Source organism: Sapajus apella, unplaced genomic scaffold (genome assembly GCF_009761245.1).
Source record: "Sapajus apella isolate SASKATOON/1434 unplaced genomic scaffold, GSC_monkey_1.0 scaffold114, whole genome shotgun sequence".
Lineage (NCBI taxonomy): Eukaryota > Metazoa > Chordata > Mammalia > Primates > Cebidae > Sapajus > Sapajus apella.
The window spans coordinates 4,455,715-4,509,627 of record NW_022437054.1 but is presented as its reverse complement, the minus strand read 5'-3'; the positions used below and the strand labels follow the sequence as shown (position 1 = coordinate 4,509,627).

The window sequence follows — 53,913 nt, the reverse complement described above, 5'->3', positions numbered from 1 at the left end:
AAAGTGCTGGGATTACAGGCTTGAGCCACCGCGCCCGGCTGTTTCCTTGTACTTTAGAGAACTAGAAATGCTTTAGTGGAAACCCTCTGCTATAATCTGTCCTAGAACACCTGGAGGCATGTTCTTTTTTTTTTTTTTTTTTTTTTTTTTTGAGACAGTGTCTCTGTTGCCCAGGCTGGAGTGCAGTAGCACAATCTCGGCTCTCTGCAACCTCCATTTCGTGGGTTCAGGTGATTCTTTTGCCCCAGCCTCCTGAGTAGCTGGGATTACAGGCACCCGCCACCATGCCTGGCTAATTTTTGTATTTTTAGGAGAGATGGGGTTTCACCATATTGGCCAAGGTGGTCTCGAATTCCTGACTTCAGGTGATCCACGCACCTTGGTCTCCCAAAGTGCTGGGGTTACATGCTTGAGCTACCACGCCTGGCCTACAATATATTTTTTATTGTGATAAAAACATATATAACAAGCCAGGCACAGTGGCTCACGCCTGTAATCTCGGCACTTTGGGAGACTGAGGTGGGCAGATCACGTGGGTTGAGGAGTTCGAGACCAGCATGGTGAAACCCTGTCTCTACTAAAAATGCAAAAATCAGCCATGTGTGGTGGTACAGGCTTGTAATCCCAGCTACATGGGAGACTGAGGCAGAAGGATTGCTTGAACCCAGAAAGTGAAGGTTGCAGTGAGCCAAGATTGTGCCACTGCACTCCAGCCTGGGCAACAGAGCAAGACTGCATCTCAAAAAGTATGTATGTATGCATATATTACAAAATTTGCCATGTTAACCATTTTTTTTATTTTTATTTTTTGAATCTCACTCTTGCCCAGGCTGGAGTGCAGTGGCAAGATCTCTGCTCACTGCAACCTCCTGAGTTCAAGCCATTATCATGCCTCAGCCTCCTGAGTAGCTAGGATTACAGGCGCCCACCATCACACCTGGCTAATTTTTGTATTTTCAGTAGAGAAGGGGTTTTACCATGTTGGCCAGGCTGGTCTTGAACTCTTGACCTGAAGTGATGCTGCATATTTCATTTCAGTGGACTCATTGCAGTACTTGTCATGTTGTGCCTAGCTTATTTCACTTATTTCATGGTGTTTTCAGGGTTTATTTTTGTAGTGGCATCCATCAGGATTTCCTTCCTTGTTAAGGCTGATAATATTTCATTGTATGTGTGCATCACATATGTACTCATCTATTGATGGACACTTGGGTTGTTTCACCTTTTTTACCGTTGTGATTAATGCTGCTGTGAACATGGGCATACAAATGTGTTTGTCTCCCTGCTCTCAGTTCTTTTGGATATATACCTAGGAGTGGATTACTGGGATGGATGTGTGTGTGTGTCTATATATAATTTTTTTTTTTTTTTTTTTTTTTTTTTTTTTTTTTTTTGCCAGTCTCCAAATGGTCAGGCCACTGGAAGTTATATGTTAATTTTGTTTAATTTTTGAGCACCCACCAAATCTTTTCACAGCAACTGCACTATTTTACATTCCCCAAAAGATGGATAATTTTAAACTGTGTGAGCCCTGTACATTAGAGCTCAATTCCTTGAAGATTGGGGCCCTACTCGTCTTATTTGCAGGTGCTTGTTAAATTCACCTAGTAGTATGATACTTGTACTTAAGCATCACTCAAGAGTAAATGCTCCAGAAAGGCTGATTTAACTTATATGGGAGAACTGTTAAATAGTGGCTTGATGAAAAATCTCTTTTCAGAAATTAAAGTGTATGTTTCTTCCAACAAATAAGAGTTCCTATTTGCTGGGTGTTGTACTTAGATCCTGAGTATAAAGTCAAGAAGGTACTGCTTCTCCCTGTAGTAAGTCCTTTTATCAGGGAAAGCGGATGAATAAATTAGTGTGATTTTTGGGGTTAAGATGGCAGGGTAAGATTGTTCTACAGACCTTTTACTGTGAATCAAGAAAAAAAATTACCAAAAATCCTGTCCTAAACTACCCTGAAATTGTAAGCAACCAAAGAAGGAATAAGCTTAGCCGGGCTCAGTGGCTCAAGCCTGTAATCCCAGCACTGTGGGAGGCCGAGGCGGGTGGATCACGAGGTCAAGAGATCGAGACCATCCTGGTCAACATGGTGAAACCCCGTCTCTACTAAAAAACTACAAAAAATTAGCTGGGCATGGTGGTGCGTGCCTGTAATCCCAGCTACTCAGGAGGCTGAGGCAGGAGAATTGCCTGAACCCGGGAGGCGGAGGTTGCGGTGAGCTGAGATCGCACCATTGCACTCCAGCCTGGGTAACAAGAGCGAAACACTGTCTCAAAAAAAAAAAAAAAAAAAAAAGGAATAAGCTTAAGTTATATCTCCAAATGGTGGCCAAAGAAAAGATTCTGAAAGACTGGATGATTGGTGTGGGGGTAACACAAAGGCCTGCCCTCATTCCTAGAAATAGTAATCAGGGAAAATTAGTTAACATATATTGGAAATTCTCAATTGGGAGAAGTAGACTGTGGGGCTAAAGTAGGCAGCCCCAAGACAAGTTACAGAAAAGGGAGTGGAAGTCCAGAGGAGCCCAGTAGAAGCAGGCTGTGTTCACCGAAGTTTGAGGTGCCCTACGAAGCTAAGAGAACAAGCCAAACGTGTGTATCTCCTGTGTGTGGGTAGTCATTAATCCGGTCACTAACAGTCAGGGCTCCGCCAGAAAAACAGAATCCGGAGAGATGTGTTAAGAGATATATTGCGGCCGGGCATGGTGGCCCACACCTGTAATCCCAGCACTTTGGGAGCCGAGGTGGGCAGATCACAAGGTCAGGAGTTTGAGACCAGCCTGTCCAACATGGTGAAACCCTATCTCTACTAAAAATACAAAAATTAGCTGGGCCTGGTGGTGGGCACCTATAATTCGAAGTACTCAGGAGGCTGAGGCAGGAGAATTGCTTGAACCCCCAGGATCCAGAGGTTGCAGTGAGCCGAAATCATGCCACTGTATTCCAATCTGGGCGAGAGAGCAAGACTCCGCCTCAAAAAAAAAAAAAAGAGAGAGAGAGATTTATTGCAAAGAATCGGCTTACACGATTGTAGGGGTGTCTAGGCACTTAATTGTCAAATCTGTAGGGCAGGTTCTCGGAAAGGAAAGGCTGCTCTTAGGGCCTACCCAGAAGATATAGGACAGACCCCTGAATTTAAGGTCAACTAGTTGTAGACTTTAATGACATCTACAAAATATCTCACAGCAATACCTAGATTCGTGTTTGGTTGAATATCTAGGGACTGTAGCTTCATCAAGCTGACACAAGTACTGAACCCTACCTGTGTCTTCAGGCTTCTGACTAGTGGTGAGCACTCCAATTGTTGGTCTGGAAGGACAGTCTCTTAGAAGGTGGGAAGCTTGTGTAGGTTTCACACTGTCAGAACTGATAAAAGGTGTGAAATCCCCCAAATTCATTATGACCAAGACAATATTGAAAATGTTTTTAGAAAGGAAAAATTCTTTCTGGTATATAATCATCGTAAATGTATGCTGTGTATCAGAATATAGATTGAGCATCACAAGTCCATAATCTGAAATGCTGCAGAACCTGAAATGTTTTGAGAGCTGACATGACACTGGTGGAAAATTGCACACATAAGTTCTTGACACAAACTTCCTTTCATGCACAAAATTACCTTAAAATAATGTATAAAATTATGTTCTAGCTATGTGTATAAGGTGTGTTTGAAACGTAAATGAGTTTCTCATTTAAACTTGGGTCGCAACCCTAAAATATCTTACGTATATGCAAAAATTCTAAAATCTGAAAACATCCAAAACAGTTCTAGTCCTGTGCATTTTGGGTAAGGGATACTCAACCTGTAATAGATAAAGAATAATTAACAGCAGAATATCAGGGAAAAAAAAAAAGTCCCCTAGTCAGATAAACCAGTGTGACCTCAGGGGTTTTTTTATTTTGTTTTTGAGACAGAGTCTCACTCTGTCACCCAGGCTGGAGTGGAGTGCACCCTCCTGGAGTAGCTGGGATTATAGGCTACAGGTGTGTGCTACCACGCCCAGCTATTTTTTTAAATTCTTAGTCGAGACAGGTTTCACCATGTTGGCCAGGCTGGTCTTGAACTCCTGACCTTAGGTGATCCCCCTTCCATGGCCTTCCAAAGTGCAGGGATTACAGGCATGAGCCACCCTGCCCGGCCTGACCCCAGGTTTTTGCCAACATTGGAGTTCACTGGGGACAAAGTTAAAACAACCAGGGGAATTACTGTTGCAGAACAGAATATTAACTCTGACAAAGGTAAAATAAGACACAAAATGGAGGAACGGTAACGATGGGTGTCTTTATCTGTGAAGTTTTATGATTCTTTTACTGTGAATTTTCTCTTCCCAAAATAAAAGATAATTTTTATTAAAATATGTACATGCCGGGCGCGGTGGCTCAAGCCTGTAATCCCAGCACTTTGGGAGGCCGAGGCGGGTGGATCACGAGGTCAAGAGATCAAGACCATCCTGGTCAACATGGTGAAACCCCGTCTCTACTAAAAATACAAAAAATTAGCTGGGCATGGTGGCGCGTGCCTGTGATCCCAGCTACCCAGGAGGTTGAGGCAGAATTGCCTGAACCCAGGAGGCGAAGGTTGCAGTGAGCCAAGATCACGCCATTGCACTCCAGCCTGGGTAACAAGAGTGAAACTCCGTCTCAAAAAAAATAAAAATAAAATATGTACGGTACTTACAGCATGAATTATATTTTGTATGAGTCTCAGCATGTATAATATGCTTGATGTCTTAAGGAAATTTTTTTTGTAGTAGTGTATTGCATTAAACAAAAAGTTGCCCACAGTAATATTAATATCACTGGTTATTTCTGGTTGGTGAGATTTGGGAACTAATTTATTGCATTATTGCATATGGCTTTTCCCTCTTATGTATCAAGTTAAGGAAGGCAGTCATGTGCAGCACTCATGGTATATAGAGTGGCCTTTAGTATGAAATACTGCCTTGCAAAGAGATAATGAGTCCTCACAGCTTGTGTTGGGCAGATCTCTGGGAGTATCCTTTCCTGCCCTGGGCTCGATGTGTACTCCTTTGTTTTGCATAAGCATGTATGTTATATGGCACCTGGGAACCCTATTGCTGAATCTGTTCCCAGTGAGGAGGGAATGGGGGTCCTTTGCCTGCAGCATGCGGGGTGCATGTAGACCATCTCCCTGTGTTGGCTGTGACCTGCTAGCCCTGGGGGACTGACACTATTGAAGGTGATTTTAACTCTTGTCTATTCTCTGTGTTAGCAAAGCATTGTCCTGCCAGTGCCAGAGTAGATTATGTCATTCTTCGTGACTAACAACTGCAAAGCTTTACATCTTGGGACTGCTTCTCCTGGTGATAGACATTATGTTCTTTGTTGTCTTCCACGCAATGGGACTCCCCTAGAGGTAGTATAGTAACAGGTGTCACCTGCCTGACACCATTTTATACAAAAACAGAGCTTAAAAACTGAGAGGGGCTGAAGGTAGCATACTGAGAGTTAAATAATGAGAGGTTGAAATAAAGCAGTGATGGTGGGGATGAGGGAAGAAAACCTGTTTGATCTGTATTTAGGAGGTAGAAACAGTAAGACTGTGTAACAGGATGAAGATGGGAAGAATTGAAGATGCTTGGTATTGTGACCTGGGCAGCTAAGTGGGTGACATTTTTGGTAGGAGTATGAGGGGAAGGGGCATGTTTTCAGAAGTCTGTCAAGTTCTGTTAGGGGATATAGAGAAAGATTTGTAGCAGTAGAAATCGAAGATGAAGTAGTCATCCTGGATATTTTTACTCGGAGTATAGTTGAAGCCCTTGGTTTACTTTGAGTGTGGTGTGGTGGCATTTTGTAAATAGCACAAAGCTAAAAGTAAATGCACTGTTGTGTGTTCCTTCTTGATGCTGTGCATTCTTAGTTTCATTCTTCACTAGGGCCTAGTATCCCTGTACCATTTAATAGCACTCTACGGTGTTGTTTCAAGTTCCAAACCACTGCATTTTCCTGGTTTGTCATGTAAGAAAACAATATAAAAATATATATTAGGTTATTTCTTTTCTTTTTTGAGATAGAGTTTAGCTCGTTGCCCAGGCTGGAGTGCAATAGCATGATCTCAGCTCACCACAACCTCTACCTCCTGGGTTCAAACGATTCTCCTGCCTCAGCCTCCCAGGTAGCTGGGATTACAGGCATGTGCCATTGCACCCAGCTAATTTTTTGTATTTTTAGTGGAGACGGCGTTTCTTCATGTTGATCAGGCTGGTCTCGAACTCCCGACCTCAGGTGATCCGCCCACCTCGGCCTCCCAAAGTGCTGGGATTACAGGTGTGAGCTGCCGCACCTGGCAAAAAAAAATGTATAGTAGGTTATTATTTCTAAGGTACTTAGATTTTAAAGTGTTTTTTCAGATTGTGCCATATTAGCTCAGGGGACTATATTAAAGTTGCATTCAAATCAGTTTGTAGGGTAAGAAACTTTATTGTGACGAGCCTATGCTTCATCCTAAGAAAATTTTGTGTATTTCATTGGTTGTAGGACTTTTTTTTTTTTTTTTTTTTTTTGAGACGGAGTTTCGCTCTTGTTGCCCAGGCTGGAGTGCGATGGTGCGATCTCAGCTCACCGCAACCTCTGCCTCCTGGGTTCAGGCAATTCTCCTGTCTCAGCCTCCTGAGTAGCTGGGATTACAGGCATGCACCACCATGCCCAGCTGATTTTTTGTATTTTTAGTAGAGACGGGGTTTCACCATGTTGACCAGGATGGTCTCGATCTCTTGACCTCGTGATCCACCCGCCTCGGCCTCCCAAAGTGCTGGGATTACAGGCGTGAGCCACCGCGCCCGGCGTAAAACTTATCTTAATATCCTGTCTAAGAAAGAAGAAACACATCTGGCTGGGTGAGGTCATTGAGGCCTGTAATCTTTGGGAGGCCAAGGTGAGTAGATCACTTTGAGACCAGCCTGGCCAACATGATGAAACCCCGTCTCTACTAAAAATACAAAAATCAACTGGATGTGTTGGCGGGCACCTGTAATCCCAGCTACTTGAGAGGCTGAGGCAGGAGAATCACTTGAACCTGAAAGGTGGAGGTTGCAGTGAGCCGATATCTCCAGCCTGAGCAACAGAGCGTGACTCGTTCTCAAAACAACAACAAAACAGCAAAAAGCTGTATGAAAATGCTTTCCTAGCACATTAATTGTAAGATTTCACAGTCTGATTTCAAAGATGGCTAAAATGTGGAAGAGTACATGTCTTAGAAGTAATGGAATACATCTGTTTTGCTTATTTGGATTTATTTGGACTAGTTACCCTTAGGTAAATCACTAGGCCATAAGGTGTTGCATAGCAACAGAAGAGAGCATTTGGATTCTCTGAAGTCCCATTTGGCACTAAGAACATAACTTTAATTGAAATTCCCAACAGTTAGGCTGGTACTGGGAGTTTTAGGAGGCAAATAGTATTTTTAGCTGCTTTGAAATTAAACTAGTATAAGAGGCAGTTTCTAATGTAAGTCACAACTCAGATATATGTAATTAACTCATCGTCAAAATCCTTTGCATATTATTGCTGATGAAGCAAATGTAAATTTCTTTTTTAAAAAAAAATCCAGGATGGATGCAACCTTGAAAGAACTGACAAGCTTAGTAAAAGAAGTCTACCCAGAAGCTAGAAAGAAGGGCACTCACTTCAATTTTGCAATTGTTTTTACAGATGTTAAAAGACCTGGCTATCGGTAGGTAACGTCTCATTTTAATTCCTGTAATCTTTGTTTTTAGTATATTTTAACTGATAGAGATAACCCCTTTAATGAATCTTAGTGGGGAGAATATGGGTTTATATTAATACCTGGTTTGGCTGAATAAAGTACTTAAATTTTGGAACGGCGTTATAAAATGATGGAGCAAATCCAGTCCCATATTCATTTGTAGTACATATTGGGTTTCATTGATTTTGATCCATTAACAGTTGATTTTCCTTCTTGCAGAGTTAAGGAGATTGGCAGCACCATGTCTGGCAGAAAGGGGACTGATGATTCCATGACGCTGCAGTCACAGAAGTTCCAGATAGGAGATTACTTGGACATAGCAATTACCCCTCCAAATCGGGCACCCCCTCCTTCAGGGCGCATGAGACCATATTAAATTCTATTCACTATTTCTTGAATTTATTTTTCGGTCAGTTGTGTAAAATAAACTTTTCCTCCCCTGATTATTGCCATTAAGCCTTTAAATTCCAAACAAATTATCATGCATCATCTATTTAGGAATTAGATTTGGATGTGCTATCGTATGGTTACTAATAGAAAGTCCGTATGTTTCAAGCCCTTCTGTAAAATATGAAGAAAAGTGCTCTTAGCATTCTGTGTAAAACTGTACTGTTAAATATATGTATGTAATCAGCTTGAGTGTGCAAGTTAATGGAGGCCTGGGAGCAGGGTTTATACTAAGTAGTATGGTTAAGCCCCCAGCGGGCAGAACAAGAAAGCAACGAGATTGTATGAAATCAAACATGAGTTTGTGGTGTAGACTGCTGTATGCAGTTGGAAAGGGTGTGCGAGAGTGAGCTCAAGTGGCAGCAGAGGCAGTTTGGAATAGTAAGTATAAGCTGAGGCAAGTTGGAGCAGCTGTGTTGGAGGTGATTGGCCTGCCTTGATTAGGGTACCATGACATAAAAGGCTAACAGGTACCACAGTGAGGGCTCCTTATATTTTTAACATGTGGGGAATAGGGCATTTTAAAGGCTGGAACCAGTTCAGAGGAAACAAGGATTTGGACTTATGGTAAAAGTGGAAAGGTTTACTTTGAAGATCTGCAGATGGAGGCAGGGGTACAGGAGGAATTTTAAGACTGACAGAGAAGCACTAAAGACAAGGTCAGGTTGAGTGAATAGCAGGTATTCACACATCCTCCTAGGTGCTGGGTACTGGCCTGCATCTGATTTGAGAGGCAGTGATTAAGACCAGTGCATAGAAACATTTAAATCCTGATTGCAGCAGTGGCTCTGTAACCTTGGATAATTTACTTGAATCTTTATTTTGTAAAATGGAGATAATGGCCTATAGGACTGTGAAGACTGAATATTTTAAAAGAGCTTAGAATAGTGCCTGACAGATGAGAAACCATAAATACTGGTTATTAGCTGTAAAGTGGGATTAAAACCGGAACTCTTCTCTTCCATGGCACTGTTACAGTCTCGTTGTGAAGTTTATGAACAATATGACAGAGTGTATTGTCTAATTCCCTTTGTTACAGTAGCAAATTAAAAATGTATATCCCAAAATTTAATAAAATTGGACTAGTTTTATCTGGTACATACAAAAACAGCCATTTAAAATCTAATGATTCTGTGGAGTTGGTGTCGCTGTTGGTCAGCAGTGGCAGAGACCAGCCTGGAGCCTATCTGGTGCCTCTTCTGTGCTGAGATTTACCCCAAACCTTTAGGTGGTTTATTCATTCAGATTAGATAGACTGGAGCCTTATTAACTATAAAGCCTTATTAACTTTATAGTTAATTTAAACCTAGCTTTTTGGAGAATAGCCATGATTAACTTCCTATTCGTGGGGAGAAAAAAACCCTGTGATTTACTATGCAGATGAGGGTAGGAACTAAATAAAGCCCGAGTGGTTGGGCTGGTTTGTGAAATTCTACCCTTTGCTTGGTTCCAACATGGAATTTTTCCTTTGAAGATTTCAATATTCCATCAAAAGTACAGTTAGAGAATGCCTAGTGAATTTATTGAATATAATGTTAAGAATCAAAAGACTTGTACTTGGTCCTGGTTTACCTCTGGGTTTGGTAAGTAACTGTGACTTTGAGTAATAACAGCTGTTTCCCCAAATATAAAATAAATAGTCATCGTGACAGCCTCTTGCTCAGTGCTTTAGTGTCTGCCCTGGTTGCCTCATTTGCTCATAAGTCTTTTGGAATTGACATTTTCCCTTTGGAATATGTGAGTTATAGTACATAACATTGCCTATAATGTCTTTTTAGTTTTTCACGGTGTACAAAAGCTGGGACAGTTGTGCCCAGCTGATCACTGACTCAGGTAATGTTTTAGGTATCAGTTTTATGCATGTGACGGGCGGGTATGAATGGGGGTAGAAAGAAACATAAAACTATTAGGCTAGGTTTAAAATTCTCTAAAATTTAACTGATAATAAAGAGCTGAACTTGATAAACCTCTTTCTTGTTCAATTAAACACAGGTTTCAAACTTTTTTGTGAAACTGAGAAGGCAACATTCTAAATCAGGCTCATAACTATGATTGAAGTGTTTACTTGTGCCAAATACAGATGGTCTACAACTTATGATAGTTCAACTTTAGATTTTTCAGCTTTGCGGTGGTGGGTACGTGATAAGCCATTCACAGACGGTCCTCAGAATATTATGGGCTATGTCCCAATAAACCCACTGTGAACTGAACATAAGTAGTGTGTTTTGACTTAGGATTTTTTTTTTTTTTTTTTTTTGAGTTTTGCTCTTGTATCCCAGGCTGGAGTGCAGTGGTGCAAACTCAGCTCACGCAACCTCCGCCTCCCAGGTTCAAGTGATTATCCTGTCTCAGCCTTCCCAGTAGCTGGGATTATAGGTACATGCCACATGCCTGGCTAATTTGTATTTTTAGTAGAGACAGGGTTTCATCATATTTGTCAGGCTGGTCTCGAACTCCTGACCTCAGGTGATTGCCCACCTTGACCTCCCAAAGTGCTGGGATTACAAGTGTGAGCCACTGTGCCCGGCCTACTTAGGATATTTTCAACTCCTGAATCGTTTATCCAGACATGACCTCATGAGTAAGGAACATTGGTATTATGCTTAGGAACGACTCGACCAGCATTATCTCATGTAACTGCAACTGAGACACAGTGACTATGGCTTCCATTTAGAAGTGAAAATCAGACCCAGATTGTGGGGCTACTTTAAATAACAGCTCAAAAGTGGAGCATTGGACCTAGGTAGCCAAAAATAGAGGATTAGTTGAAACAGTTCCAGAAATAATGTTCTTTCATACTCAGTTTCTTACCATCAGTTTATTACAGTCTGGCTTCCATCCATACTACACTGACACTATTGTAGTGATGCTGTCCCCTACAATTAGCAACTTTTGCCTAGAGTAAGTAGACCTCCTTTATTCAGTTTTTATACAAACCCAAAATGCCTCTCTCAAAAGAATGACAAGGTCCTAGTTTCCACTCTGAATGTGATAAGAGCAGCCAGATGTCTGCCTGTTTTGGCAGGTTGCTGTTGCAAATAACTAATTTCCTGGAGTCTGCAATGGCCCAAGCTTGAAGGCAGTTATGTTTATTCTGTTAGGATTAATCATGACTAGGCAACTGTTCTGTGAGGACAAAATCATGGATTCTCCCCTTAAGAAATCCTTAGGAGAAATAAGCTAAACATAAAAGTAATTTTAAGGCTGGGCGTGGTGGCTCACGCCTGTAATCCCAGCACTTTGGGAGGCTGAGGTGGGTGGATCAGGAGGTCAGGTGTTCCGAGACCAGCCTGGCCAATATGGTGAAACCTCGGCTCTACTAAAAATACAAAAATTAGCTGGGTGTGGTGTTACACACCTGTAATCCCAGCTACTGGGAGGCTGAGGCGGGAGAATCGCTTGAACCCAGGAGGGAAAGAGTGCAGTGAGATCGCACCATTGCACTCCAGCCTGGGCAACAGAGCATGACTCCATCTCAAAAAAAAAAAAAAAAATTTTAATACTAAAAAGTAGTTGTAATAAGCAAAAGTCCTTAGCCTTGGAATGTTACACAGACTTTTTTATAGGAAGATGTTGTACTGATATCCCTGCCTCATAAAACTTGGGAGGAGTCAGTGAAATTAGGGGAGAGCCTGGTGGGCAGTGAATGTTCAGTAAAGATAAGCTATTTTAAAAGGAGAAAAAGCATTTCTAGCAGCTCCACTTTGTTCCTTCAGCTGTTTAGAATTTCCTGCCCTACCCACGCTAGTATGTCAACCCAGTTACCAACCAACTCATAAGAAAATGTAACAGGGCTTGGCTGGGTGTGGTGACACACACCTATAATCTCAGCATTTTGGGAGGCCGAGGTGGGCAGATCACCCGGGGTCAGGAATTCAAGACCAGCCAGATCACCACAGTGAAATCCTGTCTCTTACTAAAAACAAATGTGGTGGCGCATGCCTGTAATCCCAGCTACTGGCGAGACTTGAGGTAGAAGAATCACTTGAACTGAGGTTGCTGTGAGCTGAGATGACAGCACTACACTCCAGCCTGGGTGATGACATGCTGTCTCAATAATAATAGTAATAATGGAATTTGATGAAATTAGAGCAATATAAGAATGAAGTGAAACTGAAGGATATTCAAAATCTTGAAAATTTGGCCGGGCACAGTGGCTCATGCCTGTAATCCCAGCACTTTGAGAGGCCAAGGTGGGCAGATCATGAGGTCAGGAGATCAAGACCATCCTGGCCAACATGGCGAAACCCCTTCTCCACTAAAAACACAAAAATTAGGCATGGTAGTATGTGCCTGTAATCCCAGCTACTTGGGAGGCTGAGGCAGAACTGCTTGACCCCGGGAGGTGGAGGTTGCAGTGAGCCAAGATGGTGCCACTGCACTTCAGCCTAGTGACAGAGCAAGACTCCGTCTTAAAAAAAAAATCTTGAAAATTTTAGATGAGTTCCTATTTTATATACCAGGTGCTATGAACCTGGCAATACAAAGATCAGTTTAACACAGATGCAGATCCTTCCTGAAAATCTTACAGTCTAGTAAGGAGGAAGGGATGTAAATATTGATAAAAGGTAGAAAGCCGGGTGTGGTGGCTCACACCTGTAATCCCAGCACTTTGGGAGGTTGAGGTGAGTGGATCACCTGAGGTCAGTTGTTCGAGACCAGCCTGATCAACATGGAGAAACCCCGTCTCTACTAAAAACAAAATTAGCTGAGCATGGTGGCGCATGCCTGTAATCTCAGCTACTCGGGAGGTTGAGGCAGGAGAATCATTTGAACCCAGGAGGTGGAGGTTGTGGTGAGCCGACATTGCACCATTGCGCTCCTGCCTGGGCAACAAGAGCGAAACTCTCTCAAAAAAAAAAAAAAAAAAAAAAAGGTCCAATATGGCGGCACCCTGTGGCAGTGTGAACTGTGAAGAGTTCGCTGAGTTCCAGGTGATGGGGTTTTTCCTCATGTGGCAGGAATTACTCAAGGTGATGAAGACAATTGATGACAGAATAGTACATGAATTAAAACACTACGGTTCCAACAGCTTCCTTTGCAGGGAAAATTGATGCCAGCCAAACCTGTAAACAACTTTATGAGTCTTTGATGGCAGCTCATGCCGGTAGAGAGAGTCAAAAAATTGTATATAGCCCAGACATGAGAAGTAGTAAAAAACCTCCGAGAAGAGAGAGAAAAGAATTTGGATGATTTAACGTTATTAACGCAACCTAGAAAATAGCAAAGTTGAAATGGATGCAGTCAGAACTGAATGTTGAAGTGGTAAATGACAGGAGCTGGAAGGTGTTTAATGAACGCTGCCGAATTCACTTCAAGCCTCCAAAGAATGAATAGAGAGAGATACTTTTTTTTTTTTTTTTTAAAGATGGGGTCATCTCATACGAGCTAAGCATGACAGGTATCAACAGGGTGGGCTTCCTAGGATGATTTCTGAGCCAACAGTCCAAGACCTTTTGTTGATTTCAGCCCCACTTAGCCCAGACCTCAAATATAAATAATTCTGATAATTATGGAGAAATCAACTGCTATTTTATACTGATTCTGTAAAAAAAAAAAAAAAAAAAAAAAAAAAAAGTTTTGTAACTTAATTTTCTGACTCAGTGTAAAAAAAAAAAAAGTGGACAAAAATGTCACGAGAAAGAACTACTGAAGAGACTGTGGTAGGATAATGAAAGTTTTCTACAGATGGCATTTAAACTTGTTCAACTCCTAGAAGTGGAGTGGGATCTGCACTCCAAATAAAGGGCACAGCATGAACAAAAGAGGAAGTGATGAACTCACAATCAGTGGAGCACTTACCTATTGACCTTTGGCAGGAGTTCCAGATAAAGAGGAGGATCAGATAATTCCAAAGTATTGTAATAATCTAGGTGACAATCAGGATAGTGGTAGAGAGATGTTAAAAGGTCTCTCGTAGGGCTTGGCAACCAACAAGACTTGGGATAGGAAATGGGACATGGACAGTCAATCATTAAAGCCTCAATTTTCTCATTTGAAAAATTGGGTACCTACCTCAAAGAGTTAATGCCACACATTAATAAATGTATAGCATTTAGAACCATGCCTGGCATTGTAAGATCTCAACTCTGATGTAATCACTAATTCACACAGTAAACCTTTCAAACTGCTAGGTGCCCGGGTAATGGACAAAGTAAGCAAACAAGGTCCTTGCCCTCATTGAGCTTTTGTGGTCCAGTAGGGGAGATAAATATTAAATAAATGTATACCCAAATATTAAATAGAATTAAATTCTACCAAATACTATGAAGGATGAGACTAAGGTGCTGAGAAAGAACTAAGAGGGAAGACCACTTTTAAACAAGGAAGGTAGGTAAACCCTGATAAAACAACAATCTGAGGGCTGAGGCATATTAGCCAGGGCTCAAAGCCTGAAGTAACAGAAAACTCCTTCCCTTCACGGCTCCAGCTGTACCACTGCATCTCCAGAAGTGTACTGCTCTTTCCCAGTACTTCCCCAGCCCCAGAATGGGCTTTCATTGACCTGACTTGAAGTTGTGATATTGCTTGGTTGAGCCTGGAGCTGGCCTGTAAGTCCTTAAGGCACAGACAAAAACATCAAGTGTCTACAAATTAAGGATGAGGGAGTGTTTTCAGAGTGGGTGGGAAAAAGTATTCCAGGATAAGTGCAGCCTGTGTGAGGACCAGAAGCAAGAAGAATGGAAGAGTGGAAGAGGGTCGTGTGGCTGGAGCCCAAGGGGCAGGAGGGAGAAGCAAGCTGGGGTCAAATCATGTAGGGCCATGTAAGTCATACGGATCTTGGATTTCATTTTAAGAGCACTGGGAAGACACACCTGAAAGATCCCAATGTTTGAAGCTTGACAAGCTAGAAGCATCAGTTCTAAGAAACTAGGATCATAGGAGGAAAGTGGTAAGGGTTAGGGAAATATGATTTGGACAAACAGGGGCCACCACAAAGCTGATAATCAGAAATGCTTAGTCTTGATTGCCCACTGATGAGGTTTGGCTGTGTCCTCCATCAAGTCTCCCCTGAATTGTAGCTCCTATGTGTTATGGGAGGGACCCAGTGGGAAGTAACTGAATCATGGGGGCAGGTCTTTCCCATGCTGTTCTCATGATAGTAAGTCTCACGAGAACTGATGGTTTTATAAAGCGGAGTTTCCCTGCATGAGAATCATTTGAACCTGAGAGGCAAAGGTTGCAGTGAGCCAAGATCACGCCACTGAACTCCAGCCTAGGTGACAGAGTGAGACTCTGTCTCAAAAATTAAAAATGTCTTCACTACATAACCTCTTCTAGCTACTGCCCCTCCTCTTGTCTACCTTCTTCAGCAAAAATCTTCAAAAGAGCTGTCTAAAGCCAGTTTTACTCCTCAGCTGTTTTCCATCCATTACAGACTTCCAGTACCAGCACTCCACCAAAATTAATGTTGTCAATAACATCAACTTTGCCACACCCAGCAGTCAATTCTCAGTCCTCTTTTTACTTGAATTCTCAGCAATACTGACAGAATCATCACTCTCCTTGAAATATTTTCCTCCTACTTCACTGGCCTCTTTTCCGTCTCCTTTGCTAGGCCTCTTTCCATCCTCTAAAGTTGGGAGAACTCCAGGATTTGGTCCTTGGTACACTTTGAATATATTCCCTCCGTAAGCAGCTAACCCAGTTCTATGGATTTATATACACAGTACACAGTGAAAGGCTGGTATACATGTCAGAGCCAATGGCATACAAAAGGCTGACTAGAACTTTACTTTGAAAAATAAAACTAAATATCTTGAAATTTTATTTTACATTATATTTAACAAAGATTATACTTACAACTACACAGTAACTCCTAGAACAAAGACAAAATCAAGTTTTGTTTTGGTGACAGTTTTCTGACAAGATTAACAAAGCACAATGGAAAGGTCCTCCATTTGACTTTCAAGGAACAATCATAAAACAGTCCCCAAGTGCTTGGCATTACAGGCATGAGCCACCGTGCCCAGCATGCCTTTACATTTTTTAAATTATTTGTCCCACTTCCTGGTACTACTTAAACCATTCTGTTGATTAACCAGGGTAATTTAATATCAATGAAACAATAATAATTAAAGAGTGAATGACAGGACTACTTGTCAACAAGACTAAACCTTATCAAAACTTCATAAAAACAATATTATGATGTCAATGTCCATGTTCCTCTATAATGGGTCAATTTTTTTTTCTTTTTTTTTGAGATGGAGTTGCACTCTGTCACCCAGGCTGGATTGCAATGACACAGTCTCGGCTCACTGCAACCTCCAGCTCCAGGGTCAAGCAATTCTCTTGCCTCAGCTTCCCAAGTAGCTGGGATTACAGGTACCCGACAGCACACCTGGCTAATTTTTTGTATTTTTAGTAGAGATGGGGTTTCACCATGTTGGCCAGGCTGGTCTCAAACTTCTGACCTTGTGATCCACCCGCCTTGGCCTCCCAAGTGCTGGGATTTCAGTGGTGAGCCACCGCACCCGGCTAAAATGGGTCAATTTTCAAAAGAGGGAAAGAGGCAGGGGAATGTGAATGACAAAATCGGTCCAGCTCTGCTTTCATCTCATTCTGTTCAGTGTCTGTAATGGATGCATCCACTAGAATTTCTGCAACAGATACAAATAAAAAATATCAATTTAATATAATTAAAAGCCATTAAGACAAATGACATAATACCGTGGCTATATATTTTACACTTATAAAATAATTGGGCCGAGTTCGGTGGCTCATACCTGTAATCCCAGCACTTTGGGAGGCCTAGGCGGGGGAATCATGAGGTCAGGAAATGGAGACCATCCTGGCCGACATGGTGAAACCCCATCTCTAATGAAAATACAAAAATTAGCTGGGCATGGTAGCATGTGCTGTAATCCCAGCTACTTAGGAAGCTGAGCCAGGAGAATTGCCTGAACCAGGGAGTTGGATGTTACAGTGAGCCAAGATCGCGCCACTGCACTCCATCCAGACGACAGAGCGAGACTCCGTCTCAAACAAATAAATAAATAAAAATAATAATAATTGATGATAGATTTCCACTGATATCATTAAACTTCGGGAGTCTGTGATTCAGTGATCTCAAGTTCTATATCAAAAGATAGAGACACCCTATTAATCTAGCAAATGTCAATTAAACAAAATTTTTTACTAACATTCAAATGTTAATTTTTAAATGTCCTTCAAAAATAACAAAAACTTTTTTTTTTTTTTTTTTTTTTTTCTTTTTTTTTTCCAGACAAAGTTTTGCTCTTGTTGCCCAGGCTGGAGTGCAATGTTGTGATCCTGGCTCACCGCAACCTCCACCTCCTGAGTTTAAGCGATTCTCCTGCCTCAGCCTCCGGAGTAGCTGGGATAACAGACATGCACCACCACACCCAGCTAATTTTTGTATTTTTAGTAGAGTCGAGGTTTCTCCATGTTGATCAGGCTGGTGTTGAACTCCTGGCCTCAAATGATCCACCTGCCTCGGCCTCCCAAAGTGTTGAGATTACAGGCGTGAGCCACCGTGCCCAGCCAAACAGGAATTTTCTTTACAAAGGTGACATACTCACCAGTTTTCTTTGTTGCTAGCATCTCGGATGTTCTGTCCATGTTTAAGGAACCTTTTGCTGGGTGGCATTGCTTTAATTTCTATTGGAGTAGCTACATTTGAGTTGTACTTTGATAAAAGCTGAAAAAAAAAGAAAAGCAAATTCCTTTTTATCAAGTCACATGAACAACATAACCTAAATTTGGAAGAAGTTACACAATGATAAAATGTTCAAAAAAAGCTATGGGCCGAGTGCAGTGGCTCACACCTGTAATCCCGGCACTTTGGGAGGCCAAGGAAGGGAGATTACCTGCGGTTAGGAGTTTCAGACCAGCCTGGCCAACATGGTGAAACCCTGTCTCTACTAAAAATACAAAAATTAACTGGGCATAGTGCCACACACCTGTAATCCCAGCTACTCAGGAGGCTGAGGCACAAGAATGACTTCAGCCGGGAGGCAGAGGTTGCAGTGAGCTGAGATCACGCCACTGCACTCCAGCCTGGGAGACCGAGCAAGACTTGGTCTCAAAAAAAAAAAAAAAAAAAAGACATGCTAACAGCAATGAAAAGATGGAGATATTAGAAATTTAACTTGCATGTGAAGGACTGATTTTTAAACCCTAAAATGTATTCTGACTGAAGTCAGTGAAAACAAGTAGTAATATATCCCTGAGAGCAAATTAAGCCTTTACAAAGATGTTAGGGAAATTATACAAAGGAAAGACGTGAAACAAATGCTCAAACAAAAGGTCATCAATTGTAAAGATTATGAAAGGAGACCCTGAAGTATCAGCTATAATTTTTCATGTATAAAGAGGTGATATATTAAATATAAGGTTTCCTTCCTTTTACATAGAAATAGGAGATGAAGCACCCATTGGGAAGTGGAAACTGTAATTTGCATAAAGACAGAAGATGCTCCTTCACACAATTTATTATAACTTCCAGAGAAGCAGAAAAGAGGATAAGAAGTACTTCACTGATATCCCAGCATAAGTCAGTTCTAGTGGCATTTGGGGACTTCACTAAGTGATTTATCCTTCTCATGGGTCTCCATAGGGCATCAAGATTTCTAGAATGGTTATTAAGAATTCCACATGTGTAAGTAATAATTGCCAAACACTAACTTCTGTTAAGAGGAAAGGGACTGTCAAAGAATCAGACTGGTTATTTAGAATTGGCAGTTGTTATAAGTCATTAGTAGGCTAATGGTAACTGCTGTTAAATACTAAAGAATCAGATACAGTCATGCATCACTTAACAATGGGGATACAACTTGAGAAATGCATCATTACGATTTCACTGTGTGTGAACACCACAGTACTTACATAAGCCTAGACAGTATACCCTACTACGCACCTAGGCATATGGTATAGCCTATTGCTCCTAGGCTACAAACCTGAACAGCATGTAACTGTCCTCAATAGTGTAGGCACTTGCTACACAGTGGTACTTGTATATCTAAGCATAGAAAATGTACAGTAAAAATACAGCATCATAAATTCATGATACCCTGGCTCTGGGAAATCGTAGTGTAAATAAATGACTTTACTGACTTTGCCAGCAACACTTCTAATGGAAGGAACCATGATCAGTAAGGAAGCCACAGTTGAACAAGTATTAGAAAATAAGGTCCTGACAGCCTAGAATTTAGATTTTCTCATCACCAAAATTAGCGCATTAGCCCAATGATAAATAAGACAGTTTATATGCAGTTTCAGGTCTTTAAGTACTTCACTTTGAAAGAATATCAGAAAAAAAAAAATAGCCTGGAAAAATAACCTGGAGAATATCTTCTGGAATTTTAGTTACTTCTGGAGGTGTAGGTGTTCTGAGAAGATTCTCATAAGAAGAAATCGTAGGTGAAGAGAGATCTGTTAAATTCTCAAAGCATGTGTCTGAATTTAAAACCAACGAAGTACAATCTTTAACTTCCAAATCGTTTGATGAACAATTTGTTTTTGGTAATGGGTAATTTGTGGATACCTATTGAATAAAAAAAACCATTAAATTATGGTAATATAATATAATGTAGTAAATAAAAATGGTTAATCATTTGTTAGTTCTATTGTGGTCTCTAAGTAGGCCCCCATCTACCCCATCTTCTCTGACCAAGATCTAAACAAAATCAAGAACAAATGGCATATAGAGGACAAAATACCATCTTCATTATTAACAAAGGCTGAGGTAAAGCTTAATGTCAGCTGGGTGTGGTGGCTCATGCCTGTAATCCCAGCACTTTGGGAGGCCGAGGTGGGTGGATCAGAAGGTCAGGAGTTCAAGACCAGCCTGGCCAACATGGTGAAACCCCATCTCTACTAAAAATACAAAAAAATTAGCTGTGTGTGGTGGCGGGTGCGCACCTATAATCCCAGCTACTCGGGAGGCTAAGGCAGGAGAATCGCTCAAACCCAGGAGACAGAGGTTGCAGTGAGCTGAGATCACACCACTGTACTCCAGCCTGGGTGACAAAAAAAAAAAAAAAAAAAAAAGCTTAATGTCGTAACTAAATAGAATTAACCCCAGATTTAGATGGATACACCCACCCCATCTCAGGCAACAGTAGGTGTGGTCAGACAAAAGTCACAGCATGAATGAACAAGTGTTACCACATGCCCTCCCAAGAGGAAGAAAGCAGATCAGTGGTAAGTTTAAGTATGCAGATTATTCATGCTAAATCAGCCAACTGGATAAGTCGCTCCAGCTCTCTCCGGTCGGAGTTAATAGAAAGAGAGGATACAGTGTTACCTCAGTAGAGTACCTTCCACATGAACAGAAACATAAGGAGTAGATTAATTGTAAATGGCAGGTAGTAACAGGCAGATAACCTCATACTTCAATTGATAACACAGCCCTATGTTCATCCACAGCTGCACTGTTGAATATAGTAGCCACAGCCACATGGGGTTCTTTAGATTTTAAGTTAATTAAAATTAAAGAATTAAATATTAGTTCCTCAGATATACCAGCTGCATTTTCGGTGCTCACTAATATGTGATTAGTGGCCACCATATTGGACAGTGCAAATTATAAAACATTTCCATCATTATAGAAACTTCTATAGGATACACCTCAATACAGTACTGGTTTTCTATAGCATTGGTTAAGTGACCATACTGACTAAAGACAGATAAGGTTTTGATTTAATGAAATCTGGTTAAATTTATTCGTTGGTAAAATTTAGGGAAAACAAGCACAAAATCACCATAATTCTATCACCCAGAGATACCGTTTGCTATTTCTATCCACTTTTTCCTTAAAATATGTGTGTATATATGTGTGTGTATGTGTGTGTACATACACATTTTCCTTATGATTAATATTTTTTGAAAACATTCTTTTTATATGCGCTTATCTGTTTTTCAAAACATATGACAGTATATATAACACCTGATCTTATGGATATGCCTTGCTGTGTTTTAGCTCTTCCATATCATTCAGTATTTATACTGTTTCCCATATTTTGTGCCTACAAATAATGCTGTTCCTTACTCTATAACTTGTTTTAAATCTTTGTCCCAATTTGCCTTAGAAAAAATACTGAGACATGGTTTAAGAGTATGAAAAATATTTTTAGGGCAATTGATTTTACTGCCAAGTTACCCTCCAGAAATGAACTGTAAATACATTCCTAAAAGCTGGATTCGTCTATGTCTTTTAAACACTCTTTGAGCCCGCAAGCAGTAGTGTATCTGAGTCTTTAGGAGAAAGATTGTGGCTTAATTTTAAGGAAAGTTACCAAAGCTATGCTGTTCTTCGTAGATGGAATTTTCAAACCAGGAGTACACAATGTAGGTACCAAAGGAGAATCTGTCAACTCGGCATCTAAAAGACACACAAAATAGTCACAAAAATATTATAACGATAGTGTGAACTGGATAGGAAAAAAACCCTAGTTCACATATGTAATTATCATTAGCACTAATAAAGTTCAGCAAAGATGCAAGAGTAATACACAACAACAAAGAGTTGTGTTATATAATAAACATAAAAGCAACAAACTATTACATATATAGTTTGAAAGAAGTTACTTTTCACAGTAGCAACAAAGACAAGATATCTACAAAGATATCTATTTAAATGGTGTAAAACTCTTATGGAGAAAATTATCAAACTTCTGAAGGAGGAGGAGGAAGAGGGAGAGCAGGTCACTTGCCTTCCAAGATGGCAGGACTTACTCTAAAGTTACAGTAGTTAAAAACAGTGTAACATTAACCAGCGATGGAAATATTAAAGATAAGAACAAGAGAGACCCATGCATATATAGACATTTGCTATCTAGAACACACAGTATCATTAAGGCAACCTTAAAAAACATCAAAGAGGGCCGGGCGCAGTGGCTCACCCCTGTAATCCCAGCACTTTGGGAGGCCGAGGTGGGCAGATTACCTGAGGACAGGAGTTTGAGACCAGCCTGGCCAACATGGAGAAACCCCATCTCTGGAAAAAAAAAAAAAAAAAAAAAATCAAAGAGAAAAGGTAAATATGTTAGAAAAACAATTTAATTGGCAAAATATTTTAAGTCTAAAAATCATCAAGTGCTGGAAAAGATGGAGAAACAGGAACTCAACACCACTAGTGAGAAGATAAATCTTAACAGCCACTCTTAGATGACTATTCAGCATTTTCTAGAATAAGTAAAAATGTACATGCCCTCTGACCTGGCACTCCTTGATATGAGAAACACTCATACACACAAGGGAAAATTTCCTTAGAGCACTGCCTGTAATAATAAAAAATAAAAATACTACCTCTTAATCAGCAAATGAATATGGCTTATATATACAACAGAATACTATTATCAATTTAAAAGGATGAAGTGCTTTGGGAGGCTGAGGTGGGCAGATAGATTAAGTCCAAGAGTTTGATACCAGCTTGGGCAACATGATGAAAACCCTCTACCAAAAAAATACAAAAATTAGCTGGGCATGGTGGTGTACACCTGTAGTCCCTGCTACTTGGGGGGCTGAGGTGGGAGGATTGGTTGAGCCTGGGAGGCGGAGGTTGCAGTGAGCTGAGATTGTGCCACTGTACCCTAGCCTGGATGACAGAGCCAGACCCTGTCTCAACAAAAAAGTGAATTTACATGAAAAATATAAAAAACACACTGTTGAGTGAAAAAAGTAGTGGCAAAATAATATGAATTGAATGTCTCTCCTGTAAAACAATGGAACTATACATTGGGAAAATCATTGCTTTTGGAGGAGAAAGGAAGGAGAATAATGGACTGGGATTTACCTTTATGCATGTTTTCTTTTATTAAAAAAAAAAGATCTGAAGTAAATACAGCAAAATGTTAACATCTACCTAATTTGCTATTTCCAAGCATATACCTAAATACCTGGGATTTTAAGATAAGCACAGAGAGGGGTTAAAGTTCAGCCTCTGAACACATGGGGATTGGAAATGGAGCATGATGCATAAAGCTGAGAGCCTGGAAGAACTATAGGGTCTATGAACCAGGGACAAAAATATTCAGATCTGCTCACTGGCACTGGGCAGGGGAACAGAACAAAAGCAAGCTAGACTAAAGGTGGAGTTTCGGGAGAGTATTTAAAAATCACAACATCAAGTCCATACATTATAGAGTTATAGGTTCTGAGCTCACCCTATGTATCTGGCACAGGTCTGCGGCAAGTCGTTCATCTAAAAAAAGTTGTCTACAGTTGGCAAGACCCATGTGGCCTTGGCAGGGGCCAGCATGAAACAGCTCCACAGAGACTACCTCACAATCCAGGGCACACAGACCTCAACTGAAAACAACTTCTCTGGAAAATGAGTTCACAGTTAAAAATTAAAAGCATAGCCGGGCGCGGTGGCTCAAGCCTGTAATCCCAGCACTTTGGGAGGCCGAGGCGGGTGGATCACGAGGTCAAGAGATCGAGACCATCCTGGTCAACACGGTGAAACCCCGTCTCTACTAAAAATACAAAACATTAGCTGGGCATGGTGGCGCGCGCCTGTAATCCCAGCTACTCAGGAAGCTGAGGCAGGAGAATTGCCTGAACCCAGCAGGCGGAGGTTGCGGTGAGCCGAGATCGCGCCATTGCACTCCAGTCTGGGTAACGAGCGAAACTCCGTCCCAAAAAAAAAAAAAAAAAAAAAAAATTAAAAGCATAGCCTAGGCGTGGTGGCTCACGCCTATAATCCCAGCACTTTGGGAGGCCAAGGTGAGAGTATCACTTGAGCCCAGGAGGCAGAGGCTGCAGTGAGCTGTGATTGTGTCACTGCACTGCCGCGTGGGTGACAGAGTGAGACTCTGTCTCAAAATTAAAAAGACAAACAGGCTGGGCACAGTGGCTCACGCCTGTAATCCTAGCACTTTGGGAGGCCAAGGTGGGTGGATCACCTGAGGTCAGGAGTTCAAGACCAGCCTGGCCATCATGGTGAAACCCCATCTTTAAAAAAAAGACAAACAAAAAACCTAAAAGCATATGAGGAAACAAACCACCAGGACAGAGAATCAGCCCAATAAACAAGAGAATCAACACCTTAAAGAGTCTTTCATATGTATGTGTTTAAAATATTCAGAGAAGTGGGGTGTAGTGGCCTGCATGTGCAATCTCAGCTACTCAAGAGTCCAAGGTAGGAGGATCACTTCAGCCCAGGAGTTCGAGGTTGCAGTGAACTATGACTACACCACTGCACTCTAGCCTGCACAGTAGGGCAAAACCCCACCTCAAAAAAAAAAAAAAAAAAAAAAAAAAGGCAGATAGATCGTACAGCTCTTCCAGGCTGTCAACTTTATGCACCCATGCTTTGTTTTGGTGCCTCATACATTTGAAAAAAATAAGCTTATCAAGCAAAAAATGTTACTGGAGTAAAAATTCAACTGATAGATTTAAATAATTTACACTCACTGTAAGTAGAGAAACACTAAACTGGAAGAAAGATCTAACTAAGGCACAAAGCAGAATAGAGAAAGGAAGGAAAAATATGCATGAGAAGTTAAGAAACTGAGGAGACAGAATGATACATTCTAAAATATATTTTACAGAAATTTTAGGAGAAAAAATTGAGAAACTAAGAGAAAAGTAATATTATTCTAAAAAGTTTTTTTTTTTTTTTTGCCAGGTGTAGTGGCTCATATCTATAATCCTAGCACTTTGGGAGGCTGAGGCAGGAGGATCACTTGAGCTCAGGAGTTTGAAACAAGTCAGCCTGGGTGACATAGAGACTCGTCTCTAATTAAAAAAAAAATTTTTTTTTGAGACAGTGTCTTGCTGCCACCCAGGATGGCGTGCAGTGGCACAAACATGGTCCACTGCAGCCTTAACCTCCTGGGCTCAAGCGATCCTCCCACCTCAGCCTCCTGAGTAGCTGAGACTACAGACATGAGCCACCACACCTGGCTAATTTTTTAATTTTTTTGTAGAGACGAGGTCTCATCACGTTGCCCTTTTGAGTATGGTGCAAGATAATACTCCAATTTCTTTTTCTTAAAAAATCAGCTACCCCTTAATACAATCATGTTCTTATAAACTGAGCTATAAGCTTACTATGAGTGATATATTTTTAAACCTGTTTATGCTATTAATACTCATTAAATAACGTAACCACATATTGGTGAAATTGATAGGAAAATTAAAAAAAAATATGTCCAAGATTTTTAAAAGACCTGATAAAAACAAGCTGTTTTGGCCGGGCGCGGTGGCTCAAGCCTGTAATCCCAGCACTTTGGGAGGCCGAGGCGGGTGGATCACGAGGTCAAGAGATCGAGACCATCCTGGTCAACATGGTGAAACCCCGTCTCTACTAAAAATACAAAAAAAATTAGCTGGGCATGGTGGCGTGTGCCTGTAATCCCAGCTACTCAGGAGGCTGAGGCAGGAGAATTGCCTGAACCCAGGAGGCGGAGGTTGCGGTGAGCCGAGATCGCGCCATTGCACTCCAGCCTGGGTAACAAGAGCGAAACTCCGTCCCAAAAAAAAAAAAAAAAAAAAAAAAAAAAAACAAGCTGTTTTTAAATATTTCCAATAAATTTGGTACAGATCAGCCAATTATAAAATATTATTTTAAAAAAATCATAGGCTGGGCATGATGGCACATGCCTGTAATCCCAGCACTTTGGGAGGCGGAGGCAGGTAGATCTCTTGAGCTGAGGAGTTTGTGACCAGCCTGGGCAAGATGGCAAAACCCCATCTATACAAAAAACATGAAAATCAGCTGGGTGGTATGTGCCTGTAGTCCTAGCTACTTGAGAGGACTGCCTAAGCCTGGGAAATTGAGGCTGCAGCGAGCCAAGATCGTGCCACTATGCTCCAGCCTGGGCAACAGACTGAAACCCTGTCTCAAAGAAAACAAAACAAAACAAAATAATAAAACTCTAGGATTTTTTAATCTTGCTTTTTCATGAACAACGTTTTCATGTTTGCTGTGACAAATATGAAAACACTGTATGAAAATTTTCTCTAAGTTACTGAGCTATTCAAAGGAAAGCAAAATTTAAAATGGCAGCTGATGTATTCTGTGCATGTTTTACATAAGAAAGATAATGTACAACTCTAATCAATAGGTTTAAATTAAACTAAAAGAAAAAAGTACTGTGGCTCTACATCAAAAGACTGGTGAATGAATACATGTTTTAAATTAAAATGTTAAAAACAACAAGTTGACAAATATTGAGTATGATTCAGAGTATTAAAAACACATCAGGCAGGGTACAGTGGCTCACACCTGCAATCCCAGCTCTTTGGGAGGCTGAGGCGGGCGGATCACCTGAGGTTGGGAGTTCAAGACCAGCCCTATCAACATGAAGAAACCCCATGTCCACTAAAAATACAAAATTAGCTGAATATGGTGGCTTGCGCCTGTAATCCCAGCTACTCCAGAGGCTGTGGCAGGAGAATCGCTTGAACTTGGAAGGCGGATGTTGCAGTGAGATAAGATCCTGCCATTGCACACTCCAGCCTGGGTAATAAGAGCGTAACTCCATCTCAAAAAAAAGAAAAGAAAAACAGATTTTCTTTCTCATGGACAAAATCATGCTGAATGAAATGGTACTTAATATAATCCAGTGTTAGGAATGAAACAGATGAAGAAAACTATCAGAATGTCTAAGATGATGAAATCAATTTTGTACAAAGATAGTTTGGGAAAAATGTTCCTGAGAAGTAACTTGATTTCGCATACTTACCACTTTTTCCCAACTGCTGGATGGTAGGGCCAGGAGTGGTAAAAACATTATCATTGGGCCTCGATTCTGTATCTGCGTTCTCCTTACTGGTGTGATTCATAGGGAAATTACAAGGTTAAAAAAGTTAACATTCAATCTCTGGGAAAAAATTTAACTGCTAAATATCAAGTTTAGGCAAACATTCAGTTGTGCTTTATGGCACAGAAGTCCCATGAAACAAATTCTTTTATTTGTTCTAACATATATCCATGGTACAAAAAGGTTAAGGACCACTAAGTTCTATGTATTAGTTCAAAAAAGGAACTTATTGTAGCTCGTGGCTTCAAAATCCTAAAGTGGAATTTTACAACCAGTATACATAAATAGATTAAAAACTTGCCATTTTTTTTAAAGACTAAAATGATCCTGTCATCTGATTATCATTGTCCTAGCCAATTATGTAGATGTCTGTAAAACAGTTATAAAGACAATATCACTGAATACAAGACAGTTCAGGATTGATTTTCACTTGTAAGTTTCCAGTTTTGAATTTAAACATAATGACCCATGCTGCCTTTAACATATTGTGTAAACATTTTTTCTGAGACAGAGTATCGCTCTGTCCCCCCAGCTGGAGTGCAGTGGTGCAATCTTGGCTCATTGCAACCTCCACCTTCCGGGTTCAAGATTTTCTTCCATCTAAGCCTCCCCAGTAGCTGAAACCACAGGCGTGTACCACTGCACCTGGCTAATTTTTGTATTTTCTGGTAGAGACAGGGTTTCACTATGTTGGCCAGGCTGGTCTCAAACTCCTGACTTCAAGTGATCCACCCACCTCGGCCTCCCAAAATGCTGGAATTAGAGGTGTGAGCCAATGCACCTGGCCTCTTCTTTTCTTAATTCATGTCTTTGCTTGTTTTAAAAATCGGGATGTCTTTCACTTATTAGTGTATATGGGTTTTTAAAACATATTATGTATATATATATAACATATATATGCACATGTATTTTATCAGGTTGCAAAACTTCTGCTTTGTCATTGGTCAAATATTTTATGATACAGTGGTTTAAATTTTGTATGTGATCAAATCTATCCATATTCTTTAGTATGATTTCTGACTTCAGTGTCACACCATAATTTAAATACTTTCTACTGTAGATATTTTGGTTTTTTCCAATTTTCCCCATTTAAAATAAGGCTGTAATAAATACTACTGTGCCAAAGTGTTTGTCAAGTTTTCCTAGAGGTAAAATGACTAGGTAAAAGATTTTAAACATTTAAGAATCAACTCTTTCCATGAAACATTCCCAACAATGATACATGAACACACGTTTCACTTTACTCTTCTAACAGTTAAAATAAATATGCTTTGTACTTTTTTAATAGACAAAACTGTTTTTAAAATAATTATTAGTCATATCAATTCCTGTCCATTGCCTAGGTAGCTTTTGGTGTATTCGTGGTTTCTTATCAGCATGTGTGTAATAGCCCTCAATGCAACTATTTTCTTGGTTTATTTTTTACCCTTTTATGTTTCATGTTCCATTCTATTTATTTTATCTTTTTAGAGGTGGAATCTAGCTATGTTGCTCAGACTGGTTTCAAACTCCTGAGCTCATGTGATTCTCCCACCTCAGCCTCCCAAGCAGATGGGACTAAGGCACAAACCACTGTGCCTGACTCATGTGCCCGTCCGTATTTCTGAAGAAACAAATATTGTTAAGCTGTCTAATCATGTCAATTAATTTACAAGTTTCTTATAATTACAAACATATTGGCAGTTGCAGTATACTCTTTCACTATTTAAATGGATTTGTCTATATTTTCTTTTACTTTGTAAATTATTTAACTAAATATTTTTCTTTTTGATCCATCTATATTTTATGTTGACTTGAGGTAGAGACTACTTGATTTTTTTCCAAACAGTTAAATGTTCCTGTATAATTTACTGAATCATCTTTACTTCAAAAATAGTTTCAGGATCACTTGAGGCCAGGACTTAGAAACTAGCCTGGGCAACATAGTAAGACCCTGTCTCTACAGAAAATTATTTTTTAAAAATTAGGCAGGAACGGTGGTGTACATCTGTAGTCCCATCTACTTGGGAAGCGGAGGTAGGAGGACCGATTGAGTCCAGGAAGTCGAAGCTGCAGTGAGCTACGACCATGCCTCTGCACTCCAACCTGGGTGACAGACTGAGAACCTGTCTCTAAAAATAAATTTATAAAGAAAGAAATAGTTGCCTTATGTAACTATATAAAATAAATATCTTCTATCAGCCTCTTTCTTGAATTTTAATACTTCTACAAGTTTTTCCATGTGATTTTCTTGACTTGCTTTGGTACAAAATGGCTAGAAGTGCAACACAGAAATACTTATTTCCTATCTCATTACACTGGCCAGAGCATCAAGAATGACGTCAGGCCGGGTGCTCACACCTGTAATCCCAGCACTCTGGGAGGCCAAGGTGGGTGGATCACGAGGTCAAGAGATCAAGACCATCTTGACAACATGGTCAAACCCCATCTCTACTAAAAATACAAAAATTAGCTGGGCGTGGTGGCACATGCCTGTAGTCCCATCTACTAGGGAGGCTGGGACAGAAGAGTTTGAACCCGGGTGGTGCAGGTTGCAGTGAGCTGAGATCACGCCACCGTACTCCAGCCCAAAAAAAAAGAAAAAAAATCGTTTGGATTAAAATTTTATCTTTAGTGTTTCTTTCCCTCAGAGTTGTGGGGTTTTTTTTTTTCTGACTCTTTGACATGAATGTTTATTTTCCTTTGTTAATAGTAACAGTATTTAATAAGTATTTATCTTTAGATACTGCTTGGCGACCTTGGTAAGTGGTATTTTCATTGTAACATTGTAACTTTATTTTTTGAGACCAAGTCTCACTCTGTTGCCCAGCCTGGAGTGCAGTTGCTCTATCTCCGCTTACTGCAACCTCCACCTCTCAGGTTCAAGCAATTCTGCTACCTCAGCTTACTGAATAGCTGGGACTATAGGCGCCTGCCACCAGGCCTGGCTAATTTTTGCATTTTTATTAGAGATGGTTTCACCATATTGGCCAGGCTGGTCTGGAACTCCTGACCTTGTGATCTGCCTGCCTCAGCCTCCAAAAGTGTTGTGATTACAGGTGTGAGCCACCGCGCCCACCCCATTATAACTCCTATGGTTTTAATTACCATTTCCATGCTAATGACTCCCAAATCTAATCTAGCACTTAATCCTTCACTGAACTTTTAAACTGATTAAAATGCCTAAGCATGAAGAGGCACTAACAATGTCACAATCAACATGTAAATGCACCACCTATCCCCCCACACTCCAGGTATTCTTTTCTTGTTCTAACATCAACCCAAGCAACAAAACAGAAACTTGGGGTTTATCCTAGATCATCCTCTTTCCCCAAGTCTCCATGGCAAATCAATCACAAGTTCTTACTAATTTTGCTCCTTTAATTTTATCCCCTCTTCTCTATCCCTACAAATACCATCTTTTTCTCTTTTTTTCAATAGATGTTCAATCATAGTCGCTAACTCCATAACGACTTAATACGGCGACGGTGTGACCATCCATCTGGCCTCCTGCATCTCCCCTTTTAATGCATCTCTCTGCTGCCATTTGTAAGAGTGGCAATGAGAGGCTTGATCCTGGTATTGCGTTGGGGGCATTGAACCCTATAAATGTAGATTGGTTCTTTTGATCCAATAATTAGTCTCAGTAGCAAGGTTCAGAAAACATTCATGGAAAGATTTTCAACATTATAGGGTGACGCAAGCTTGCTCCAGCAAGCTTGAATAGATCTCCCATTTTGTTTTTTGCGCCGGTAATTCTTTTCTCAATCTCTACTATATCTGAAAGAACTGAGGGTATCACGGGTGATCCATCCATGCACTGCTCCAGATAAGCTTGTATTGTGAAGACTACAGTCATCCGAGCTCCAGCAGCAACAAGCTTAACCTGGTCTAATAGCTCTTTCCCCAGTGTTTCAAATTTTTTGAATAGAAATGCAAAGACAAGCTCTCCAACCCAGGATTGGCTGTTGATCCAATCTATAGCAGGTCCAGCGTTATAAGCAACCAGCAGATTTGCACCTTCACCATCAGGTGCTCTGCAAAGCGCCACCATCATCCCATGGAATCGCTTCTGGATCTGAATGCTGTTGGATTGGACCTTGTCACTAGACCCAATTACCATCCCTATTAGCAAATCACAGTAGTGAGGAAGTATTGATGCCATTTCCATTCTCGTAACTTTGTCCTGGTCCGTCAATGATTTCTTGAAAAGTAAAGGTGTCAATGACTGCTTTCCCTCCATAGTTATTGCACTTCTCTCATTCACACCAACTTATTTTAGTGCTTCATGTAATCCATCAAAAAGATAGCATAAGACCAAACTTGGTGTAACTGGATGGAAGTTTTGGTGGAATCCTGGATCTAGCAGTAACTTGGTATTATTCTCAATGTCGTCCTTCCTTCCCATCCCGGGACAGGGGTCAGCTGAATCAGAGGGGAACTGTCTAACTTTCCCACTTAAATGAGAGGAAAATCTCTGGCTAGTTACATCCACTGGGACTTGTTGATTACTCATGGTAATCAATTTGGTGAGTTATGTTCCATACCATCTTTTTTCAGGCCCTTATCACTGCTTCTCTAGTCTCTCACCTAAAGAAACCAACAGCTCACACTTTACTGATAGTATTGGTGATTCAAGGTTTGCAATATAAAGAACCTGAAAATGTCACCACTAAAGAACTTACTGATGTAACCAAACACCACCTGTTCCCCTAAAACCTACTGAAATAAAATAAGTATCTGAAAACTTTTTAAAGAAAAAATGTTGTCTAAAACATATTTCTTCTGGAAAAAGCCCAATACAAAAGATTTAGAACACTAGATAAAATTTGCCTTTTAACAGAGATGCTTACCTTTTATTATTCCTCACATTTTTAAGTCCCATTGTGTAATCTTCATTTAAACACATAGTATATTCAGAGATACCAAAGTGTTCTAATTTAGGAGTTACACACTCAAAATCATCCATTTTTAGTTCACATTTTGGAGTTTTTAGTACTTTTACTAGTGACTGTTTGGTAGGTGGAGTTAAAATTACAGGCTCTTCCTTATAGTTGTTCACTGACTGCGGAAGGTTTGGTAGAACTTGGGATACTATGTACCGCTCAAGTCCGAAATCTGAAAGTTGTGGACTACGTGGAGACTTCTCAGAAATACAACTGCTTGCTACAGGAGGATCAGACGTGTTCTCATCATTGTTCACATCAGGCTCCTGAAAATTTTCACAATTAGATAACTCTGTGTCAGAGTTAATGGCTTCTTGTTCGTGCACTAGGAGGAAAAATCAGAATATTCTAGTCAAACACCAAAATAGAAAATTTCATGTTTACAAAAACAACAGAAAATAGCTTATCTGAAATTTCCCAAATGAACCAAAGTTCCGCCACCCAGGCTGGAGTACAAAGGTATGATCACAGCTCCTGGCAGCCTCGACCCCCTGGTCTCAAGTAATCGTCCCATCTCAGCCCCTGGGATAATTGGCTGTGCTACCATGCTCGGCTAATTTTTAATTTGTGTGTGTGTGTGTGTGTGTGTGGAGATGGGGTCTCATCATGTTGCCCACGCTGGAGTCAAACTCCTGGGTTCAAGTGACCCTCCTGCCTCGGCCCCTCAAAGTGATGGGATTTCAGGCACGAGCTACCATGCTCAGCTGAAATGTTATTTCAATTGTCCCTTTAATAAAGTTCTGACATGTCTCTCTTGCGCACCCATATCCCATTGTGATTATACATTAGAGAAAGAAAGCAAGTTAAAGTGTTACAAGATGAAAAATTAATATCCACAAATAAAAGTCCAATTTCCTTACATCCTCAATGTGATTTACTAATTTTTCTTAATATTTTCTTTCCTTCTTTTTTTTTTGCTCAGACTTTAGTGATCATCAGAATATATTTTCTGTTGCTTTGTTTGTTTGTTTGTTTGTTTGAGTTGCCCAGGCTGGAGTGCAGTGGCACAATCACAGATAAGTAAGCAACAATGGGGGAGTGCCCCAGGTTGGGGAGAACAATGAACAACTGTTCTGAGAAAAGGCTAATCAAACAACCTGCAGGCACAACAACCTTGTTCTTTTTTTTTTGAGTCAGGGTGTCACTCTGTCCCTCAGGCTGGAGTGCAGTGGCAATCTTGGCTCACTGCAGCCTCAACCTCTGAAGCTGGGACTACAGGCACGCATCACCAAGCCCAGCTAAGTTTTCGTATTTTGGGTAGAGATGTGGTTTCACCATGTTGCCCAGGCTGGTCTAGAACTCCTGAGCTTAAGTGATCTGCCCACCTCGGCCTCCCAAAGTGCTGGGATTACACATGTGCACCACCACGCCTGGCCACAACCTTGTTCTGTTCCTAGCCTGCCTCCAGCATGACCCTATAAAATTTCCCTTCAGCCTCTGCCTCTTTGTAGATGGCCCCTTCTCTGCTGTACCGCCCATTGCAACCTTGCAATGTATTTCCCTACGTTCCCTAATAAATCTGCCTTTCTCTACCTACAACTATCTTGGGAAATTCCTTTACACTAGCCCCAAGTAGTCACACCCACAACACTGGGATCATGTGATCCTCCTACCTGAGCCTCCCAGGCAGCTAGTAAATTTTTTTTTGTACTTTTTGTAGAAACAGAGTTTCACCATGTTGCCCAGGCTAGTCTTGAACTCCTAGGCTCAAGTGATCTGCTCGCCTGGGCCTCCCAAAGTGTTAGGATTACAGGCATGAGCCACTGCACCTGGCCTGAAACTATATTTTAAAATTTAATGACAGTATGGAATCAACTGTGTTCTAGATTTAACACCAAGTATAATATGATTTTAGATTCATAACTTGCAGATGCCTAAGCTAAAAAGCAAAGACTCTTATACAAAGGTAAGATTTTATCCTAAGTCAGTCTGGAACACCTATATCTCACCTAGTTGAGAAAACTAATAGAAGAGCATTTCAAAGATATACAGTTTCTCAACCACTAATAGGCTATTACTTTTTTTTTTTTTTGAGATGGAGTCGTGCTCTGTCACCTAGGCTGGAGTGCAGCGATGGGATCTCCACTCACGGCAACCTCCACCGCCGGGTTCAAGCGATTCTCCTGTCTGTGCCTTCCAAGTAGCTGGGATTCCAGGCACGCACCATCATACCTAGCTAATTTTTGTATTTTTAGTAGTGACAGGGTTTCACCATGTTGGCCAGGATGGTTTCAAACTCCTGATCTCAGGTGATCCACCCACCTTGGCCTCCCTGTACTTGCTGCTATTACAGGCGTGAGCGACTGCACCCGGCCGGCTACTTTCTTGTTTGTTTTGTTTTAAAAGTCTTGAATTTAAAAAAAAAAAAAAAAAAAAAAGTCTTGAATTTAAATCTTTAGTTTTATACTTTGATTTCATAGTTTTTGGTCCTTGGAATAGCTTCTGATTCACCGAGTTGTTTTGGCATTATGCTTTCTGTAAATTTTGAGAAATAGTACAAGAGTTGCCAAAAACCTACTGATGTATTTATTACAGGGCTATCATTTATGAGATTAATAAATCATCATTATCACTACTCCATAGGGAGATATTATTATCCCCATCTTATAAGTATGGAAAAAGCAACTTAGAGAAATTACTCAAGGTCACACATTTAATAACTGGTGGTACAAGTGCTTGAATCTGTGGCTCTTTCATGCCAAAATCAACAGAATTCTGTGACACCATGTGGGGGGTAGGGGTGGTGTGGGTTGTTTGTATGTAGGTATGTATGTATGTATTTTATTTATTGAGACAGGGTCTCGCTCTGTCATGTAGGCTGGAGTGCAGTGGTGTGATAGTAGCTCGGTGCAGCCTTGAACTCCTGGGCTTAAGGTATCCTTTCTGTCTCAGCTTCCAAAATAGCTAGGACTCCAAGTGTACACCACCGGGCCCAATTAATTTTGTAAAAAAAAAAAAAAATTTACACAGACAGAGTCTCATTATGTAGCCAAGGCTGGTCTCAAACTCCTGGCCTCAAGTGATCCTCCTGCCTCAGTGTCCCACAATGCTCAGATAACAGGCATAAGCCACTATGCCTGTCTCACGTGGACTGTTTAACTTACCTGCCACACGCATCTTCAATATATATTTGTTCAATTTATTTTCTTTTAAATTTTTTTTTTTTTAATGTAAGATGGGGTTTCACCATGATGGTCAGGCTGGTCTTGAACTCCTGACCTCAGGTGATCCACCCACCTCGGCCTCCCAAAGTGCTAGGATTACAGGCGTGAGCCACCGCGCCCGGCTTAAATTTTTTTTAAGACAGAATCTCACTCTGTTGCCCAGGCTAGAGTGCAATGGCACGATCTCAGCTCACTACCTCTGCCTCCTGGGTTCAAGCAATTCTCCTGCCTCAGCCTCCTGAGTACCTGGGATTATAGGCATGCACCACCACACCCAGCTAATTTTTGTATTATTAGTAGAGATGGGGTTTCACCATGTAGGTCAGGCTGGTCTTGAACTCCTGACCTCGTGATCCGCCCACCTCGGCCTCCCAAAGTGCTGGATTACAGGCTTTTTTTTTTTTTTTTTTTTGAGATGGAATCTTGCTCTGTCACCCAGGCTAGAGTGCAGTGGCGCCATCTCAGCTCACTGAAACCTCCATCTTTTGGGTTCAATTGTTTCTCCTGCCTCAGCCTCCAGAGTAGCTGGGACTACAGGTGCGTGCCACCATGCCCGGCTAATTTTTTGGTAGAGACGAGGTTTCACCGTGTTAGCCACGATGATCTTGATCTCCTGACCTCGTGGTCATCCCACCTCAGCTTCCCAAAGTGCTGGGATTACAGGTATGAGCCACTGTGCCTGGCCTCACTTGTTCAATTTAATAAAAGAAATGAAGACACTGAAGTCAATCATTCAGAGGTATGAGCATAATAACAACTGTTAATAGTTAATCTTGGTTGACTGACATGCTAGAAACTGGTCTAAGCAAACTTCATCTTATTTAATCCCTATACAATCTCATGAGATAGATATACTAGACATTCCCACTTTACAGATGAGAAACTGAGGCAATATGAAATTTTGAAATTTTGAGGAAAAATGAAATAACATGCCTTGAGGTCTCTTAGCTTTTATTGGCAGAGCTAAGTAGAAACCACATATCCTAAGTCATGAAGATTTATCTTGTACTTTTTCATTTAAATAGGCCAAAGAACTTTCACCTAGCATTGTGCTAGTTTTCATTTTGCATTTTGAAAGAGAGAGCAAGGACTGTCTTTACACTGCACCCCTGATTAGCACTGCACCCAGCACACCACACAGTGAGAGCTGAACAAACATTTACCAAATAAGCATCAGATAACGACAGAGCTACAGCTAAAAACCATGGCCAAGCTTACAGTTGTCTTAGTTAATCATGCTGCCTTGTTTCTTCAATACTAAAACAAATGCTATAAAATGAAACTATTCAAACCTGAATTTTTCTTGACACGTGGACTATATCCATATTTCTGGAAATACTCCCTTATTTTCATAATATCCACTGAATTTTTTTCCATTAGTATTTTTGTTGCCTTCATGAAATCAATGCTTTCTTGACTTTCCAATCTTGCTTCATCAAGAATAATATTAACATCATCCTTTTATGAATAAAGAAAGTACATTATAATTTCTGTAACTTCTGACTAAATCTATTTAGGATAAAAAAATTACTTGCCACAGAAAAATGATAATATTGTAGGATTGATACCTTTAGAGTCTGAACTTCTGAATGAAGGTCATATAAAATTCTCATTGGATAATCTTCAAAGTCTTCAATAGCAATATTGAAAAAAAAAGTCCAATAAATGTAAGGAAAAGGAGGAAGAAAAAGAATACTTAGTATACAATCATGTACATTATAATGACATTTTGGTCAATGGCAAATCACAAATATGATAGTGGTACCATAAGATAATACCATATTTTTTACTGTACTTTTTGTATGTTCAGATACTTACCATAAGCTTAGAGTAGTCAGTATAGTCGCATGCTATACAGGTTTGTAGCCTAGGAGCAATAGGCTATACCATATAGCCTAGGTATGTAGTAGGCCATATAATCTACATTTGTGTTACATATGCTCTATGATGTTCGCACAATAACAAAATTGCCTAACATTGCTCAGAACACATCCCAATTAAGTAACATGACTGTATAACATACATACTGAAAGCATACAAATCCTAGCTTAATGAACTTTATAAAATGATCATTACCTGCATAACCGGCCCTCAGCTAAAGAAATGGAGCCTTATTTGAACTCTAGAAGCCCTCTTAGAGTCTCTCCCTTCCCCCTAAGGGTAACCGCTACCCTGATTTTTCTTTTCTTTTCTTTTTTTTTTTTTTTTTTTTTGAGATGGAGTTTCGCTCTTGTTGCCCAAGTTGGAGTGCAATGGCGTAATCTCTGCTCATTGCAACCTCCGCCTACCGGGTTCGGGTGATTCTCCTGCCTCAGCCTCCCAAGTAGCTGGGACTACCCCACCACTAGGCCTGGCTAATTTTTGCATTTTTAGTAGAGACAGGGTTTCACCATATTGGCCAGGCTGGTCTCAAACTCCTGACCTCATGATCCGCCCACCTTGGCCTCCCAAAGTGCTGAGAGTAGAGGCGTGAGCTAGTACAACCAGCCACCTTACCCTGATTTTTAATACCATGAAGTAGTTTTGCCACTTAGGAACTTGATTTAATGGACTTATGTTATAATATGTATTTTTTTTGTGATTGGCTTCTTTCACTCAGCTCTGTTTGTTACATTCTTCCAAGTTCATACATAATCTAATCCATCCATGTTCATTACTGTATAGTATTTCCACTGCATGATATCAAATTTATTTATCTATTCTATTGTTGAAACACTTCGGATTGTGCCTAGTTTGGAACTATTATGAATACTCTTGCTTTGAACTTTCTAGAACATGTCTTTGGTACCAATGTATTCATATTTCTGTATGTTAGAGACCTAGAAAAAGTGCTGGATTATATGTTACAGATATGTTCAACTCCAGTAAATACTGCCATTTTCCAACATGACTGTTACAGTTTGCACTCTAACCAGCAGTGCATAAGAAGTGCAATTGTTCCACATCTTTGCAAACACTTGGTAATTTTCTCTTTTTCATTTTAGCTATCCTGGTGGGTATGCAACTGTACTGTATCGGAATTTAATTTGCATTTCCTTGATGACTAATGAAACTGATATATTTTCACATTCCTAATGGCCATCTGAAGATAACTTTTTTTTTTTCTGAAATGGAGTCTCACTCTGTTGCCCAGGCTGGAGTGCAGTGGCATGATCTTGGCTCACTGCAACCTCTGCCTCCAGGGTTCAAGTGATTCTCCTGTGTTAGCCTTCGAGTAGCTGAGATTACAGGCACCCCCTACTACACCCAGCTAATTTTTTTTTGTACTTTTAGTGGATACGAGGTTTCACCATGTTGGCCAGGCTGGTCTTCAACTTCTGACCTCAGGTGACCAACCTGCCTTGGCCTCCCAAAGTGCTTGTGATTACAGGTGTGAGCCACTGTGCCAGGACGAATCTTAATTTTAATGCAGTCCTACTTATCCATTTCTTTCCCTTATGACAAGCACTTTTTGGTTTCTATTTTTTAAATCTTTGCCAATGACAAGATATATCTCTCTCATGTTTTCTTCTAAAGCTTTATGGTTTTAACTTTTGCATTTAGAGCTATACCCATCTGGAATTTATTTCTGTATATGGCATGTGGTAAGAATCAAGATCCACTCTTATGTTCCGTATAGATATTCAATTGACCTGGCACAACTTACTGAAAGGCATCCTTTACCCACTGTATGTCACTTTTGTTATTAATCAGTTAGTGTTACATATGATGTAAAAGCAGTTTTGGGTTTTTTTGTTGTTTAATTTTTTTGACAGGGTCTCACTCTGCCACCCAGGCTAGAGTACAGTGGTGCAATCACGGCTCACTGCAGCCTTGACTTCCTGGACTCAAGCGATCCTACCATCTCAGACTCCCAAGTAGCTGGGGACTACAGGCATACAACCACCATACACAGCTAATTTAAAAGTAGTGGAGTTATTTTTTGTTTCTTTTTGAAACAGAGTGTCACTCTGTCGGCCAGGATAGAATGCAGCGATCTCAGCTCACTGCAACCACAGCCTCTCAGGTTCAAGTGATTCTCCTGCCTCAGCACCCCTACCCCCACCCCCAGTAGCTGGGATTACAGGTGTGCACCACCACACCCAGCTAATTTTTGAGATGAGATTTCGCCATGTTGGCCAGGCCGGTCTCAAACTTCTGGCCTTAAGGGATCTGCCCACCTCAGCCCGGAAAAGTGCTCGGATTACAGGCGTGAGCCACCACACCTGGCCTAAAGGTAGTTTTTTTTAAAAGGGTTATATTTCTCTTTTCTAAAACACATCTCCTTTGAAGATCTCCTTCTCCTTCCACCTGTTAAATCTGACCAATTTTTATTAGGGAAATGCAAATCAAAACTACGATGAGATTCCACTTCATACCTACTAGAGTAACTACATCAAAAAAGATAATAATAAACATTGGTGAGGATGTGGAAAAACTGCAACCCTTATTCACTGTTAGGGCAAAGGTAAAACAGTGCAGACACTCTGGAAAACAATTTGGCAGGTCCTCATAAAGTTAAATCATATGACCAAGCAATTCCACCTCTAGTGCATGCCCAAGAGAATTAAAAGCACATTCACACAAAAACTTACACATATTTACAGCAGCATTATTCATAATAGCCAAAAAGTAGAAACAACTCAAAATGTCTATCAGCTAGTGAATAACAAAAACATAGTAGAACCATACAATAGAATATACTCAGCAATAAAATATTATAACATGGAGGAACATTGAAACATTACACTAAATGAAATAAGTTAGTCACAAGACTACAAAGTCTACAATTCCACTTATATGACATGTCCAGAATAGGCAAATCTATAGAGCTAGAAAGTAGTTTCATGATTGCCTAAGGCTGGTGTGGTTGGTGGGGCTAAAGGGAGTGACTGTTAAGGGGGCACAGGGATTTCTTTTAGGCGTAATGAAATCTAAACTTTTTGTCATGATAATTGCACAACTCTGAGTATCTTAACAACCACTGAATTGTATCCTTTAAACGGTGAGTTTTATGGCATGTGAATTATATTTCAAAGATATTTAGAATTCAACCAATTTAATGATTCATCATTATGATCATAAAAGGCAAGATTGTGACCATTTTCTCTTATTACCACAATTCTATATTTTCTATAATGCATACGGGACAGGAATTGAAGAATTATTCCAGCTTTTCCTTGTAAACACAGAAGAAAATGCAGAGATTATGCAGTCACTATGTCTATAGGAAAACAAATTAGCACGAGCTTTATGGAAAGCAACTGAGAGCATATATATCTCTCTCCAGGCTGGGCCCTGCGCTTTGGGAGGCCGGGGGATCACTTGAGGTCAGGAGTTCAAGACCAGCCTGGCCAACACGGTGAGACTCCTATCTCTACTAAAAACACAAAAATTAGCTGGGCATGGTGGCATGTGCCTGTAATCCTAGCTACTTGGGAGCCTGAGGCAGGAGAATCACTTGAACCTGGGTGGTAGAGGTGCGGGAGCTGAGATCGCACCACTGTACTCCAGCCTGAGCAACACAGTGAAACTCAGTCTCAAAAAAAAACAAAAGAAAAAAGCATCCAAAAATATTAAAGCAATTTTGTGTCCATTATAGTACTATCACAAAATCAAAGAAAAACAAAAAAGCTCTAAAATAAGAATGGTAGAAAAGCTACTAAAATATTACTAGTGGTGTCTTCTGACCCATGGATGCAAAATAATTACTTCTATTTTTCCATAGCTCAAACTTCCTACAAGGCATATATGTTGATTTTACAGTCACAGAAATAGACATTTTCAAGTGGCTGGAGATCAATCGTTATATAATTAAAGTAAAAGTAGTCTGCAGAGTGTAATATTTTAAAGCACATTACAATTATGATATTTATGAAATAATTCCAAAATCTGAACTACTTTTTCCGCAATTTAAAACACCTCTAATAAAAAGGTGAATGGTGGCTGGGAGCAGTGGCTCACGCCCGTAATCCCAACAGTTTGGGCGGCCAAGGCGGGTGGATCACCTGAGGTCAGGAGTTGGAGACCATCCTGACCAACATGGAGAAACCCCGTCTCTACTAAAAATACAAAACATTAGCTGGGCGTGGTGGTGCATGTTTGTAATCCCAGCTATTTGGGAGGCTGAGGCAAGAGAATCGCTTGAACCCGGGAGGCGGAGGTTGCAGTGAGCCGAGATTGCACCATTGCACTCCAGCCTGAGCAACAAGAGCGAAACTCCACCTCAAAAAAAAAAAGTGAATGGTGAATTTTGCTTTATTTATATACACGTATTTTTTTAACCCCCAGCACTGTTGGGTACTAGTGTTTATATCGGTAATACGGTTAGGTGGGAAAAACAGGCTTTACTACAACTGTGAACCACTTGGGTGAGAAAAAAGTCACTATATGAGTAAACTATCGTGTAAAGAACAACGTCAAATGGCTGGATTCTAAGGGAAATTGTTTAGGTTTACATGGTATTTTATTGACAAGCAGACATATTGTATGTGACGAAAGCATATCACATATAAACTAGTATATGTATTATGCACTCAATCCGTCAACTCAGGTTCCTATTCTTAAGTGCTGCTGTCTCTCTTCACAACATAATAGTGCTATTTTAATCTCAGGAGACCCCTGGGGTTGGACACCGGACGAAAACTAACAAGAGATCCTAGGAGTAAACCATAAACAGGCCCGGGAGCTACGCTAACGCCAAACGCCTAGCGCTGAAACGCGCAGCACCCGCCCCACGCCTCGGTGGCAGCCATCCACGCAGTCAGTGGCAGCCGGTTTCCGTGGGGCACACCCTCCCCACTTGCCACGCCCCTCCGCCCGCGGCGCACCCCACGAACCGACCCCATGCCGTCCGCCTCACGCACCACTTTCCTCTCCGTCCAGCGCTCGCTGTAGCCGGGCCGTCTCGCAGTCTAGCGTGCTGGCCAGAGACCGCAGCTTCCCGCAGAAGTTCCGGATCGGGTCCATGATGAGCACAGCGGGGAAGGGCTCCAGACGTCCGTGGACGCCACCGCTCACCTCACAGCCTCCCGCCACCAGTTTGAATGTCTCGGCGCCGGACGCGTCCTCGATTCTGCGCAGGCGCAGTCCTCTCTCGCGAGAGCTGAAGTCTCGCCTAGGTGCCAGGAGACCGCGCGAGAAGCGTGCGCTTCTGCCACTGCCGGCGGCCGCGGAGAGCCTGATTCCTGAGGTACGGGGCTGGTGAGTACCTGAGCTTATTCGGTGCTCTGGGACGCTCCTTCGTCACCTGCCGGCCTTAGCTGGGCTCTCCGCTTCTCTTGAGGGGAGGCGGTGCGGGAACTCCGTAGGCGTGAGCCGGAGCGCGCGCCCACTGCTCTGTGCTGTCCCTGCCGCGCAGTTCGCGTGGGTAAAGCCCGTCCCTCTCCTCCGCAGGCACCATGTTCCTGACTGCGCTTCTCTGCCACAGCCGCATTCCCGGCCGTCAGTGGATCGGGAAGCACCGGCGGCCGCGGTTCGTGTCGTCGCGCGCCAAGCAGAATATGATTCGCCGCCTGGAGATCGAAGCGGAGAACCACTACTGGCTGAGCATGCCCTACATGACCCGGGAGCAGGAGCACGGCCACGCCGCGGTGCGCAGGAAGGAGGCCTTCGAGGCCATCAAGGCGGCCGCCACTTCCAACTTCCCCCCACATAGATTCATTGTGGACCAGCTCGACCATCTCAATGTCACCAGGAAATGGTCCTAACTCAGCCGTCACCCTTGGATTTTATGGATCACGGGGCTGCCCCTCTTTACTTGTTCCTGGGACTGAAAAACTAGCTTCTGTGAATATGTGAGCCTTTGGACCAGTCTTAATTAAAACAAACAAACATGAGTAGTCTGCATATGGACTATTTGGGGCTGTAAACCTCCCAGTACTTGGAAGTCTAATCGCTGTCCTGTCGTTTCTTTAGACTGATAGGACGATAGGGATTTCCTCAGTCACAGATGGTATTTTGAAAGAGAGCTGCAATAAAGCCACAGACTATGATTTGAGGTCTTTGCTTAAGTATGAGATACTTGAGAGGGGCTTTATCATGCAACATTAGTTTGCTCACCTTCTGTCAACAATTGCCCAAAAGTAAAAGGAAATAGGAGTTTTTTAGTTAAACATACTCCTAAAAACAACATTCTCTTCTGGGATTTTACTACTAAAAGTGGACATATGAGTGAAGTAAAAGAGGCCAGGTGTGGGGGCTCATACGTGTAATCCCAGCACTTTGGGAGGCCAAGATGGGCGGATCACTTGAGGTCAGGAGTTCAAGACCAGACTAGTGAACATGGTAAAATCCCGTCTCTGCTAATACAAAAAAAAAAAAAATTAGCTGGGCATGGTGGTGCAGGCTTGTAATCCCAGCTACTCCCATGGGGAGGCTGAGATGGGAGAATCGCCTGAACCCACGAGGCAGAGGTTGCAGTGAGCTGAGATCATGCCACTGCACTCCAGCCTGAGAGACTCCATCTCAAAAAAGAAAAATTAGACGAGGTAAAAGATATTTATCAGAACCATTACAGGATGTATTCTGGGGTACATGTGCAGATCATGCAGGATTGTTGCTTAGGTACATACATGGCAAGGTGATTTGCTCCCTCTATTACCCGACCCCCCCCAATCATCCATATCTGGCATTTCTCCCCATGTTGTACGTCCCCTGCTGTCCCTCCCCTAGCCCCTACAGGATGTATTTTTTAGCTTTTTTGGCAGGGTGTTTTGGTGCCTGCATGTAGTCCCAGATATTCTTGAAGATTGCCTGAGTCCAGCTTGGGCAACATAGCTAGACCCTGCCTCTGAAATAATAATAATATATGGCTGGGTGAGGTGGCTCACGCCTGTAATCCCAGCACTTTGGGAGGCCAGGAGTTCAAGACCCGCCCAGCCAACATGGTAAAACCCCTTCTCTACTAAAAAATACAAAATTAGCTGGGCGTGGTGGCAAGTGCCTGTAATCCTTGCTACTCAGGAGGGTGAGGCAGGAGAATCCCTTGAACCCAGGAGGTGGAGGCTGCAGTGAGCCAAGTTTGTGCCACTGCACTCGAGCCTGGTGACAGAGGGAGACTCTATCTCAAAAAGAAAATTTAATTTAGGTGTGGAAAAAAAACAGAACTGCCTCTGTGGGAACAACAATAAAGGAGAAACCAGGATTGACTGAGAAGAGACACAAAGAACTCCGTCAAAATTGTATGGCTGAGGCCCATACCGTGGCTCATGCGTATAATCCCATCACTGGGAGACTGAGGCGGATGGATCATCTGAGGTTAGGAGTTTGAGACCAGCCTGGCCAACATGGCAAAACCCCATCTCTACTAAAAATACAAAAATTAGCCAGGCATGGTGACACACGCCTGTAATCCCAGCTACTTGGGAGGCTGAGGCACGAGAATCGCTTGAACCCAGGAGGCAGAGGTTGCAGTGAGCCAAGATCACACCACTGCACACCAGCCTGGGTGACAGACTGAGATCCTGTCTCAAAAAAAAAAAAAAAAAAAAAATTATAGCCAGGTACAGTGCCTCACACCTGTAATCCCAGCACTTTGGGAGGCTGAGGCTGGTGGATCACCTGAGGTCAGGAGTTCGAGACCAGCCTGGCTAACATGGCGAAACCCCATCTATTAAAAATACAAAAATTAACTGGGCGTGGTGGCCAACGCCTGTAATCCCAGCCCTTTGTCAGGGCAGTGAACAGATCACAAGGTCAGCAGTTGGAGACCAGCCTGGCCAATATGGTGAAACCCTATCTGTACTAAAAATACAAAAATTAGACGGGTGTGGTGGCATGTGCCTATAGTCCCAGTTACTCAGGAGGCTAAGGCAGAAGAATTGCTTGAACCCAGGAGGGGGAGGTTGCAGCAAATCAAGATTGCGCTACTGCACTCCAGCCTGTGCAATGGGAGCAAGACTCCATCTCAAAAAAAGAAAAATTTATATATATATATATATATATGTATATATACATATATATATAATAAAAATAGTTTTTAAAAAATAATTTAATATGCCATATAATTTGCCAGTTGAAGATGTTCACTTTCTGAATATAATAAAAATAGTCAAATACTTTGTGTTACTGAATAATACTATATATAGCAGTGTAATACAGTACTCTGTACAGTATCCATTTGGTAACACAGTATACAGCACTCTATATGGTTGGGACTATTTTATATTTGAGAAAACACTTAAGGAACTGTTCAGAGTTACAGCCAGTGATGAGACGGACTTACGATTGAATTGCTATATAATATAGAAATCTTGTGTGAGTACGGTCAGCAATAATATATTGTACATTTTAAAATAGCTAAAAGATGGCCTGGCACACTGGCTAACGCCTGCAATCCCAACACTTTGGGAAGCCCAGGCAGGCAGATCACGTGAAGCCCAGGAATTGGAGACCAGCTTGGGCAACATAGTGAAACCTCTGTACAAAAAGTAAAAAAAATTAGCCAGGCCCGTGGTGTGCACCTGCAGTCCCAGCTGCTTGGGAGACTAAGGCAGAATGGCTTGAGCTGGGGAGGCTGAGGCTGCAGTGAGCTGTGATTGTCACACGACACTGCAGTCTGAGCCACAGAGGTAGATCCTCTCTCAAGAAGAAAAAAACAAATAGCTAAAATAATATAATTAGATTGTTTATAACACAAACAAAGGATAAATGCTTGCAGTGATGGACAACCCCCCCCAAAAAAGAAATCTTGTTGAGTGTTATACATACATTTAATAGAAGTTTGCAAAATATATAGAAAAAGAAAAATAATTGAATCCCATTATTCACTGAGATATTTCCCATTAATGAGAATCTTCATTCATATTTTCTTTCTTATTTAGTCTCCTTATATACCTATGCTTTTTGAAAATATATTGAGGTATTGAGCCCAGAAGCTTGAGGCTGCAGTGAGCTATGATTATGCCACTACATTCCAGACTGGGCAACAAAACAATACCTCAATTTTTTTTTTTTTTGCTGTGTATGGTCGCTCAGCCTGAAATCCCAGCACTTTGGGAGGCTGAGGTAGGAGGATTGCTTGATGCCAGAAGTTTGAGACCAGCTTGGGCAACGTAGTTAGACCCTATCTCTAAAATGAAATGAATCAAAAATATATTGAGATAAATAGAATTTAGAGCAAAAGGCTGTAACATTTAAATATCCTGATGACAAATGGCTTTCCAGAAAGGTAGTGCAAAACTTCAAGACTGATGTGTGAGAATGGCAGTCTCATTTGCCAGCATTAAATGCTTTCCCTCATTAACACAAATTACTATATTTTGTTGGATGATTAACTTTTTTAAAAATTTAATTTTTTTCTTTTCTCTTTTTTAACCATCAAGTAAATGAACTTTTTTTTTTTTTTTTTTTTTTGAGACAGGGTCTTCCTCTGTTGCCCAGGCTGGATTGCTGTGGTGCGATCTTGCCTCACTGCAGCCTCGACCTCCAAGCTCAATTGATTTTTGTATTTTTTTGTAGAGACAAGGTTTCACCATGTTGCCCAGGCTGGTCTCAAATACCTGGGCTCAAGCCATCCACCTGCTTTGGCAGATGGATACTGGCATTACAGGCATGAGCCCGCATGCCCAGCTCTCATTCACATTTTAATATCTGCAATTTGTACAGGGTATGGGAAAGATTTTTTTTTTTTTTTTTTTTTTTTTGAGTGGGGTTTCCCTCTCTTGCCCAGGCTGGAGTGCAATGGCATGATCTCGGCTCACTACAACCTCCACCTTCCAGGTTCAATTGGGGATTCTTCTGCCTCAGTCTCCTGAGTAGCTGGGATTACAGGCACATGCCACCACACCCAGCTATTTGTATATTTTTAGTAGAGATGAGGATCTCACCAAGTTGGTCAGGCTGGTCTTGAACTTCTGAGCTTGTGATCCGCCCGCCTCGGCCTCCCACAGTGCTGGGATTACAGCCAACACATTAAGTTTTTAAAAATGATTATTCATGACAGATACAGTGGCTCATGCCTGTAATCCCAGCACTTAGGGAGGCGGAAGAGGGCCTGAGGGCAGGAGTTTGAGACCAGCCTGGCCAAGATGGCAAAACCCTGGCTCTACTAAAAATACAAAAATTAGCTGGGCATGGTGGCGTGCATCTCTAGTCCCAGCTACTTGGTAGGCTGAGGCAGGATAATCACTTGAACCCAGGAGACAGAGGTTGCAATAAGCAGAGATTGAGTCATTGCACTCCAGCCTGGGTGACAGAGTGAGAAAGAAAGAAGAGAGGGAGGGAACAGAGAGAGAGAGAGACAGAAAGAAAAAGAAAGAGAAAGAAAGGGGAAGGGAAGGGAAGAGGAAAGGGAAGGGGAGGGGAGGGGCATGGTGGCTCACACCTATAATCCCAGCACTTTGGGAGGCCAAGGTGGATGGATCACGAGGTCAGGAGTTCAAGACCAGCTTGGCCAATATGGTGAAACCCCCTCTCTACTAAAAATACAAAAATTAGCCAGGCATGGTGGCAGGCACCTGTAATCCCAGCTACTTGGGAGGCTGGGGCAGGGAATTGCTTGAAGCCAGGAGGCAGAGGTTTCAGTGAGCCGAGATTGTGCCACTGCACTCCAGCCTGGGCCACAGAGCGAGACTCCATCTCAAAAAAAAAAGGAAGGAAGGAAGGAAGAGAAAGAGAAAGAGAGGGAGAGACAGAAAAAAAGGAGAAAGAGAAAAAGGAAGAAAACAAATGCATTGGTACAGGTACCAAAACAGATATATAGACCAATGGAATAGAACAGAGGACTCAGAAATAACCCCACACATCTACAACCATCTGATCTTTGACAAACCTGACAAAAACAAGCAATGGGGAAAGGATTCCCTATTTAATAAATGGTGCTGGGAAAACTGGCTAGCCATATGCAGAAAACTGAAACTGGACTCTTTCCTTACACCTTATACAAAAATTAACTCAAGATGGATTAAAGACTAAAATGTAAGCCCTAAAACCATAAAAATGCTAGAAGAAAACCTAGGCAATACCATTCAGGACATAGGCATGAGCAAAGACTTCGTGACTAAAACACCAAAAGCAATGGCAACAAAAGCCAGAATTGACAAATGTGACCTAATAAAACTAAAGAACTTCTTCACAGCAAAAGAAACTATCATCAGAGTGAACAGCAACCTACAGAATGAGAGAACATTTTTGCAATCTATCTGACAAAAGGCTAATATCCAGGATCTACAAGGAAGTTAAATTTACAAGAAAAAAAATCCATCAAAAAGTGGATGAAGGTAATGAACAGACATTTCTCAAAATAAGACATTTATGAGGACAACGAGCATATAAAAAAAAAATCATCATCACTGGTCATTAGAGAAATGCCAATGAAAACCACAATGAGATACCGTAATCTTATGCCAGTTAGAATGGCGATCATTAAGTCAGGAAACAACAGATGCTGGAGAGGATGTGGAGAAATAGGAACGCTTTTACACTGTTGGTGGGAGTGTAAATTAGTTCAACCATTGTGGAAGACAGTGTGGCGATTCCTCAAGGATCTAGAACCAGAAATACTATTTGACCCAGCAATCCCATTATTGGGTGTACACCCAAAGGATTATAAATCATTCTACTATAAAGACATGCACACGTATGTTTGTTGCAGCACTATTTACAATAGTAAAGACTTGGAACCAACCCAAATACCCATTAATGATAGCCTGGGTAAAGGAAATGTGGCACATATACACCATGGAATACTATGCAGCCATAAAAAAGGATGAGTTCATGTCCTTTGCAGGGACATGGATGAAGCTGGAAGCCATCATTCTCAGCAAACTAACACAGGAACAGAAAACCAAACACCGCATGTTCTCACTCGTAAGTGGGAGTTGAGCAACGAGAACACATGGACACAGGGAGGGGAACATCACACACTGCAACCTGTGGAAGGGTGGGGGGCTAGGGGAGGGATAGCATTAGGAGAAATACCTAATGTAGATGACAGGTTGATGGATGCAGCAAACCACCATGGCATGTGTATACCTATGTAACAAACCTGGACATTCTGCACATGTATCCCAGAACTTGAAGTATAATTTAAAAAAAAAAAAGAAAGAAAGAAAAGAAAAAAAAAATGAAATGCATGATGGAAGTGGCTTGGTGGAGGTAGAGACTGTAAGGTCTTTAAAGCTGACTGACGGCCCCATGGATGCCATGTTAACCTCTGTGACCTGCATGGAAACTCCAGATAAGCTCCTGGAAAATCTGAAGTAACTGGGAGACCATGAAAAGGGGAAGAAATGATCAATGCCTGTGGCGCCACTTAACTTTGAGATATTCTCTATTGTTCCTTATTCCTGCCCCAATTGATAAGGCCATTGGACTTTGTAACTGACCCTTGTTACAAAGAGACCCTATGACCTGCTCCCAGCTTACAAAAAAACGCCCTAAACTGTAACTTCTGTAACTTTCCACTGCCTCCTGCAAACCTATAAAACCAACTCCTATCCCACCACCCTCCGCCTACTCTCTTTTCGGACTCAGCCCACCCGCACCCAGGTGAGAAAACAGCCCTGTTGCTCACACAAAGCCTGTTTGGGGGGTCTCTTCACTCAGCGCATTTGTTTTAACAGAGACTGGGTATAGGACACATGGCTAGTGCCATAATCCAGCTGAGTACTCAATTTGGATGGTGGAGGCTTAAGGGGGTTAAAAGGTAGAATTAACATAAATTTGTGACCAATCAGATGACTTCTAATTTTCTGGCTTGGAATGCATGGGTGGAGGGTGTTTTATGATTTATATGGGATAACGCAAGTGGCTTCAGTGATGGTCTCTCCAATACACTCATTGCAAAATTACCTGCAATAAACTCTACCATTTGCTTTTCTTTGTTTATAAACCAACCTTACTGCTGGAAAAAATCACATAAGTCGGGTTATTACTTTCTGTTGAAATTGATGATCACAATCACTCAGAACTCAACACTGCTAGGCAATCTTTATTTTTAAATTTTTTTATTAAAGAAAAACTTTTTTGAGACCAAGTCTCACTCTGTTGCCCAGGCTGAAGTGCAGTGGCAATTTACAATCATGGTAATAGCTTGCTGTAATCTTGAACTCCTGGGCTCAGGCAGTCCTCCTGCATCAGCCTCCCGAGTAGCTGAGGCTACAGGCCTGGTTAATTTTTTTTATTTTAATTTTTGTGGAGACAAGATCTAGTTATGTTGTCCAGGCTGGTCTCAGATCCCTCATCCTCCTGCCTCGGCCTCTGAAAGTACAAGTGTGAACCACCGTGCCCAGCCCCCAGCAATCTTAATCATGGGTATAATTTTGCTAGGGCTGCCATAACAATACCACAGTCTGGGTGGTTTAGACAACAGAAATTTATTTTTCTGCAGTCCTGGAGGGTGGACTGGTTTTAATCTGTATTTCCAAATTTCCTCTTAAAAGGCTACCAGCTAGCTGGCAAGATCATGCCTGTAATCCCAACACTTTGGGAGGCCGAGGTGGGTGGATCATGAGGTCAGGAGTTCAAGACCAGACTGGCCAACATGGTGAAACCCTGTCTCTACTAAAAAATACAAAAAAATTAGCTGGGCATGGTGGCTTGTGCCTGTAATCCCAGCTACTTGGGAGGCTGAGGGAGGAGAATTGCTTGAACCAGGACCTGGGAGTCGGAGGTTGCAGTGAGCCAAGATCGCACCACTACACTCCAGCCTGGGCTACAGAGCGAGACTCCATCTCAAAAAAAGAGGCTACCAGCTATATTTGATTAGGGACCACCACAACCATCTAATTTTAACTTAATTACACCTTTAAAACCTATTTCCAGCCACTCAAGGTGGCTCATGCCTATAATCCCAGCACATGGGAGGCTGAGGCGGGCGGATCACTTGAGGTCAGGAGTTTGAGATCAGCCTGGCCAACATGGTGAAGCCCTATCTCTACTAAAAATACAAAAATTAGCTGTGACTGCTGGTACATGTCTGTAATCCCAGCTACTCGGGAGGCTGAGGCAGGAATTGCTTCAGCCCAGGAGGTGGAAGTTGCAGTAAACCAAGATCGCACCACTACATTCCAGCCTAGACGACAAAGACTCTGTCTAAAAAAAAAAAAAAAAAAAAAAAAATTGCCAGGAGAGGTGGCTCATGCCTGTAATCTCACATTGGGAGGCTGAGGTGGGCAGACTACCAGAGATCGGGAGTTCAAAATCAGCCTGACCAACACCCAGAAGAAACCCAGTCTATACGAAAAATACAAAATTAGCTGGGTGTGGTGGCACGTGCCTGTAATCCAACCTATTGGGAGGCTGAGGCAGGAGAATCTCTTGAACATGGGAGGCAAAGGTTGTGGTGAGCCAAGATCACTCCACCGCACTCCAGCCTGGGCAACAAGAGCAAAAGCAACAACCTAGCTGGGCGTGGTGGCTCATGCCTGTAATCCCAGCACTTTGGGTGGCTCAGGCAGGTGGATCACCTGAGGTCAGGAGTTTAAAACTAGCCTGGGAAAAATGGTGAAACCCTATTTAAAAAATAAAACAAACCAGCAACCTATTTCCAAACACAGTTACATTCTGAGGTAATGGGGTTAGGACTTCAACATACTATCAAATTTTTAGGGACACAGTTCAGCTTATAACACCATGCTGTATTGATTGAATTGGTGTAATTTCCTACTCATTGAGATAATTCTTACCTTTTCCTCCCTCCACTAGCCTACTTTCAGGCCCTCCTCCATCATCATCCCCAGCTGTGACCCAGCCTCATGTACCCTGATAACGTGGGCTCTCAACACAGTGGATCCCCTTCACCTTCACAACATCCAATCTACTATCTGTCCTCAAGATATCTTCAATCCTTTGTTGAAATTGGGGGTATGCCCCTCCTTTCAAATGCCATGCCTGGGTTCCAGTTGAAAATGATGAATTAGGCCAGTGTCTATAATCCTAGCACTTTGAGAGGCGCCAGCAGATCACCTACGGTCAGGAGTTCAAGTCGAGCCTGGCCAACATGGAGAAACCCTGTCTCTACTAAAAACACAAAAATTAGCCAGGCACAGTGGCACATGCCTGTAATCCCAGCTACTTGGGAGGTTGAGGCAGGAGAATCGCTTGAACCTGGGGGGTGGGGTTCAAAGTGAGCAGAAACAACAAAAGCCCAGCCGGGGGAAAAAAGGAAAATAATATAAAAAAAAAAAAAAAAAAAAAAAAAAAAAAGAAAGAAAGAAAGAAAGAAAAAAGAAAAAGATCCCTGTTAAGTTTATTAAATGCGTTTTAAATGAAAGGTGCTTGCTGATTGACATCCTCTGATTAACTTTTATTCACTATAGTAATAACATTTAATATGAGCTGTACTCTCTGGCCAGAATAATCAGGAAGAGAGAAGACAAGAATTACCATGATCAGAAATTAGTGAAATGGCATCATTAAAATTTTTACAGATTTAAAAAATATAACAAAATATTAACAACTTTTCTCCAATAAATTGGGCAACTTAGCTAAAATAGACAAATTCCTTGACAGACACAAACTACCAAAGCCCATTGAAGAAACAGATAACCTGAAGAGACTTAATATATTAAATAATTGGATTTATAGTTAAAAACCTTCCCACAAGGGAAGACTCCAGGCCCAGATAGTTTGATTAGGGAATTTTACCAAACGTTTCTGGAATAACACAAATTCTATATAAACTCTTTTTTCTTTTTTTTTTTTTTGAGACGGAGTCTTGCTCTGTCACCGGGCTGGAGCGCAGTGGTGCAGTCTCGGCTCACTGCAACCTCCACCTCCTGGGTTCAAGCGATTTTTCCGCCTCAGCCGCCTGAGTAGCTGGGACCACAGGCGTGTGCCACCACACCCCGCTAATTTTTTTGTATTTTTAGTAGAGACGGGGTTTCACCGTGTTGGCCAGGATGGTCTCGAGCTCTTGAACTCATGATCTGCCCGCCTTGGCCTCCCAAAGTGCTGGGATTACAGGCGTGAGCCACCGCGCCCAGCCCTATATAAACTCTTAACAGAAAATTGAAGAGGAGAGAATACTGCCCAACTCATCGTGAGAAGCCAGTATTACCCTGATATGAAAACTTTAAAAAGACTTAACAAGAAAAATCTACGGAACAATATCCTTCATGAACATAGATGCAAAACTTTAAAACAAAATTTTATTTTAAACTCTATAATATATAAAAACATTACAACATCATGATCAAATGGAGCTTATCTCTTGAATGCAAGGTTGGGTTAGCATTCGCAAATCACCGTAATTTAACTTATTACACACACACACACACACACACACACACACACGATCATCTCATTAGATGTGGATAAAAGCATCTGACAAAATCCAACATCTAATCTTAATAAAAACTCTCAGCAGGCTGGGCGCAGTGGCTCATGCCTGTAATCCCAGCACTTTGGGAGGCCGAGGTGGGCGGATGGCGAGTCAAGAGATCGAGACTATCCTGGCCATGGTGAAACCCCATCTCTACTAAAAACACAAAAATTAGCCGGGCGTAGTGGCACGCGCCTGTGGTCCCAACTACTCGGGAGGCTGAGGTGGAAGAATCGTTTGAACCCAGGAGGTGGAGGTTGCAGTGAGCTGAGATTGGGCCACTGCACTCCAGCCTGGTGACAGAGCAAGACTCCATCTCATAAAAAAAAAAAAAGAAAAAAAAAAAAAAAACCTCTCAGCAAAGTAGGGATAGAAGGAGACTTCCTCCCAGCACTTTTGGGAGGCCGAGGTGGGTGGATCATCTGAGGTCAGGAGTTTGAGACCAGCCTGGCCAACATGGTGAAACCCCATCTCTGCTAAATTAACACAAATATTAGCCGCGCGTGGTGTCGCGTGCTGTAATCCCAGCTACTCAGGAGGCTAAGGCAGGAGAATCGCTTGAACCGGGAGGCGGAGTTTGCAGTGAACAAAGATCACACCACTGCACTCCAGCCTGGGTGAAAAGAGTGAAACTCTGTCTCAAAAAAAAAAAAAAAAAAAAAAAAAA

General features: G+C 41.6%; 3 protein-coding genes and 1 pseudogene across 3 annotated transcripts in view; 3 read left to right on the top strand and 1 right to left on the bottom strand.

Annotated features, from left to right (window-relative positions):
* SAP18 (Sin3A associated protein 18) overlaps positions 1–10,141 on the top strand; it is a 12,429-nt gene extending 2,288 nt beyond the window's left edge. The window contains exons 3-4 of the mRNA XM_032260116.1: positions 7,577–7,699; positions 7,952–10,141. Of these exons, the coding sequence (XP_032116007.1) occupies positions 7,577–7,699; positions 7,952–8,108 (280 nt within the window). The 3' untranslated portion in view covers positions 8,109–10,141. The remainder of the gene's footprint in view (positions 1–7,576; positions 7,700–7,951) is intronic.
* Positions 10,142–13,019: 2,878 nt separating this feature from the next.
* LOC116537899 lies at positions 13,020–14,194 on the top strand (annotated as a pseudogene).
* A 2,423-nt stretch (positions 14,195–16,617) lies between these two features.
* SKA3 (spindle and kinetochore associated complex subunit 3) lies at positions 16,618–42,149 on the bottom strand. Its single transcript, XM_032260113.1, has 9 exons — positions 41,848–42,149; positions 36,571–36,632; positions 36,295–36,460; positions 31,746–32,163; positions 26,836–26,921; positions 21,439–21,524; positions 19,482–19,685; positions 17,722–17,840; positions 16,618–16,779 (listed from the first exon to the last, which is right to left on the bottom strand). Coding segments are annotated over exons 1-9 (1,245 nt in total). The 5' UTR covers positions 41,951–42,149; the 3' UTR covers positions 16,618–16,778.
* MRPL57 (mitochondrial ribosomal protein L57) lies at positions 42,066–42,980 on the top strand. Its single transcript, XM_032260114.1, has 2 exons — positions 42,066–42,184; positions 42,377–42,980. Exon 2 carries the CDS (start codon positions 42,382–42,384, stop codon positions 42,688–42,690), a length of 309 nt encoding a protein of 102 aa, XP_032116005.1. The 5' UTR covers positions 42,066–42,184; positions 42,377–42,381; the 3' UTR covers positions 42,691–42,980.
* The last annotated feature ends 10,933 nt before the right edge of the window (positions 42,981–53,913 follow it).

Bases quoted from the DNA above. Each gene is read 5' to 3' on its own strand.
- SKA3 (XM_032260113.1), bottom strand. From the start codon at position 41,950: ATGGACCCGATCCGGAACTTCTGCGGGAAGCTGCGGTCTCTGGCCAGC. The intron at 36,633-41,847 runs GTGCGTGAGGCG...TTGCTATTGAAG, and splicing joins GCTGGACGGAGAGGAAAGTG to ACTTTGAAGATTATCCAATG. The intron at 17,841-19,481 runs GTTATTTTTCCA...TTTTTTTTTCAG, and splicing joins TTCCAGAAGATATTCTCCAG to CTTTTATCAAAGTACAACTC.
- MRPL57 (XM_032260114.1), top strand. From the start codon at position 42,382: ATGTTCCTGACTGCGCTTCTCTGCCACAGCCGCATTCCCGGCCGTCAG.